The sequence below is a fragment of the Candoia aspera genome, chromosome 9 (genome assembly GCF_035149785.1).
Source record: "Candoia aspera isolate rCanAsp1 chromosome 9, rCanAsp1.hap2, whole genome shotgun sequence".
Taxonomy (NCBI): Eukaryota; Metazoa; Chordata; class Lepidosauria; order Squamata; family Boidae; genus Candoia; species Candoia aspera.
Genome location: NC_086161.1, coordinates 27,497,326 through 27,568,993, shown reverse-complemented (window position 1 = coordinate 27,568,993; position 71,668 = coordinate 27,497,326).

Below are 71,668 nucleotides of genomic sequence, written 5' to 3'. Positions count from 1 at the left end.
GAATTAAATATAAATTGTTACAAGATGCCAAAGAATGAGGAAGTCTGGGTGTACACAAACACACAGACACACACACACACAAACAGAGCGGAAGATGAGTACATGACAAGAGAAAGGCAACTACATACACGCAGTCCACACGACTGAACACAAAAGTCCTGAGGGGATACAGTAGCGGCCTCATCACTGGATGGGTTTACCTGATGTAAGGTTGTATTCTTATGCTTCTTGTCTGCTTTGGATGAAGGAGTGGATGCCCTTGAAGAATACTTTGGAAAATAATAAAGTTCTTTGGGAAAAAAAGAGCCACCAAGAAGGAAACCACCCTCCCACCTAAACTGGCAGGGCAGCTGCTGTATAGACACAGACGGGACATCCGACACAATTTCGCATTTAAAGGCACTCCTCGCTTAATGGCCATTCGTTTAGTGACAGTTTGGACTTAAGACGGTGCTGGAGAAAAAGACTTGTGGCTGGTCCTCACACTTACGGCTGCCGCAGCAGCCCCACACTCATGTCACTACGATTTGGGCGCTCGGCAACTGGTTCCCATCTACCGCCCTTGCGGCATCCACATCTCTCTCTCTCCCGGGTCCTGACTTTCAACGTTGCCAAGCCTTGATCCTTACGGTGGGCTCATCTCCTTCGGCTTGGCTCTTCCAAACGTGGCTTTTCAGACTCCCTTGCCTGCTACTTGAAGGTCGGGCCTTACTTTCCAAACACTTTTCCGTGCTGCCAAGAAGCCATTCTTGGATTTTTGACTTCCCTTTCCTCCTGCCCGATTCCGGCTCTTGGCTGTTCCGTGTTTGGTTGCCCGACTTCTGCTCTTGCCTGTGCGATGTTGGGCTGCTCAGTTTCACCTCCTTCCTGACCGAAGTTGGGCTGCTCCAGGTGTCTCTGCAGGACGCCCACTCTCGGCTGGGCGTGTGGCTCAGCGGCCCTTGGGCCCCTCTGCAGGGCCGTCCCAGGTTGTCTTTCCGCTCCCGGCTCTGCGACCACAGCTGGAGCCCAGACTTCATGCCGAGTGTCTTTCCTGGAATTGAGCCTCTGACAGAAACGGTCTCATCCGGGCCCTTGTGGGGTTGGCGAGTCTGGCTCGTGCCAGGGCAACAGGCTCCCGGGGTGAGCTCGCCCCTCCTGGTCTCCCGGAGCGGTTGTGTCCCCCTCAGAGACAGGTCCCCAGGGCAGTCATTTCTCGCCCCCCCTCAGGCGTCCCCCATTCTCTCACCCCCAGACGGGAGTGGCGGGAGACAGAGGACGGGCCACCATCCACCAGAATGGGGGCGGACGGTGGGACCGGAGCCACTGGCCGAGTTCCTTTCCTCTCCTGATGCGTGGCTCCCTCCTCCGGGTCCCTGTAGCCCAGGACTCGGGGGGGACGACGTGACTGCTGTCCCGCAAGGGGAGGGGCACTTCTGGCACTTTTCCCCCCAGCGGTGTCACTTCTGGACCCCGGACGCACCAACTTCGACGTCTCCGGGATCCCCTTTGGCAAACCCCGCTGCTGACATAGCTTCACCTTCTGCGGGTGGATCTCAAATTTACTCTGGATGTCCCTGGGCAAAAAGAAGAGGTCCTCCTTCAAGATGTTGACCCAAATCTTAGCTTTTTGGTTAGGAGGCAGCTGGGGATGGGGGTGCGGCAGGAAGGCTTTTAGGGATTTTTCAACGAGAGCCAGGAGCCCCTCCCCCCCATGTTGCATCTCTTCTTTCAGATACGAACTTCCACCTCGAGCCACTCGCGCTGGAGAAGGAAAGGGGGACTCGCCTCTTTGGGTTCAGAGGCTGCCCTGGGGACCTGAGAGGCTGAGGAGGGGACTCGGGGGCCATCACGCCACAGACGCACCCGTAGCGCATGCCCAACCCCCAGAGAGAGGGCAAATGGTGCCCAACGATGGACGGCTCGAGGTGGTTCACATCTCCCGCGCAAGCCAAAGGTGAGAAACCGCTGCATCGATGAAGGGATTTCTGGCTTTTCCCACAGGTGAAGCTCCACGAGCGTCTGACCAGCAGTGGGGTGGCTCCCAGCTGAACCTCCAGAGATCTCTTAGCCAGCTGGCATGCTGGCATTTCACATTCTCTACCCCCATCTCTGGGGGATGGCCCTTTTCTGCATCTTGAACTCCAGCTTTTGCCTTGTTTCTCGACCAAAGAAGCAGAATTTAATCTGGTGAATGTTTACACTCCTGTGCCCCCCCCCCGGCCTTTGGTGTTTGAGTCGGGGGACCTTCATGAGAATGCAGGAAAGGGAACGCTGCCCCAGGCCTGGCAGCCCCCAGTTGTGCTGCAACTGCTTCCTTTTAAGGTGCCGCTGCAACTCCGCCTGGATCTCCTTTGAAAGGAACAGGGTGCATCTTGCGACAAAGCGGACCGCAGTGGCTTGGGTGCTGCAAGTGGTAGAACCGGGAATTGGTGGAGCCATTCCTTGGAAGAAGCAGCACAAAGACCAGTGCTGTGGGCAATCCCACACAACGGATTCTGGGTGTCACCTCGAGGCTTCGAGGAACCAGAATGGCCTGCTCCGCAAAGGGAAGGTCTTGGGAATGGAGCCACCCTGTTCTCAGCCCAGATGGGAGAGCACTGGAAAGGGTGACTCTTCCTGGTTGGTGGCTGACGTCTTGGGAGTAGCAAACCACAGCAGAAACTCGGTCCTGCAGAGCGTCCTTTGCCAAATGGCTTTGTGGTTTTTTTCCATCACAACGCAGGGGCTTTCTAAAGCTTGTGTGTGCAAAGAGTGAGCAAGTCCCTCTGGGGGTGTTGGGGATTTCTTTGGCGGAAGCCTTCTGATTCTGGGCTTCCTCCTCAGCCTGAGGTATGGCCGTGGACTCCTCCGTCGACCGTCTCAGAAGCGGGGGAGAGACCGGCACGAACACCCGTAGCGGCTGCACTGCCCGCCTGGGACGACCCCGCCGCCCTGCGTGACCATCATTCGGACGTGCACCACCAGCTGCCTTCGGGTCTCTAGCACGATGAGGACCAACTGGTTGAGGAACAGAAGCTTTATCCTTGCCAGGTAGAGGGCTGTGAGCAGATGTACGGCCGAGGGTGGTGGGGAGCTGGATGGAACCCCCGCAAGGACTGCCGGACCAGCATGGGCACGTCCCACAGGCGCCGAAGAGTCTTATTCAGCATATGGGATCCCCAGAGTTCCTGCTCAGATGGTCGGAGGTGCCTTGGCACGTAGTCCACTGTGCGGAGGGAGCTGACGTCATGTGAGCTGGCCTTAGAGGAACAGAAGCTTCCGCTTGGCACACTCCAGCATCCTGAGCAATAAATGCGTTCCTCGTAACCGCGAGGACGCCAGGCATCCTTCTCAGCCCTCTGCAGCCCGGAAAAGTGGGACGTCTTCTTCTGCTTGGTCTGCTCTGTCTCCATCCTCTTGGGAACCATGTAGAGGTGGTTTTGTATGTAGGGGCTCCATTTCCTAGACAGAGTGACCGGAAGATAGCTGATGGTGGGGCTGGGAGCACTGGCACTCCGTGGCACTGTGGCATGATGGGGGGGCTCAGGAGGGTCCGAAAGCCTGGAGCGTCCCATCCATGCAAAGACCGGTCCCGGGGACAGCAGTGGTTCGGTGCTGTCACGCTGACCTCTCTGGAAAAGGTCCTCTTCTGCATCATCGAAGAGGACTGTGCTGAGGTCTGTAAGGAAGGACAACATGAGCAAGCTCCCCATCCCCTGGAGGCAGCCTTTGGGCCTTCCAGAAGCCAGAGAGCTCCCTTCTGCAGGAAGAAACCACGTGCCTGTTCCCTTCCGGCTCTGCAAGTCCAGAAAGGGGCATTTTCCAGCATTGGAGAGGGGAAGTCGCGTCTTTGGGAATCTGGGGAAGCGGCCTTGGGGAGAAGCATCAAGCAGGAGAGTCAAGGGAGGACTGGGCTCCTGCCAGGAATTAGGATTCACCGATTCCTCCTCCACAGCAGGCGTGTCCCTGCCACACGCCTCCGCAGGTCAGGTGAAGACCCAGCGGCTGCATTGTGGAACGTGCTAAGCACGGTCAGAGGTAGCTTGGCTTGGTTGCTTAGTGGTTGAAGACTTTGAAGGAACTCAGCCCTCAGCCATTCTGGGCTGGAAAATGGAGTATATCCACAAGCAAGCGATACATGTTGTCCAAAGACAGCCTTCAGCCTGCATCACAGCCCTGTCCTACTTAGACTGTGTTCCCACGGCTACACTTGCCCACTGCAGGAAAGGATCTCGCCCTTAACCTTGCTGAACATCTTTGGGGCATAAAGCGCATGAACCTGGCTGGTTACTCTGCGCTTCAGGGATTTAGTCTGGGCACCCGGGTGGGCTGTAGGGAGCCAGCCGTGGGACCCCCCAGGAGCTGGGATAAGGAGTAAAAGGGGAGAGGAAGAGCCCTTCCTGTGGCTGGCGGGGCCGGCCACGGGGGCACGGGGGGGGGGTGTGCCTTCACGTTACCTTCTACGATTCCCATGATGTCCTCTTCCTGGTCTCGGAGGTTGGGGGGACCCTGCTGGGAAGAGAGGGCAGAGGGAGTTACTTGACGGGCAGAGGCTCCTCGGCCTCCGGGCTGCAGATGTGCCTTCCAGAGAGACCCTGCATCTGCCCCATTTGACTTTTTCACCCCTTGTTGAAAAATGGGAGTAGAATGTTGAAGTTGAAAGCAGTATATCAAAAGTGCCTCTGTAGTCTCCCTTTCACATACATGATCTTTTCAATAAAATTGATCAAAATAGATATAATTTAGAGGGTTTTTTCTTTTTCTTTTCTTTTTCAGTTTTAATCACTCTGCTGCTTTCTCAAGTAGGTCCTGCCTTTACTCCCCAGGGCTGGAAAAGCCATCCATGCTGCCGTGCCCAGCCAAGCTGTCAGTGTTTTATTTTTATTTTAAAAGTGATATTCCCCCCTTCCCGCTTTGGGTTACTTTGGATTAGATCTTTTGTGGTTTAGCCTATTGTGCAGAACCAATCCCTTTATTGACCTGAAGGTTCAGTGCATTGGGCCAAGGCAGAAAACCGGTTAATTCGGTGGCTACATTAAGGGTGTTGCTAGAATGTGCTGAAAGAGAAGACTCTGACTGTAGCCACCGAATTCAGATTGACCACAGTTATATTTTTCTCCTGACCCTGCCTGCCTTTCTGTCTTCTCCGTGTCAACCGCTTGGAGCACAGGCCCTGGTGGCCAAGCGTAGCCATTTGCTCAGAAGACCTGCGCAAACCTGGTTTCAAGCAAAGAATCCAGCAGGAGGCAGTTGAAACATTCCTAGCACTTTGCTTAGGAACAAAAGTGACCTTTGATGGGGAGACCACGAGACTGAAGTTTTGCAGCCTCCTCCTCCCCGAGAGCTCTTCAGGAAGGTGGCCCTCGGAGCACAGGACGGCTTGTCTTTGCTCCCCACCCCTTTTGGCACCTCCCAATCGGCCTCTGTGCTCAGCAAGACGGCCTGTGCAGGGACCTCCCAAACCCTTGGATGCCCTCCGCTCCCGGCCCAGAGCAGAGCTGGGGGGCATTACCCACGGCAGGAATCGGGCATTCCTGGGGTGGGGGGGGAGGAGTCATTTGGGATCGCTCGTCTGTGAGTCGAAGGTCCAGTTTGGGACTGCCGCTGCTGAGACCCTTGTGGAAAATCACAGATGCTGACAGGTTTCTTGTGGGGCCAATGACATCCTTCAAGACCGGGAGAAGGGATCAGGGGGTCAAACGGTTCAAGAACAACTGTTCTAGGGTGTCCACAGGGCATGGTCAAATGTATAAAGATGGCAGCCATGTCTCGTGATTTCTTTTGTCACACCCTGTGGACAGCCCTGGTTGAATCCTTGGGGAGAACCACCGCCCCCAGCCCACCAGCCAGTGATCCACCCACCTGCTGGGCTCCAGACCACCTTCGGGACCTGGCTTGGCTCCTCCTCCGAGGTTGGAGGCGCTCCAGGTCAGCAGAGCATTGGCCATTGAAGACCTTCCTGGTTAGGAACAGGACAAAGGCCAGGATGGCCATGGCCAGGAGGAGGAAGCCAGGCTCCCAGGAGCAGCCAAAGCTGAAATCCATTTCACTTGCACAAAGGAAATCCACGTATGGATTTCAGGCTGTCTCTTGATTGCCACCCAAAGAGCTGAACCTCTCAGGGCAGGTCACAAAATGACCCAGGCCTGCTAAGTTGTCCCCTGATGTCTGCCGATGCCCAGGGCGTGTCATAGAGCAGCTGGGCTAGGTCCCCACCTGCAGACAATGCCCCCAAGTGCCCCCTGGGGAAACCAAAAATGGTGAAGCTGCTCATTCACTTAGCCTATTTTCTCGTTCACCAGCTATCCAAGGAAGGAACCTAGAGTTGGTTTACCAGCAAGTTCTAGCTTCCCCTGAGCTAGAGGAAGATCCAAACTTAATTCTGGTGGCAGATTAGGTTACCTCTAAAACTACCCAGGATTGATGTAATTTGCAGGCACGATCTAGAATTCCGAATGAGGTTATTTTGGGCAGAATAGCCGAGAAGATGGGTAGCTCAAGTTTGCAATGCTGGGAACACCAAGATCCCACTATTTCAGGGGTCGCCAATTATGCCCTCAAACCCTGTCCTAACCTTTCATCAGGATTTAACATTTTTATCCTGCTTTTCAGAACAAAACCCTTCCCAAAGCAGATTCAACTTAATTAAAAATGCTAAATGCTTACACCCAAATCCTAAAACAAACAAAGCAGAACTCCAATATCTAAGTCATTCTAATAAGAAACAAGTGAAATCCCCAGTGCTGGCCTGTCTCAGGAGAAGCAACTGAGTATCTTAAAATACCTTGTAAATGAATAAATTTAGTCCCGCCAGGGGGTGGGGGGGTGGCTGGGGGTGGGACTTCATTCAGAGCCAGCTGGCCCAGTTCATGAAAATCAACCAAATGTCCAAAAGGGATCAATATATCTTGATTTAAAGATTGGGGGGGGGGGTGAGGAAAGGAGGAAGGGGGACGACTATTTGAAACCTGGGGTATTCAAGGGGGGGAACTATTTGAAACCTGGGGTATGCCAGGGACAGAAAAGCCTCTGGTTCACAGGGGCCGAGTTCTTACCACAAGGTCTTAAAAAAACGTCCCAGGGAAGTTACAGACCCACCATTGGCACGCATTCTCCAGGCTAACCTGGGTAGTTTAACCTTGATTGGGTTGCTCTACTCTGCAGGAGTAAGACGCGAGTGGAAGCTTTGTCTTCCCTTCGCAGCGCTACGAGAGCGGAAGATGTGACAGGCGACTTCCATAGCACCTTCTCTCTGGGCCAGTCGTGCTCCAGTTTGTACAAGTGGAGATGGATCTGCCATTCCTGAACGGTGAATCCTGATGGGGTGAAATTATGCTTCCCGGCCTTTGATCCAACACGTGGCGACCGTGGTGTAAAATCACCCTGCAGTAAATCCTGTGTTTGGACCTCTTCTTTCTACACGGGGAGTATGTTTATTCTACATCCTATTCTAGGTCGTGTCAGGCTTTGGGAAGGGTCTTGACCAAAAAAGAGTGATTTCTTGAGGTCTTGGGAGTCTGACTGGGTGATCACCTTCCTCTCTGGGTGAAAAAGACCTTCAGTTTCCCTACCGATTAAATCTTGCCTTGGGCCTCTGCCATTCCCTTCCGAGGTGACAAGGGGAAGGATCTGAAAAGGCGAAGCGATGGCTGGGTTTGCTTTTATGAAGAGGCAGGGCAATCATTTGCTGCCTGCCGCGGCTAAAACAGCAGCGGCAGACAGCGCTACGATCCCCCCAAAGGGGGCGTGGCACGCATTGCAGCGTACGGGAGTCCCGCCCCAAAGATGAAAACAAGAAGAGGGGGACTCCCGAAGAGCGGAGAAGAGGCCCCGGGGAGCCGTGTTTCGGAGGTCGGTGCCGGAAGAAGGGCGGGCGGGCGGGCGGGCCGGCTTCCCCCGCTCAGGAGGAAAAAGCGCGCTTGCCCTGCGGCGGCGGCGGCGAGGGCCAAAACTCCTCCAGCGCGCTTCGTGATTCCGCTCCTCCCCCCTCCCTCCCTCCGCAGGTTCTGAGCGGGAGAGCGGGAGGGAGAGAGGCGCGCGCGGGGATGCCAGGGAGGGGCTGGCGCGTTGCCATGGCAGCCCGCGGCGGGGTCCCGGATGCAGGTCTTGCGTCGTCGCCTTCTTAAGGCTTCCCGGCGGCCGGCTGTCAGCGGAGGGGTCGGTGTAGCGTAGCGGGTCCGGGCTCGTTCTGCGCGGTGGCGCAGGACGAAGGCAAGCGCACCGCGATCGAGCCCCGGGCGCTCCCTCCTCAGGGCAGCCGTGCGAGGCACGGCTGCGGATGATGGCCTGTGGAGTTAACAGGGAGTTGTAGCTCCCTGAGTCTTTTTCTGAGCCCACCTCGCTGGGTTGTTGTGATGGGAGCCTTGAGCTGCTGCAGAAAAGCGGGGATCCCAAGGAAAAAGGATTAATTTAGGATGGCCCTTTATATGGCTGCTCTAGCCCATCTTGTGGTTGCACTTCTGGCTAGGAAAAGTGCGAGAAAAACCGAATCAGAATAAGAATAATAACAGCTATTATTACACCACTTCTTCTTCTTCTCCTTCGCTCCCGTGACTTACATGAACTTAAATTAAGAACTTTTTAATATCTCCCTCTTGGATTGTAGGTTTATTTTTATATTTCAGTATACTGTTTTTATTGTATTTTAACCTGTGTTTATCTTCGTTTTATTTGCTCCTTGAGTGAGATGGGCAGTGACAAAATTGGAAATAGAAATAAATCCATAAAATGATAATGATGATAATAGTTCATGGCCTCTGTGACTTACATGAATTTAAACGAAGAACATTTTAATATCCCCATCTTGGATGTTATATTTATATTTCAGGATTCTGTTTCTATTGTATTTTAGCCTTCATTTGTGTAGTTAGTTAGTTTCCCTTCTGCCGTTATTATTTTTATACCTAACTCAAGGTGGCAAAGGTACCTAATACTCCTTCCTCCTCCTGTTTTCCCCACAACCACAACCCTGGGGGGTGAGTTTGGCTGAGAGAGAGTGACTGGCCCAGTCACGATTGATTGACTGATTGATTGATTGATTGATTGATTAAAGGCTGCCCCATGGGGCAGTCTAAGCCAATCTTGTCATGATTGTGATGAGAAAAATGTCCTCCCGAGGTGGCCCGTCCAGGCCCTGGCCAAAGCCACAGCCCCGCAGGGAACTCGGCCCATGGGAGCAGGAAAGGCAAACAGCAGGGGGCCTGAGCACACAGCGCCTCCTCTCTGCAGCCCGGAGGAATTACACCTCGCTCAGGTTCCGAGGAGGCGGGAACACCGTAGCACAGCAACAGCCAAGCTCCAGCGTATAACTGGCTGGCGGGGAAATCCACAGGGTGGCCTTCCAACCAGCATGCGCTGTACCTGCTCTTGGGAAAGAAACCCACCTCTGTTCCAGCCACTGCCTGGGTCTTTTCATTCCCGGCTCGGGACGACCCCTCGGTAAGTTTTCCTGTATGAAACAAGATTGGTAACGGTTCGGGTGCTATGGGAAACGCCAGGATCTCTCTTCTGCTAGATTGGCAAAAGGCAAAAGCTGTGCGCTCCGAGAACTGTAAAACGTAAGCTTTAGTTTTGATCGCAGTCTTCGTAACGTAGAAGGCGGCGGGATAAATCCTGGACCAATGCTGTCCAAGGTGGGTGGTCTCGGTCATTTGAAGTTATCTCCGGAATGGCAGGCAATATCAACGCAGCTGCTGGACCGCCACAGTCACCACCTTGTGGTTGGGGCCGAGCCGTTGAACGCATCCGCTTTGGGGCGCCGTAGGCGGGACTTGATGGGGCGGGATTCCTTTTATCGTCTCATTTTGTGGGCTGAACACAAGGGATAAACGCTCTTGCAATCTCGTGCTTCTTTATGCTAAACTCGTGTATTCCGAGCTGTGTTCGAAACAGACCCCGTTGGCAGATGCTGGGAAAGCCTTTAGCCCAGGAGAGGTCAAAAAAGTCACACACCAAGCTTTTCTATAAAAATAATTTATTTACCGGAAGCAAAACAAAAGCAAAACATATTTAAAGGACTTAGCTCCCCTTTGGAGCAAGCCTTGCTTGGCTACATTGCCGGCAGAGAAAAAAAAGAGGAAGTGAGAAGTCTGGGCAGGTCCTCCTCCCCCCAGGCGATTTGCATTAACCACGTGAAGGAGTCAATCAAATACAACCTCTTCACCCAGGCCAAAATGATTAGGTACAATAGCAGTCTTAATCGTTAGTAGGAAAACCTCAACAGACCCATAGAGTAAAACCCCAAATAACCTCAGAGTTATTCCGAGCTGCTGTGTCTGAGAAAGCTCCCTCCTGGAGAAATCAGCCCGTTTTCGCCCGCCGCTCCCCAAAAATTGACCGAATATTGGCACCTCTCCACAAACATTCCTTAATCCGTCTGTCCCCATTGGAACCGGGCGGTTTTGGGCGTGGCAATTCTGGCCTATCGGGAGGAATGCCAGGTTAGGACAAGGCTGATCCAAGCCGTGCGCAAGTATTTCACGAGCGTTGTTTTGGCTCCAAGTGTGGAGGAGACGGGAGAGCACGCGCTAGCCCGCTACGAAGCAGAGCTTCCCTTAGACGGACTGCCTTCAGGGGGCGTTTGTAATGCGTTCCTCGGAAGGCACTTAAAGTCTCCTTGTGCCTTCCTGGTCAATTTGGATGAATGGATACCGCGAGAAACAAGACGGGATGCGCTTCGTCTTTGACCTCGGTGTTTCTCCACCTCAGCAACCATAAGATGGGGGGACTTGAACTCCCTGGATTCTCCAGCCAGCCGTTCCCCATGCTGGCTGGGCAATGCTGGGAGTTGAAGTCCCCCCATCTTAAGGTTGCTGAGGTGGAGAAACACTCGTTGATACCATGCACATTCTTTTAATCGCTCCCATTAGACCTGGAGCCCCAAAAGCAAGCTTGCAAAAGAACCAGAACTTCCAGTCAGCTTGCCTGCCAACCACTCTCTGTGGCATCTGGATGGTCTGAAGCGTTGGGGCAGCAGGAAAGGGGAGAGTGGCGTCTGAAACTGAATTATAGACCCATTTCACTGTTGAATAACAACTCTAAAATATTTGCTTCAATATTGGCCGAAAGAATGAAGGAAATTCTACAGGACTTTATTCATCATGCTTTGATATTGCAAGAGCCTTTGGATAATGTAGAACATCTCATGAAGAATTCGAGAGAGTTTGTGTCATTGGCAGGGCTGGAAGTAAAGAAACAAAAAACAAAGATGCTGCCCCAAAATATGACTTTGTCCAACCAAGAATTGCTGATGAGTAAGACTGGTCTAAGACTGAGAGAAAGGTTCGATAGTTGGGGGTGATTTTATCAACTGAGAAGAGTATGTCGTTTCAGAATAACGACGTTACAATTCGGAATGATGTGAAAGAAGACTTGTTAAGATGGGAAAAACTACAATAGTCTCTTACGGGGAGAATTTCTGTGATTAAGATGAATGTTTTGCCTAGGATGTTGCCTCTTTTTCAGATTATACCGATTTTGTCAACAGATTTACCATTTAAACAATGGCAGGCTGTCTCTGAGTTCATTTGGCAAGGCAAGAAACCAAGAATTAAATATAAATTGTTACAAGATGCCAAAGAATGAGGAAGTCTGGGTGTACACAAACACACAGACACACACACACACAAACAGAGCGGAAGATGAGTACATGACAAGAGAAAGGCAACTACATACACGCAGTCCACACGACTGAACACAAAAGTCCTGAGGGGATACAGTAGCGGCCTCATCACTGGATGGGTTTACCTGATGTAAGGTTGTATTTTTATGCTTCTTGTCTGCTTTGGATGAAGGAGTGGATGCCCTTGAAGAATACTTTGGAAAATAATAAAGTTCTTTGGGAAAAAAAGAGCCACCAAGAAGGAAACCACCCTCCCACCTAAACTGGCAGGGCAGCTGCTGTATAGACACAGACGGGACATCCGACACAATTTCGCATTTAAAGGCACTCCTCGCTTAATGGTCATTCGTTTAGTGACAGTTTGGACTTAAGACGGTGCTGGAGAAAAAGACTTGTGGCTGGTCCTCACACTTACGGCTGCCGCAGCAGCCCCACACTCACGTCACTACGATTTGGGCGCTCGGCAACTGGTTCCCATCTACCGCCCTTGCGGCATCCACATCTCTCTCTCTCCCAGGTCCTGACTTTCAACGTTGCCAAGCCTTGATCCTTACGGTGGGCTCATCTCCTTCGGCTTGGCTCTTCCAAACGTGGCTTTTCAGACTCCCTTGCCTGCTACTTGAAGGTCGGGCCTTACTTTCCAAACACTTTTCCGTGCTGCCAAGAAGCCATTCTTGGATTTTTGACTTCCCTTTCCTCCTGCCCGATTCCGGCTCTTGGCTGTTCCGTGTTTGGTTGCCCGACTTCTGCTCTTGCCTGTGCGATGTTGGGCTGCTCAGTTTCACCTCCTTCCTGACCGAAGTTGGGCTGCTCCAGGTGTCTCTGCAGGACGCCCACTCTCGGCTGGGCGTGTGGCTCAGCGGCCCTTGGGCCCCTCTGCAGGGCCGTCCCAGGTTGTCTTTCCGCTCCCGGCTCTGCGACCACAGCTGGAGCCCAGACTTCATGCCGAGTGTCTTTCCTGGAATTGAGCCTCTGACAGAAACGGTCTCATCCGGGCCCTTGTGGGGTTGGCGAGTCTGGCTCGTGCCAGGGCAACAGGCTCCCGGGGTGAGCTCGCCCCTCCTGGTCTCCCGGAGCGGTTGTGTCCCCCTCAGAGACAGGTCCCCAGGGCAGTCATTTCTCGCCCCCCCTCAGGCGTCCCCCATTCTCTCACCCCCAGACGGGAGTGGCGGGAGACAGAGGACGGGCCACCATCCACCAGAATGGGGGCGGACGGTGGGACCGGAGCCACTGGCCGAGTTCCTTTCCTCTCCTGATGCGTGGCTCCCTCCTCCGGGTCCCTGTAGCCCAGGACTCGGGGGGCACGACGTGACTGCTGTCCCGCAAGGGGAGGGGCACTTCTGGCACTTTCCCCCCAGCGGTGTCACTTCTGGACCCCGGACGCACCAACTTCGACGTCTCCGGGATCCCCTTTGGCAAACCCCGCTGCTGACATAGCTTCACCTTCTGCGGGTGGATCTCAAATTTACTCTGGATGTCCCTGGGCAAAAAGAAGAGGTCCTCCTTCAAGATGTTGACCCAAATCTTAGCTTTTTGGTTAGGAGGCAGCTGGGGATGGGGGTGCGGCAGGAAGGCTTTTAGGGATTTTTCAACGAGAGCCAGGAGCCCCTCCCTCCCATGTTGCATCTCTTCTTTCAGATACGAACTTCCACCTCGAGCCACTCGCGCTGGAGAAGGAAAGGGGGACTCACCTCTTTGGGTTCAGAGGCTGCCCTGGGGACCTGAGAGGCTGAGGAGGGGACTCGGGGGCCATCACGCCACAGACGCACCCGTAGCGCATGCCCAACCCCCAGAGAGAGGGCAAATGGTGCCCAACGATGGACGGCTCGAGGTGGTTCACATCTCCCGCGCAAGCCAAAGGTGAGAAACCGCTGCATCGATGAAGGGATTTCTGGCTTTTCCCACAGGTGAAGCTCCACGAGCGTCTGACCAGCAGTGGGGTGGCTCCCAGCTGAACCTCCAGAGATCTCTTAGCCAGCTGGCATTTCACATTCTCTACCCCCATCTCTGGGATGGCCCTTTTCTGCATCTTGAACTCCAGCTTTTGCCTTGTTTCTCGACCAAAGAAGCAGAATTTAATCTGGTGAATGTTTACACTCCTGTGCCCCCCCCCCCGGCCTTTGGTGTTTGAGTCGGGGGACCTTCATGAGAATGCAGGAAAGGGAACGCTGCCCCAGGCCTGGCAGCCCCCAGTTGTGCTGCAACTGCTTCCTTTTAAGGTGCCGCTGCAACTCCGCCTGGATCTCCTTTGAAAGGAACAGGGTGCATCTTGCGACAAAGCGGACCGCAGTGGCTTGGGTGCTGCAAGTGGTAGAACCGGGAATTGGTGGAGCCATTCCTTGGAAGAAGCAGCACAAAGACCAGTGCTGTGGGCAATCCCACACAACGGATTCTGGGTGTCACCTCGAGGCTTCGAGGAACCAGAATGGCCTGCTCCGCAAAGGGAAGGTCTTGGGAATGGAGCCACCCTGTTCTCAGCCCAGATGGGAGAGCACTGGAAAGGGTGACTCTTCCTGGTTGGTGGCTGACGTCTTGGGAGTAGCAAACCACAGCAGAAACTCGGTCCTGCAGAGCGTCCTTTGCCAAATGGCTTTGTGGTTTTTTCCCATCACAACGCAGGGGCTTTCTAAAGCTTGTGTGTGCAAAGAGTGAGCAAGTCCCTCTGGGGGTGTTGGGGATTTCTTTGGCGGAAGCCTTCTGATTCTGGGCTTCCTCCTCAGCCTGAGGTATGGCCGTGGACTCCTCCGTCGACCGTCTCAGAAGCGGGGGAGAGACCGGCACGAACACCCGTAGCGGCTGCACTGCCCGCCTGGGACGACCCCGCCGCCCTGCGTGACCATCATTCGGACGTGCACCACCAGCTGCCTTCGGGTCTCTAGCACGATGAGGACCAACTGGTTGAGGAAGAGAAGCTTTATCCTTGCCAGGTAGAGGGCTGTGAGCAGATGTACGGCCGAGGGTGGTGGGGGAGCTGGATGGAACCCCCGCAAGGACTGCCGGACCAGCATGGGCACGTCCCACAGGCGCCGAAGAGTCTTATTCAGCATATGGGATCCCCAGAGTTCCTGCTCAGATGGTCGGAGGTGCCTTGGCACGTAGTCCACTGTGCGGAGGGAGCTGACGTCATGTGAGCTGGCCTTAGAGGAACAGAAGCTTCCGCTTGGCACACTCCAGCATCCTGAGCAATAAATGCGTTCCTCGTAACCGCGAGGACGCCAGGCATCCTTCTCAGCCCTCTGCAGCCCGGAAAAGTGGGACGTCTTCTTCTGCTTGGTCTGCTCTGTCTCCATCCTCTTGGGAACCATGTAGAGGTGGTTTTGTATGTAGGGGCTCCATTTCCTAGACAGAGTGACCGGAAGATAGCTGATGGTGGGGCTGGGAGCACTGGCACTCCGTGGCACTGTGGCATGATGGGGGGGCTCAGGAGGGTCCGAAAGCCTGGAGCGTCCCATCCATGCAAAGACCGGTCCCGGGGACAGCAGTGGTTCGGTGCTGTCACGCTGACCTCTCTGGAAAAGGTCCTCTTCTGCATCATCGAAGAGGACTGTGCTGAGGTCTGTAAGGAAGGACAACATGAGCAAGCTCCCCATCCCCTGGAGGCAGCCTTTGGGCCTTCCAGAAGCCAGAGAGCTCCCTTCTGCAGGAAGAAACCACGTGCCTGTTCCCTTCCGGCTCTGCAAGTCCAGAAAGGGGCATTTTCCAGCATTGGAGAGGGGAAGTCGCGTCTTTGGGAATCTGGGGAAGCGGCCTTGGGGAGAAGCATCAAGCAGGAGAGTCAAGGGAGGACTGGGCTCCTGCCAGGAATTAGGATTCACCGATTCCTCCTCCACAGCAGGCGTGTCCCTGCCACACGCCTCCGCAGGTCAGGTGAAGACCCAGCGGCTGCATTGTGGAACGTGCTAAGCACGGTCAGAGGTAGCTTGGCTTGGTTGCTTAGTGGTTGAAGACTTTGAAGGAACTCAGCCCTCAGCCATTCTGGGCTGGAAAATGGAGTATATCCACAAGCAAGCGATACATGTTGTCCAAAGACAGCCTTCAGCCTGCATCACAGCCCTGTCCTACTTAGACTGTGTTCCCACGGCTACACTTGCCCACTGCAGGAAAGGATCTCGCCCTTAACCTTGCTGAACATCTTTGGGGCATAAAGCGCATGAACCTGGCTGGTTACTCTGCGCTTCAGGGATTTAGTCTGGGCACCCGGGTGGGCTGTAGGGAGCCAGCCGTGGGACCCCCCAGGAGCTGGGATAAGGAGTAAAAGGGGAGAGGAAGAGCCCTTCCTGTGGCTGGCGGGGCCGGCCACGGGGGCACGGGGGGGGGGTGTGCCTTCACGTTACCTTCTACGATTCCCATGATGTCCTCTTCCTGGTCTCGGAGGTTGGGGGGACCCTGCTGGGAAGAGAGGGCAGAGGGAGTTACTTGACGGGCAGAGGCTCCTCGGCCTCCGGGCTGCAGATGTGCCTTCCAGAGAGACCCTGCATCTGCCCCATTTGACTTTTTCACCCCTTGTTGAAAAATGGGAGTAGAATGTTGAAGTTGAAAGCAGTATATCAAAAGTGCCTCTGTAGTCTCCCTTTCACATACATGATCTTTTCAATAAAATTGATCAAAATAGATATAATTTAGAGGGTTTTTTCTTTTTCTTTTCTTTTCCAGTTTTAATCACTCTGCTGCTTTCTCAAGTAGGTCCTGCCTTTACTCCCCAGGGCTGGAAAAGCCATCCATGCTGCCGTGCCCAGCCCAAGCTGTCAGTGTTTTATTTTTATTTTAAAAGTGATATTCCCCCCTTCCCGCTTTGGGTTACTTTGGATTAGATCTTTTGTGGTTTAGCCTATTGTGCAGAACCAATCCCTTTATTGACCTGAAGGTTCAGTGCATTGGGCCAAGGCAGAAAACCGGTTAATTCGGTGGCTACATTAAGGGTGTTGCTAGAATGTGCTGAAAGAGAAGACTCTGACTGTAGCCACCGAATTCAGATTGACCACAGTTATATTTTTCTCCTGACCCTGCCTGCCTTTCTGTCTTCTCCGTGTCAACCGCTTGGAGCACAGGCCCTGGTGGCCAAGCGTAGCCATTTGCTCAGAAGACCTGCGCAAACCTGGTTTCAAGCAAAGAATCCAGCAGGAGGCAGTTGAAACATTCCTAGCACTTTGCTTAGGAACAAAAGTGACCTTTGATGGGGAGACCACGAGACTGAAGTTTTGCAGCCTCCTCCTCCCCGAGAGCTCTTCAGGAAGGTGGCCCTCGGAGCACAGGACGGCTTGTCTTTGCTCCCCACCCCTTTAGGCACCTCCCAATCGGCCTCTGTGCTCAGCAAGACGGCCTGTGCAGGGACCTCCCAAACCCTTGGATGCCCTCCGCTCCCGTCCCGGAGCAGAGCTGGGGGGCATTACCCACGGCGGGAATCGGGCATTCCTGGGGTGGGGGGGGAGGAGCCATTTGGGATCGCTCGTCTGTGAGTCGAAGGTCCAGTTTGGGACTGCCGCTGCTGAGACCCTTGTGGAAAATCACAGATGCTGACAGGTTTCTTGTGGGGCCAATGACATCCTTCAAGACCGGGAGAAGGGATCAGGGGGTCAAACGGTTCAAGAACAACTGTTCTAGGGTGTCCACAGGGCATGGTCAAATGTATAAAGATGGCAGCCATGTCTCGTGATTTCTTTTGTCACACCCTGTGGACAGCCCTGGTTGAATCCTTGGGGAGAACCACCGCCCCCAGCCCACCAGCCAGTGATCCACCCACCTGCTGGGCTCCAGACCACCTTCGGGACCTGGCTTGGCTCCTCCTCCGAGGTTGGAGGCGCTCCAGGTCAGCAGAGCATTGGCCATTGAAGACCTTCCTGGTTAGGAACAGGACAAAGGCCAGGATGGCCATGGCCAGGAGGAGGAAGCCAGGCTCCCAGGAGCAGCCAAAGCTGAAATCCATTTCACTTGCACAAAGGAAATCCACGTATGGATTTCAGGCTGTCTCTTGATTGCCACCCAAAGAGCTGAACCTCTCAGGGCAGGTCACAAAATGACCCAGGCCTGCTAAGTTGTCCCCTGATGTCTGCCGATGCCCAGGGCGTGTCATAGAGCAGCTGGGCTAGGTCCCCACCTGCAGACAATGCCCCCAAGTGCCCCCTGGGGAAACCAAAAATGGTGAAGCTGCTCATTCACTTAGCCTATTTTCTCGTTCACCAGCTATCCAAGGAAGGAACCTAGAGTTGGTTTACCAGCAAGTTCTAGCTTCCCCTGAGCTAGAGGAAGATCCAAACTTAATTCTGGTGGCAGATTAGGTTACCTCTAGAACTACCCAGGATTGATGTAATTTGCAGGCACGATCTAGAATTCCGAATGAGGTTATTTTGGGCAGAATAGCCGAGAAGATGGGTAGCTCAAGTTTGCAATGCTGGGAACACCAAGATCCCACTATTTCAGGGGTCGCCAATTATGCCCTCAAACCCTGTCCTAACCTTTCATCAGGATTTAACATTTTTATCCTGCTTTTCAGAACAAAACCCTTCCCAAAGCAGATTCAACTTAATTAAAAATGCTAAATGCTTACACCCAAATCCTAAAACAAACAAAGCAGAACTCCAATATCTAAGTCATTCTAATAAGAAACAAGTGAAATCCCCAGTGCTGGCCTGTCTCAGGAGAAGCAACTGAGTATCTTAAAATACCTTGTAAATGAATAAATTTAGTCCCGCCAGGGGGTGGGGGGGTGGCTGGGGGTGGGACTTCATTCAGAGCCAGCTGGCCCAGTTCATGAAAATCAACCAAATGTCCAAAAGGGATCAATATATCTTGATTTAAAGATTGGGGGGGGGGGTGAGGAAAGGAGGAAGGGGGACGACTATTTGAAACCTGGGGTATTCAAGGGGGGGAACTATTTGAAACCTGGGGTATGCCAGGGACAGAAAAGCCTCTGGTTCACAGGGGCCGAGTTCTTACCACAAGGTCTTAAAAAAACGTCCCAGGGAAGTTACAGACCCACCATTGGCACGCATTCTCCAGGCTAACCTGGGTAGTTTAACCTTGATTGGGTTGCTCTACTCTGCAGGAGTAAGACGCGAGTGGAAGCTTTGTCTTCCCTTCGCAGCGCTACGAGAGCGGAAGATGTGACAGGCGACTTCCATAGCACCTTCTCTCTGGGCCAGTCGTGCTCCAGTTTGTACAAGTGGAGATGGATCTGCCATTCCTGAACGGTGAATCCTGATGGGGTGAAATTATGCTTCCCGGCCTTTGATCCAACACGTGGCGACCGTGGTGTAAAATCACCCTGCAGTAAATCCTGTGTTTGGACCTCTTCTTTCTACACGGGGAGTATGTTTATTCTACATCCTATTCTAGGTCGTGTCAGGCTTTGGGAAGGGTCTTGACCAAAAAAGAGTGATTTCTTGAGGTCTTGGGAGTCTGACTGGGTGATCACCTTCCTCTCTGGGTGAAAAAGACCTTCAGTTTCCCTACCGATTAAATCTTGCCTTGGGCCTCTGCCATTCCCTTCCGAGGTGACAAGGGGAAGGATCTGAAAAGGCGAAGCGATGGCTGGGTTTGCTTTTATGAAGAGGCAGGGCAATCATTTGCTGCCTGCCGCGGCTAAAACAGCAGCGGCAGACAGCGCTACGATCCCCCCAAAGGGGGCGTGGCACGCATTGCAGCGTACGGGAGTCCCGCCCCAAAGATGAAAACAAGAAGAGGGGGACTCCCGAAGAGCGGAGAAGAGGCCCCGGGGAGCCGTGTTTCGGAGGTCGGTGCCGGAAGAAGGGCGGGCGGGCGGGCGGGCCGGCTTCCCCCGCTCAGGAGGAAAAAGCGCGCTTGCCCTGCGGCGGCGGCGAGGGCCAAAACTCCTCCAGCGCGCTTCGTGATTCCGCTCCTCCCCCCTCCCTCCCTCCGCAGGTTCTGAGCGGGAGAGCGGGAGGGAGAGAGGCGCGCGCGGGGATGCCAGGGAGGGGCTGGCGCGTTGCCATGGCAGCCCGCGGCGGGGTCCCGGATGCAGGTCTTGCGTCGTCGCCTTCTTAAGGCTTCCCGGCGGCCGGCTGTCAGCGGAGGGGTCGGTGTAGCGTAGCGGGTCCGGGCTCGTTCTGCGCGGTGGCGCAGGACGAAGGCAAGCGCACCGCGATCGAGCCCCGGGCGCTCCCTCCTCAGGGCAGCCGTGCGAGGCACGGCTGCGGATGATGGCCTGTGGAGTTAACAGGGAGTTGTAGCTCCCTGAGTCTTTTTCTGAGCCCACCTCGCTGGGGTGTTGTGATGGGAGCCTTGAGCTGCTGCAGAAAAGCGGGGATCCCAAGGAAAAAGGATTAATTTAGGATGGCCCTTTATATGGCTGCTCTAGCCCATCTTGTGGTTGCACTTCTGGCTAGGAAAAGTGCGAGAAAAACCGAATCAGAATAAGAATAATAACAGCTATTATTACACCACTTCTTCTTCTTCTCCTTCGCTCCCGTGACTTACATGAACTTAAATTAAGAACTTTTTAATATCTCCCTCTTGGATTGTAGGTTTATTTTTATATTTCAGTATACTGTTTTTATTGTATTTTAACCTGTGTTTATCTTCGTTTTATTTGCTCCTTGAGTGAGATGGGCAGTGACAAAATTGGAAATAGAAATAAATCCATAAAATGATAATGATGATAATAGTTCATGGCCTCTGTGACTTACATGAATTTAAACGAAGAACATTTTAATATCCCCATCTTGGATGTTATATTTATATTTCAGGATTCTGTTTCTATTGTATTTTAGCCTTCATTTGTGTAGTTAGTTAGTTTCCCTTCTGCCGTTATTATTTTTATACCTAACTCAAGGTGGCAAAGGTACCTAATACTCCTTCCTCCTCCTGTTTTCCCCACAACCACAACCCTGGGGGGTGAGTTTGGCTGAGAGAGAGTGACTGGCCCAGTCACGATTGATTGACTGATTGATTGATTGATTGATTGATTAAAGGCTGCCCCATGGGGCAGTCTAAGCCAATCTTGTCATGATTGTGATGAGAAAAATGTCCTCCCGAGGTGGCCCGTCCAGGCCCTGGCCAAAGCCACAGCCCCGCAGGGAACTCGGCCCATGGGAGCAGGAAAGGCAAACAGCAGGGGGCCTGAGCACACAGCGCCTCCTCTCTGCAGCCCGGGGGAATTACACCTCGCTCAGGTTCCGAGGAGGCGGGAACACCGTAGCACAGCAACAGCCAAGCTCCAGCGTATAACTGGCTGGCGGGGAAATCCACAGGGTGGCCTTCCAACCAGCATGCGCTGTACCTGCTCTTGGGAAAGAAACCCACCTCTGTTCCAGCCACTGCCTGGGTCTTTTCATTCCCGGCTCGGGACGACCCCTCGGTAAGTTTTCCTGTATGAAACAAGATTGGTAACGGTTCGGGTGCTATGGGAAACGCCAGGATCTCTCTTCTGCTAGATTGGCAAAAGGCAAAAGCTGTGCGCTCCGAGAACTGTAAAACGTAAGCTTTAGTTTTGATCGCAGTCTTCGTAACGTAGAAGGCGGCGGGATAAATCCTGGACCAATGCTGTCCAAGGTGGGTGGTCTTGGTCATTTGAAGTTATCTCCGGAATGGCAGGCAATATCAACGCAGCTGCTGGACCGCCACAGTCACCACCTTGTGGTTGGGGCCGAGCCGTTGAACGCATCCGCTTTGGGGCGCCGTAGGCGGGACTTGATGGGGCGGGATTCCTTTTATCGTCTCATTTTGTGGGCTGAACACAAGGGATAAACGCTCTTGCAATCTCGTGCTTCTTTATGCTAAACTCGTGTATTCCGAGCTGTGTTCGAAACAGACCCCGTTGGCAGATGCTGGGAAAGCCTTTAGCCCAGGAGAGGTCAAAAAAGTCACACACCAAGCTTTTCTATAAAAATAATTTATTTACCGGAAGCAAAACAAAAGCAAAACATATTTAAAGGACTTAGCTCCCCTTTGGAGCAAGCCTTGCTTGGCTACATTGCCGGCAGAGAAAAAAAAGAGGAAGTGAGAAGTCTGGGCAGGTCCTCCTCCCCCCAGGCGATTTGCATTAACCACGTGAAGGAGTCAATCAAATACAACCTCTTCACCCAGGCCAAAATGATTAGGTACAATAGCAGTCTTAATCGTTAGTAGGAAAACCTCAACAGACCCATAGAGTAAAACCCCAAATAACCTCAGAGTTATTCCGAGCTGCTGTGTCTGAGAAAGCTCCCTCCTGGAGAAATCAGCCCGTTTTCGCCCGCCGCTCCCCAAAAATTGACCGAATATTGGCACCTCTCCACAAACATTCCTTAATCCGTCTGTCCCCATTGGAACCGGGCGGTTTTGGGCGTGGCAATTCTGGCCTATCGGGAGGAATGCCAGGTTAGGACAAGGCTGATCCAAGCCGTGCGCAAGTATTTCACGAGCGTTGTTTTGGCTCCAAGTGTGGAGGAGACGGGAGAGCACGCGCTAGCCCGCTACGAAGCAGAGCTTCCCTTAGACGGACTGCCTTCAGGGGGCGTTTGTAATGCGTTCCTCGGAAGGCACTTAAAGTCTCCTTGTGCCTTCCTGGTCAATTTGGATGAATGGATACCGCGAGAAACAAGACGGGATGCGCTTCGTCTTTGACCTCGGTGTTTCTCCACCTCAGCAACCATAAGATGGGGGGACTTGAACTCCCTGGATTCTCCAGCCAGCCGTTCCCCATGCTGGCTGGGCAATGCTGGGAGTTGAAGTCCCCCCATCTTAAGGTTGCTGAGGTGGAGAAACACTCGTTGATACCATGCACATTCTTTTAATCGCTCCCATTAGACCTGGAGCCCCAAAAGCAAGCTTGCAAAAGAACCAGAACTTCCAGTCAGCTTGCCTGCCAACCACTCTCTGTGGCATCTGGATGGTCTGAAGCGTTGGGGCAGCAGGAAAGGGGAGAGTGGCGTCTGAAACTGAATTATAGACCCATTTCACTGTTGAATAACAACTCTAAAATATTTGCTTCAATATTGGCCGAAAGAATGAAGGAAATTCTACAGGACTTTATTCATCATGCTTTGATATTGCAAGAGCCTTTGGATAATGTAGAACATCTCATGAAGAATTCGAGAGAGTTTGTGTCATTGGCAGGGCTGGAAGTAAAGAAACAAAAAACAAAGATGCTGCCCCAAAATATGACTTTGTCCAACCAAGAATTGCTGATGAGTAAGACTGGTCTAAGACTGAGAGAAAGGTTCGATATTTGGGGGTGATTTTATCAACTGAGAAGAGTATGTCGTTTCAGAATAACGACGTTACAATTCGGAATGATGTGAAAGAAGACTTGTTAAGATGGGAAAAACTACAATAGTCTCTTACGGGGAGAATTTCTGTGATTAAGATGAATGTTTTGCCTAGGATGTTGCCTCTTTTTCAGATTATACCGATTTTGTCAACAGATTTACCATTTAAACAATGGCAGGCTGTCTCTGAGTTCATTTGGCAAGGCAAGAAACCAAGAATTAAATATAAATTGTTACAAGATGCCAAAGAATGAGGAAGTCTGGGTGTACACAAACACACAGACACACACACACACAAACAGAGCGGAAGATGAGTACATGACAAGAGAAAGGCAACTACATACACGCAGTCCACACGACTGAACACAAAAGTCCTGAGGGGATACAGTAGCGGCCTCATCACTGGATGGGTTTACCTGATGTAAGGTTGTATTTTTATGCTTCTTGTCTGCTTTGGATGAAGGAGTGGATGCCCTTGAAGAATACTTTGGAAAATAATAAAGTTCTTTGGGAAAAAAAGAGCCACCAAGAAGGAAACCACCCTCCCACCTAAACTGGCAGGGCAGCTGCTGTATAGACACAGACGGGACATCCGACACAATTTCGCATTTAAAGGCACTCCTCGCTTAATGGCCATTCGTTTAGTGACAGTTTGGACTTAAGACGGTGCTGGAGAAAAAGACTTGTGGCTGGTCCTCACACTTACGGCTGCCGCAGCAGCCCCACACTCACGTCACTACGATTTGGGCGCTCGGCAACTGGTTCCCATCTACCGCCCTTGCGGCATCCACATCTCTCTCTCTCCCGGGTCCTGACTTTCAACGTTGCCAAGCCTTGATCCTTACGGTGGGCTCATCTCCTTCGGCTTGGCTCTTCCAAACGTGGCTTTTCAGACTCCCTTGCCTGCTACTTGAAGGTCGGGCCTTACTTTCCAAACACTTTTCCGTGCTGCCAAGAAGCCATTCTTGGATTTTTGACTTCCCTTTCCTCCTGCCCGATTCCGGCTCTTGGCTGTTCCGTGTTTGGTTGCCCGACTTCTGCTCTTGCCTGTGCGATGTTGGGCTGCTCAGTTTCACCTCCTTCCTGACCGAAGTTGGGCTGCTCCAGGTGTCTCTGCAGGACGCCCACTCTCGGCTGGGCGTGTGGCTCAGCGGCCCTTGGGCCCCTCTGCAGGGCCGTCCCAGGTTGTCTTTCCGCTCCCGGCTCTGCGACCACAGCTGGAGCCCAGACTTCATGCCGAGTGTCTTTCCTGGAATTGAGCCTCTGACAGAAACGGTCTCATCCGGGCCCTTGTGGGGTTGGCGAGTCTGGCTCGTGCCAGGGCAACAGGCTCCCGGGGTGAGCTCGCCCCTCCTGGTCTCCCGGAGCGGTTGTGTCCCCCTCAGAGACAGGTCCCCAGGGCAGTCATTTCTCGCCCCCCCTCAGGCGTCCCCCATTCTCTCACCCCCAGACGGGAGTGGCGGGAGACAGAGGACGGGCCACCATCCACCAGAATGGGGGCGGACGGTGGGACCGGAGCCACTGGCCGAGTTCCTTTCCTCTCCTGATGCGTGGCTCCCTCCTCCGGGTCCCTGTAGCCCAGGACTCGGGGGGCACGACGTGACTGCTGTCCCGCAAGGGGAGGGGCACTTCTGGCACTTTCCCCCCAGCGGTGTCACTTCTGGACCCCGGACGCACCAACTTCGACGTCTCCGGGATCCCCTTTGGCAAACCCCGCTGCTGACATAGCTTCACCTTCTGCGGGTGGATCTCAAATTTACTCTGGATGTCCCTGGGCAAAAAGAAGAGGTCCTCCTTCAAGATGTTGACCCAAATCTTAGCTTTTTGGTTAGGAGGCAGCTGGGGATGGGGGTGCGGCAGGAAGGCTTTTAGGGATTTTTCAACGAGAGCCAGGAGCCCCTCCCCCCCATGTTGCATCTCTTCTTTCAGATACGAACTTCCACCTCGAGCCACTCGCGCTGGAGAAGGAAAGGGGGACTCGCCTCTTTGGGTTCAGAGGCTGCCCTGGGGACCTGAGAGGCTGAGGAGGGGACTCGGGGGCCATCACGCCACAGACGCACCCGTAGCGCATGCCCAACCCCCAGAGAGAGGGCAAATGGTGCCCAACGATGGACGGCTCGAGGTGGTTCACATCTCCCGCGCAAGCCAAAGGTGAGAAACCGCTGCATCGATGAAGGGATTTCTGGCTTTTCCCACAGGTGAAGCTCCACGAGCGTCTGACCAGCAGTGGGGTGGCTCCCAGCTGAACCTCCAGAGATCTCTTAGCCAGCTGGCATTTCACATTCTCTACCCCCATCTCTGGGGGATGGCCCTTTTCTGCATCTTGAACTCCAGCTTTTGCCTTGTTTCTCGACCAAAGAAGCAGAATTTAATCTGGTGAATGTTTACACTCCTGTGCCCCCCCCCGGCCTTTGGTGTTTGAGTCGGGGGACCTTCATGAGAATGCAGGAAAGGGAACGCTGCCCCAGGCCTGGCAGCCCCCAGTTGTGCTGCAACTGCTTCCTTTTAAGGTGCCGCTGCAACTCCGCCTGGATCTCCTTTGAAAGGAACAGGGTGCATCTTGCGACAAAGCAGACCGCAGCGGCTTGGGTGCTGCAAGTGGTAGAACCGGGAATTGGTGGAGCCATTCCTTGGAAGAAGCAGCACAAAGACCAGTGCTGTGGGCAATCCCACACAACGGATTCTGGGTGTCACCTCGAGGCTTCGAGGAACCAGAATGGCCTGCTCCGCAAAGGGAAGGTCTTGGGAATGGAGCCACCCTGTTCTCAGCCCAGATGGGAGAGCACTGGAAAGGGTGACTCTTCCTGGTTGGTGGCTGACGTCTTGGGAGTAGCAAACCACAGCAGAAACTCGGTCCTGCAGAGCGTCCTTTGCCAAATGGCTTTGTGGTTTTTTCCCATCACAACGCAGGGGCTTTCTAAAGCTTGTGTGTGCAAAGAGTGAGCAAGTCCCTCTGGGGGTGTTGGGGATTTCTTTGGCGGAAGCCTTCTGATTCTGGGCTTCCTCCTCAGCCTGAGGTATGGCCGTGGACTCCTCCGTCGACCGTCTCAGAAGCGGGGGAGAGACCGGCACGAACACCCGTAGCGGCTGCACTGCCCGTCTGGGACGACCCCGCCGCCCTGCGTGACCATCATTCGGACATGCACCACCAGCTGCCTTTGGGTCTCTAGCACGATGAGGACCAACTGGTTGAGGAACAGAAGCTTTATCCTTGCCAGGTAGAGGGCTGTGAGCAGATGTACGGCCGAGGGTGGTGGGGGAGCTGGATGGAACCCCCGCAAGGACTGCCGGACCAGCATGGGCACGTCCCACAGGCGCCGAAGAGTCTTATTCAGCATATGGGATCCCCAGAGTTCCTGCTCAGATGGTCGGAGGTGCCTTGGCACGTAGTCCACTGTGCGGAGGGAGCTGACGTCATGTGAGCTGGCCTTAGAGGAACAGAAGCTTCCGCTTGGCACACTCCAGCATCCTGAGCAATAAATGCGTTCCTCGTAACCGCGAGGACGCCAGGCATCCTTCTCAGCCCTCTGCAGCCCGGAAAAGTGGGACGTCTTCTTCTGCTTGGTCTGCTCTGTCTCCATCCTCTTGGGAACCATGTAGAGGTGGTTTTGTATGTAGGGGCTCCATTTCCTAGACAGAGTGACCGGAAGATAGCTGATGGTGGGGCTGGGAGCACTGGCACTCCGTGGCACTGTGGCATGATGGGGGGGCTCAGGAGGGTCCGAAAGCCTGGAGCATCCCATCCATGCAAAGACCGGTCCCGGGGACAGCAGCGGTTCGGTGCTGTCACGCTGACCTCTCTGGAAAAGGTCCTCTTCTGCGTCATCGAAGAGGACTGTGCTGAGGTCTGTAAGGAAGGACAACATGAGCAAGCTCCCCATCCCCTGGAGGCAGCCTTTGGGCCTTCCAGAAGCCAGAGAGCTCCCTTCTGCAGGAAGAAACCACGTGCCTGTTCCCTTCTGGCTCTGCAAGTCCAGAAAGGGGCATTTTCCAGCATTGGAGAGGGGAAGTCGCATCTTTGGGAATCTGGGGAAGCGGCCTTGGGGAGAAGCATCAAGCAGGAGAGTCAAGGGAGGACTGGGCTCCTGCCAGGAATTAGGATTCACCGATTCCTCCTCCACAGCAGGCGTGTCCCTGCCACACGCCTCCGCAGGTCAGGTGAAGACCCAGCGGCTGCATTGTGGAACGTGCTAAGCTTGGTTGCTTAGTGGTTGAAGACTTTGAAGGAACTCAGCCCTCAGCCATTCTGGGCTGGAAAATGGAGTATATCCACAAGCAAGCGATACATGTCCAAAGACAGCCTTCAGCCTGCATCACAGCCCTGTCCTACTTAGACTGTGTTCCCACGGCTACACTTGCCCACTGCCGGAAAGTATCTCGCCCTTAACCTTGCTGAACATCTTTGGGGCATAAAGCGCATGAACCTGGCTGGTTACTCTGCGCTTCAGGGATTTAGTCTGGGCGCCCGGGTGGGCTGTAGGGAGCCAGCCGTGGGACCCCCCAGGAGCTGGGATAAGGAGTAAAAGGGGAGAGGAAGAGCCCTTCCTGTGGCTGGCGGGGCCACGGGGGCACGGGGGGGGGGTGTGCCTTCACGTTACCTTCTACGATTCCCCTGATGTCCTCTTCCTGGTCTCGGAGGTTGGGGGGACCCTGCTGGGAAGAGAGGGCAGAGGGAGTTACTTGACGGGCAGAGGCTCCTCGGCCTCCGGGCTGCAGATGTGCCTTCCAGAGAGACCCTGCATCTGCCCCATTTGACCTTTTTCACCCCTTGTTGAAAAATGGGAGTAGAATGTTGAAGTTGAAAGCAGTATATCAAAAGTGCCTCTGTAGTCTCCCTTTCACATACATGATCTTTTCAATAAAATTGATCAAAATAGATATAATTTAGAGGGTTTTTTCTTTTTCTTTTCTTTTTCAGTTTTAATCACTCTGCTGCTTTCTCAAGTAGGTCCTGCCTTTACTCCCCAGGGCTGGAAAAGCCATCCATGCTGCCGTGCCCAGCCCACTTCAAAGCTGTCAGTGTTTTATTTTTATTTTAAAAGTGATATTCCCCCCTTCCCGCTTTGGGTTACTTTGGATTAGATCTTTTGTGGTTTAGCCTATTGTGCAGAACCAATCCCTTTATTGACCTGAAGGTTCAGTGCATTGGGCCAAGGCAGAAAACCGGTTAATTCGGTGGCTACATTAAGGGTGTTGCTAGAATGTGCTGAAAGAGAAGACTCTGACTGTAGCCACCGAATTCAGATTGACCACAGTTATATTTTTCTCCTGACCCTGCCTGCCTTTCTGTCTTCTCCGTGTCAACCGCTTGGAGCACAGGCCCTGGTGGCCAAGCGTAGCCATTTGCTCAGAAGACCTGCGCAAACCTGGTTTCAAGCAAAGAATCCAGCAGGAGGCAGTTGAAACATTCCTAGCACTTTGCTTAGGAACAAAAGTGACCTTTGATGGGGAGACCACGAGACTGAAGTTTTGCAGCCTCCTCCTCCCCGAGAGCTCTTCAGGAAGGTGGCCCTCGGAGCACAGGACGGCTTGTCTTTGCTCCCCACACCTTTAGGCACCTCCCAATCGGCCTCTGTGCTCAGCAAGACGGCCTGTGCAGGGACCTCCCAAACCCTTGGATGCCCTCCGCTCCCGTCCCGGAGCAGAGCTGGGGGGCATTACCCACGGCGGGAATCGGGCATTCCTGGGGTGGGGGGGGAGGAGCCATTTGGGATCGCTCGTCTGTGAGTCGAAGGTCCAGTTTGGGACTGCCGCTGCTGAGACCCTTGTGGAAAATCACAGATGCTGACAGGTTTCTTGTGGGGCCAATGACATCCTTCAAGACCGGGAGAAGGGATCAGGGGGTCAAACGGTTCAAGAACCGCCATTCTAGGGTGTCCACAGGGCATGGTCAAATGTATAAAGATGGCAGCCATGTCTCGTGATTTCTTTTGTCACACCCTGTGGACAGCCCTGGTTGAATCCTTGGGGAGAACCACCGCCCCCAGCCCACCAGCCAGTGATCCACCCACCTGCTGGGCTCCAGACCACCTTCGGGACCTGGCTTGGCTGCTCCTCCGAGGTTGGAGGCGCTCCAGGTCAGCAGAGCATTGGCCATTGAAGACCTTCCTGGTTAGGAACAGGACAAAGGCCAGGATGGCCATGGCCAGGAGGAGGAAGCCAGGCTCCCAGGAGCAGCCAAAGCTGAAATCCATTTCACCTGCACAAAGGAAATCCACGTATGGATTTCAGGCTGTCTCTTGATTGCCCCCCAAAGAGCTGAACCTCTCAGGGCAGGTCACAAAATGACCCAGGCCTGCTAAGTTGTCTCCTGATGTCTGCCGATGCCCAGGGCGTGTCATAGAGCAGCTGGGCTAGGTCCCCACCTGCAGACAATGCCCCCAAGTGCCCCCTGGGGAAACCAAAAATGGTGAAGCTGCTCATTCACTTAGCCCATTTTCTCGTTCACCAGCTATCCAAGGAAGGAACCTAGAGTTGGTTTACCAGCAATTTCTAGCTTCCCCTGAGCTAGAGGAAGATCCAAACTTAATTCTGGTGGCAGATTAGGTTACCTCTAGAACTACCCAGGATTGATGTAATTTGCAGGCACGATCTAGAATTCCGAATGAGGTTATTTTGGGCAGAATAGCCGAGAAGATGGGTAGCTCAAGTTTGCAATGCTGGGAACACCAAGATCCCACTATTTCAGGGGTCGCCAATTATGCCCTCAAACCCTGTCCTAACCTTTCATCAGGATTTAACATTTTTATCCTGCTTTTCAGAACAAAACCCTTCCCAAAGCAGATTCAACTTAATTAAAAATGCTAAATGCTTACACCCAAATCCTAAAACAAACAAAGCAGAACTCCAATATCTAAGTCATTCTAATAAGAAACAAGTGAAATCCCCAGTGCTGGCCTGTCTCAGGAGAAGCAACTGAGTATCTTAAAATACCTTGTAAATGAATACATTTAGTCCCGCCAGGGGGTGGGGGGTGGGTGGCTGGGGGTGGGACTTCATTCAGAGCCAGCTGGCCCAGTTCATGAAAATCAACCAAATGTCCAAAAGGGATCAATATATCTTGATTTAAAGATTGGGGGGGGGGGTGAGGAAAGGAGGAAGGGGGACGACTATTTGAAACCTGGGGTATTCAAGGGGGAGAACTATTTGAAACCTGGGGTATGCCAGGGACAGAAAAGCCTCTGGTTCACAGGGGCCGAGTTCTTACCACAAGGTCTTAAAAAAACGTCCCAGCGAAGTTAGAGACCCACCATTGGCACGCATTCTCTAGGCTAACCTGGGTAGTTTAACCTTGATTGGGTTGCTCTTGGCGACTCAGCGTATCTATGGATCAACCTATTGAGCCGGTCCAGAAAACCAGTTAATTCACTCACCAAGTTAAGTCGCTGGTGTGAACTCGAACTCGGCCACGCACTCAGGTCTGCGGTTCCCAACCCTTCCCATCGGAAATCCAGGGGGGCGAAGAGGGCAAAACACGAATCGCGCCGGGACAGCCTTCCTCTAAAGGCAATTCCTCCCCCCCCCCCCAAAAGATATATCCAAGCAAGGAGAGGCGGTGCCGGGAGACAGGAAGGAGGGGGATAACGAAGGCAAAGCGCCGGCTTTGGTTTGGCTGCTCAGCGCGGCCTCTCCGGAGGTTGCTGCGGTTCCACACGGGGGTTCCCGCCGCCTCCACGCAGGGGGTTGTTGCCTGGCTCCGTCGTCGCCCCCTTCTCCGCCCTCCCCCCCGACTGGTTTGGGTTGGGGGCCACTCGACGATACCCACGGGGCCAGCTCTCCCTCCCTGCAGCTCCTCCGGGAAAGGGGCCTGCTCCCCCCGACTTCCCTTCCAAGCCCCCCCCCAGCTGCGCCTCTCCGCCAGTCCCCGCCGGCGCGATTCCGCCTCCCCCGCCGGACGCCCGCGAGGGAGCGGCGCAGCAGCTCGCAGCATCCCGGCGTTCCGCTCGAGCGGGGCTGTCGGAGCGCAGCGAGCCAAGCCGAGGCGGCGGCGTGCCCCTGAACGCCTGCAGAGCGCTTCCCAGGTCGTCCTCCTCTCTGGGCTCAGCAGCGAACAGGGAGACGCGCCAGCCCTGGTGGGGCCTCCCCGGGAAAGCGCTCGGCAGTGGTGAGCCCCGTCTGAACACGCCGCCGATGCCGCGGGTCTGCGGGGGAGGGGGGGGGCGGGCGCACCCCTGGTGGCGCTATAAAAGAGCGAGCGGCCCCACCAAACGGGCTCTCGGCGGGGGCGGCGGGAGTGCCACTTTCGACGGGCGGCGCGCGGGGACGGGGGCGGGCGGTGTGAAGGCGCCCCCAAGCTGCGGCCTCTTCCGGGAGGGCGGGAGCGAGGCAGGGCTGGCTGCCCCGGAGCCGTCGAGGCGCCACTCGCCCCACCAGGTCCGCAAAGGCGTCTGTCGCGGCGGGGCTCGCCTGCCCGCCCGCCTGGATTGCTGGGCGGGCGGACGGACGGCTGGGTGCGGAGAGGTGAGCGGCTGCGGAAGGCCGGGGCAGTCCCGGAGCTGCCCTCTGCTCTGAGCCAGCCAGCTGCTCCGGGGACGCGGCGGGTGCCTCTCAGCTTCGCTCGGGCTGGCTAGCACTCTGCACATGCTCAGAGGCCTGTCTTTTCCGGGGTCTTCCTCGGCGGTGGCGCTTGGGAAGGAGGAGAAGAGCGAGCGGGCGAGCGAGCGAGTCCCTGGAGGGGGGCGGCGGGCGGCGGACGCGCTTGGAAGGCTGCGGGGGTGCCTGCATCGGTGGCTCCGGGCTTGGCCCCTGCGGATAGCTTTTGGCGGGTGGGAGCTTGCTGGCCCGCGCGCGGCGCTGCCCAGCCGGGCGGTCATGGCGCAGCAGGAAGGCTGCCCGGGGCGCTGCGGGAAGGCTGCCCGGTGGCCCCGGCGCTGCGGGAAGGCTGCCCTCTGCGCAAGGCGGCTCCCGGCCCGGGCCGATCGCTGGGCGCAGCTTTACCCCTGACCGGGGCTCGGCGCTTGCCCGGATGCGTCCGTGGGTCGGGGTAGAAGCCACGGTGGACTTGGAGGGTCCAGACTGAGCCGGCCCAGAATGCACGACTTTAACATTAGAATTTCTGAATGGTAGGTGACTTTTTCCCAGGGTAGCTTCTGCGGTTCATTCTCATGTCGCTAAGGAGGGGAATACCTGCTTCTTCCACCTTTACAACAGGCCTGTGAGGCAGGCCAGGGCGGAAGGTGCCCTCATTCCTGTGGGTGGGGATTGATTTGGAAAGGGGCGTTTTGAGCGGATGGGAACTGTAGTCCAGCGCCTTAGGCTTTCTCCGCATGAGCTCTCCTGGCTGCCTGGGTGGTGCAGTGCCCCGCTGCAGGTAACGCTGCCGTGAGCCTAGAAATGGCTCCTTTATGCTCCTGGCCTGGTCTGGAGATACAGACGAAGGGACTGTGCAAGGAATGAAGTGATGAGAGCTGTGGGGTCTAAAGCGTTTAATTCGGCTGCAGGTAACAGGATCTGGGCTTGTAGATTCACAGCCACGCCCCATTCATCCTGATGGATGAGATGCCTTTTTGAAAAAAAAAAAAAAAAAGAACAAGCGATAACAGGAACCAACAAAGGAAGGTGTGGGGAGCCAGGATACAGAAATCTGTTTAATTTACCCAGTGCATGTATATAACTGGTTTGCTGGCTGGCTGGCTGGCTGGCTGGCTGGCTGGCTGGCTGGCTTTCCGAACCTATTTCCCACTTTCCTGACCCTACCGCCCTCAGAGCGGCTGCCAACGATCTAAAATGCCAATGATCCAATGTCAAACGTGGAACACGTGCCCTTAAAACCAGCAAGCAGATTAAAATCAGCCAGCTGGATCTGCAGAAGTTTTCTACCCACACCCAAATTTTGAAAAAAACTCCCTCCCCGTTTCCTCCCTGAGCTCTAATGAGCACATAGAATTATCCCTGATTTGGGGGAGCCGAACAGAAAATTAGAAAAATGGAGGTGGAGTTGGCCTGAGGACAGAGCAAAAGCCCCCCCCCACCCCCAGCAACATTTTGCTTGCTGCTCTCCACAGCCGAAAGCATCAACGGAAGAGGGCCGAGATGGGAGGGGGAGAACGGTGCCCTAATCCGACTGCTGGGGCTTGAAAAATCAACAACGCTTTGCAAAAGGGTAACCAGCACCTTTGAAGATGTGCCCGATGCGCTTCCCATTGAGAGCAACAGGGCATAAACCGAAAGCATTAATTCTAAGAAGCATTTTTAAGACACTGATCTGCATCTCCCATCCAGGAAGCGAACGTATTTGTATCCACGAAGGCAGACCCAGGAGGCGAAACACAGTGAAAATTTATGTCTTTATTTCTTTCTCATATTTCTTCACCACCCTTCTCAGCAACTCACCACCCTTCTCAGCGACTCTGGGCGGTTTACAATCAAATTAAGATAATAAAAGATTAAAATATCATAAAAACAGATGCATTCAATAAATATAAATATAAAATATAAAATCCAAGATGGCGAACCAGGGTCTCAATAAAATTTCCCAGGTGCCAGCCACCTTGACTATCCCCCCTCCCACCCCAAGCGAGGTGTCACAGCCAAGTCTTGACTCCCTTTCGAAAGGCCGGGAGGGGGGGGGCTGCCTCACCTCGCGGGGGGTAACTTATTCCACAGGGCGGGGCCCACGGCAGAGAAGGCCCTCCTCCTGGACCCTGCCAGTCGACAGTCTCTCATGGGCAGGGTCTGCAACATGCCCTCCCTGCCTGACCGGGGGGGCGGGGGGACGGGTTGATGTAAAGGGGGTGAGGCGGCCCCTCAGGTAGCCTGGCCCCATGCCAGGTAGGGCTTTAAAGGCGATAACCAACACCTTGAACTGGACCTGGAAGCAGACTGGCACCCAATGCAGCTCATGCGGCAAAGGTGTTATATGCGCCATCCTTTGCTTTACTGTGAATTCATGAGGTGGCCTTGAGCAAGAAGCTACATGGTCATGATGAAATCACAATTGTATTATCATTGTATAATAATAAATTTTTGATATAAAAATGACTGTGCAGATGAGGGATTGACAACCTTAGGAAGTATTGCTTGCTTAAGGCCACCTCCTGAATTCACATCACAGTAAAAACTCCAATCTGAGACTTTGAATCTTAGGCTAGACCCTTAAACTATACTCTCCACTAACTTTGCTTAACTCAAACAATATCTAGTGAATATTATTTTTATAGTAAGTACAAAAAACGTTTTCTATTCAATAATTTCAGCTGGCATAGACGATCTAAAGAAAGCCTATGAAACCCAAGATATTCCAGATGCTGTTGGACTTGTTTAAAATCTTTAGGCTGTTTTTAGATTTGCAAGATAAAAGCAATGCAAGAATAATCTTTATTTGCTTGTACCAACATGGCCAATGAGAAATAATGGGAAATGAAGTCCACCGTCATCTGGAAAGTCACACTTTTTATCCCTCATCCAAAGGTGGGTAACAACAATACTCAAATCATACCAAGAAAGGCACCAATATGCTGTGTTATACTTCCTGTCTCCATTGCTGCCACCTGAGTATTTCGCAGGCTATCAAGGAATGTAATTTTTCCATGATCAACGTGCAGTGCGACCCCATCCAGAACCAAATATGGTGAGTTCCCGGATGCCAAGGAGCCCCCAACCCACAGCCACTCCATCTTGCCAGGGTTCAGCTGAAGCCTGTTCTTCCCCATCCAGACCCCCACAGCCCCCAGACACCTGGAGAGGGTGGTCACGGCTGGAGATGCATAGTTGGGTAACATCTGCATCTTGATGATACCTCACCGCCTGGTGACGGATGATCTCGCCCAGCAGCTTCATGGAGATGTTGAAGAGGAGTGGAGAGAGAACCGAGCCCTGCGGCACCCCACAGAGGAGGGGCCGAGGGTGGGATCTCTCGCCCCCTCTCACCACCGATTGGGACTGGCCCCAGAGGAAGGAGCGAACCGGCGCAGAACCGCGCCACCCACCCTCAACTCCCTGAGCCGCCCCTAAAGGATACCATGGTGGAGGGTACCGAAAGCCACTGAGAGGTGAAGAATGATGCCAATTTAGTGGCCTGCTAGAACCACTAAGATGGAGCAGAGCTTAACCCAGCTTAGCAGCTGGCACAGAAAAAGGAAATTATCTTAGAAAGCTTCAATGAGCATGCCAGGGAAACACAGGTGGATTAGAGCAGGCCCGGGGGTGGGGGGGTATGATGCCTGCTCTAATACCTGCTGTGAATGACTGCAGACAGTGAAAAGCATAAAGGGGCACTCGTGTGTGTTCCTGCGTCTGTGGCTGCTCCTGCCAGAAAACTCAGCTAGAGAATGTCACGGAACATTGTTTTGAGTGGCACAAAGCCGTAAAGGTGATGCCAGAGACCGCCAGAAAGAGCGCACGTTTCCCTCAACGGAGCTTCTGCACAGCGTGACACCTTTTTTAGAGGGACCCTTGTATCCGTTGCTCCAGCACGCAAGAGGTTAAAAAGGATGCAGAAAGGATTTCAAGGATCATGTTGCTAAACCAAGACCGGCCGTAGAAAGAAACACATCAAGTACGTGGGGAAAAAAAGCAGTGGTGTTCCTGGCTAAGAAGGAAATTGAAGGAACTCTGGTGGAGGATGAGCCTGTAGAAAAGCAGAAGGAATTTGTCACAGGAATATTCAGAGCAAAGATGTGCAGAGCCGATCCCCATGCCTTCATCTCAATCTGTGGCATAACCACACTTGGAAGACCGCGCAGGTTTCTGAGCAACTCCCTTCCAAAAGAAGGCAGTTGCAGAGCTGGAAAAAGTGCAGATGAGGACAGCCAGGAAAAGGGGAAGCACTTCATGCAATGGATAACTAAGCGGTTGAATTCACAGCAGAACAAAACAAACTTTATTATGGTCAGAGACTAGTGCAAAAACAAAAATATCCCTGTGCATATTGGTAAGCAGGTAAATTAAGGTAGGATCATTATAGACAAAAAAACTGTAACGTCTACAATCTATAACAATTATCTCCTTTCTTGGACTTCCGGGGAAGAAATGGTGGACGGAAGACGGCTCTGCTAAAAGTAGATCGGCTCTTTGTCATTCCTCTCCAGAGAAGGAAAGCAGATCTCCCACAAGTGTTCCAGACAGCCACTCCTTGCAAGGAGGCCACAAGACAGCGGTCTCCAGTGGGTTTTGAGCACTGGGAGATGAGGGAGCAGCCATCTTGCTCGAACTGCGGTCGGTGCCCTTCAAATGACAGTAAGTTCGCATGCTTCCTTTTCTAATCACTTTTGGAAATTGCTTGTTAACTACCTTTCAGCTATTCGAAACCTTTGGATTGAGAATTCTGAAAACACCCAGTGAGTCTGCCTTCAATCCTTAATGAAAGAAAATTTGAACTACAAGCTTAAGAACCTAAAGAAATGGAAAGAAACAGCAAAAAGCTAATTAAGACTTTGATTTTAGAAAGTTATAAATGGCTTAAGGGTCCAGATAAATTGAAATCTTTGGAATTAATTATCAAGGATCCTTCCCCTGGGAAAGTTGACTCATGTTGAATTTTTTCTAAGACATAAGAGAGAGAAACAATTTTAAAAAGTGGACACTAGAGGGAACTCAAGATTTCAGTTAAAGGAGAAAAATACATAAACCTGATGAACAGCTACAGAAGATGCAAAATACTTTAACGTTGGAAATACTGAAGGATATTTGTGAAAAACGGAATCCGAAGTTAATATCAACAATGCCAGTCGTGATGCTTGCTTCTATGGATAGACTGTGTCCAAAAGATGTTTTAGAAGAAACGCCAGAAGAGGAACAAGTGTCATCTCACAAGAGACCGAGTTGACACTGAAAGTGGATCTACAAATGACGGGCTACGGGAATGACGTGGAAAAAGATGTTTCGTTGGACATACAAAAGGAATCGGTCGATGCTTTAAAAATCACAAGGGAATTGCAATTATTAAGCCAAGAGAGGATAATTCTTTTATATTGGATTTACAAAAGAGGTTTGTTAAAGCTTGGATGAATCTTTTGAGAAGGGGTGCGAAAGAAACGAAAAGAAACCACGCTACTCGAGCAGACTAAAGATTGAGATTGTGAGAAGTAAAAGGAAGGAATATAAAGCGGGTTTATTTGATCATGGTTAAAACAGATCTGTTGTTATTTCTGGCAACGCTGAATGGACTTTTGCTGACACCAAGATGGAAACGACGATGCTTTATGGATTTGTTTCTAGAGAAGAGGTGGGTGATGAGATGAAGAGATAATGGGTTGTAAATTAAGAGGAGGTGAAAAGTTACTAAAATTGTTTCTACTTGTTGTGAGGAAGTTTGGAAGTCGCTTCTTCAGAGATATATTTTCTTTTTCTTTACTGTATTTGTATTTTTCTTTCTTTTCTCTCTCTTCTCGGAACAGCCAAGAGCAGGAATCGGGCAAGAGGAAAGGGGAGTTGAAAATGCGAGAATGGCTCCTTGGCAGTAGGAAAAAAATATCTGGAAAGCAAGTGATTTATCAAATTTGTATGCCGCCCGACAAACCAGACCTGGACGAAGCAAAGGATCTTCGCTGCCTCTCCCTAGGCCGCTTCCCCAGATTCCCAAAGATGCATCTTCCCCTCTCCAATGCTGGAAAATGCCCCTTTCTAGACTTGCAGAGCCGGAAGGGAACAGGCGCGTGGTTTCTTCCTGCAGAAGGGAGCTCTCTGGCTTCTGGGAAGGCCCAAAGGCTGCCTCCAGGGGATGGGGAGCTTGCTCATGTTGTCCTTCCTTACAGACCTCAGCACAGTCCTCTTCGACGACGCAGAAGAGGACCTTTCCCAGAGAGGTCAACACGACAGCACCCGACCACTGCTATCCGCGGGACTGGTCCTTGCTTGGATGGGACGCTCCAGGCTTTCGGACCCTCCTGAGCCCCCCCATCATGCCACGGTGCCACGGAGTGCAAGTGCACCCAGCCTCACCATCAGCCATCTTCTGGTCACTCTGCCCAGGAAATGGACCCCCTACTTACACAACCACCTCTACATTGTTCCCAAGAGGCTGGACACAGAGAAGACCAAGCAGAAGAAGAGGTCCCACTTCTCCAAGCTGCAGAGGACTGAGAAGGATGCCTGGCGTCCTCACAGTTACGAGGGACGCATTTATTGCTCTGGACGCTGAGCTGTGCCAAGTGGAAGCTTTCGTTCCTCAGTGTCCAGCTCACGGGGAGTCCGTTCCCTCCGCACAGGGGACTACGTATCCAGGCAACTCCAACCATCTGACCAGGAACCAGAAGAAGAAACGGATGCCAAACTGAGCAGCCAAACATTGAGCAACCAAGGACGGAAGAGCCAAGAACAGGAATCGGGCAAGAGGAAAGGGAAGTTGAATATCCAAGAACGGCTTCTTGGCGGTAGGAAAAAAGTGTTTGGAAAGTAAGGCCCAACCTTCAAGTAGCAGGCAAGGGAGACTGAAAAGCCACGTTCGGAAGAGGCAAGCAGAACGAGGTGAGCCCACCGTAAGGATCAAGGCCTAACAACGTTGAAAGTCAAGCTTGCGGGCCTTTCCTGACCCAACTAGGTATCCTCGTCATATAGGTAGTCCTCACTTAATGACCACAGTTGGGATCAGAATTTCAGTTGCAAAGCAAAGGGGTCATTAAGAAATCTCACCCAACTTCACGACTGTTTTTGCAGTGTTCATTAAGCGAATCACGGCAGTCATTAATCAAACCAGGTGGTCGTTCAGCGAATCACATAGTTCCCCGTTGATTTTTCTTGCTGGAAGCTGGTTGGGAAGGTCGAAAATGTTGATCATGTGACTGCAGGATGCTGCAATGGTCATAAAGGTGAACCGGTTGCCAAGCACCCAAACTGTAATCAGGGCACATTTAACGGCATTCATCGACCTATGAGTTAATTACACCATGTTATTCTGGCGTGCATTCCAAGTACCTTTCGAGTGGAAGGCCCCCCCCCCCAGGTATTTAAATGTGCTAACCTGCTCTAATGTATGCCCCTCTGTTCTTCAGGGATGTTGAATAACTCTCTTAGCGAAGACCCGATTTTTTTATTTATTTGAGAGCCTAATGATTTTGTCTGCAGTATCTTAGTGTTGCTACAATTGCTCTTTTCAATCCAACAGGGCTTTGTGAAATTACAATGGCGACACCAGCATAAAGAAGGACTGGGAGTTTGCACTGTGCTAGATCAGGTGCATGAATATCTTAGATATTCCTCGCAGATATTCTCCCCGTAAAAGATCTTGAATTGACGAAGTAACGTGTTATTATTTGGTCCCCTCCTAGCATTTATGTCCCCACCGATTATGACGGATGCTGTGGGGTGTTTATCTAAAACAAGTAAGGATAAAATTTTCTATATACCCCCAAATGGTACTGATCTGAGCATTTGTTTTAAAAGGGGAATATAAACATTAAAAAGCAAAATTTCAACTTGATCGGATGAAAGCATAGAGGCCAGCACCCATGGCATCAAAGAAGGCGATGAAACGCATTTAAGTTTAAGTTGCAAAGCCGTGCTAGCTAAAGTCACAATACCTCCCTTAGGTCTCCCTCCTGCCTTGCTCGGGGGAGCCAGGATTGAATTAGCCCAGTAGCCGTCTAGCGCCCCCTCTGGTGCAGCCCAGTTTTCCTGGAGGAAAAGAATACCAGGTTGTGACCGATAATTGAAAAGGGGCTGGTCTTCCGAGGGCACTGACTGGCCTGCCGTATTTTCCATCAGAAAGGAGATGACGTTATCACCCAGGAAAAGCCACGTGGCCTGATTTTGACCAGCCTGTGATGTCACAGCATTGAGTTGGGCTGAGGGCCAGCGGCGGGCAACCGGGCCTCAACCAAGGGTTGGCTTCTCTCAGGCAAACTCTGTACCTGCTCCTGGAAGTCTTGCCCGAGGAAACAAAGTCAGCCCGCCCAAGGGAGCCTGCCTGACAGGGCTCCGTCCACTCACACCAACGGGCGCAGGGTGGATGATCCTTGCTGCCCGCTGCTCTGCCCGACGGGATCGGCAAGAGGTCCCCTCCGGCTCAGGGACGACAGGCCTGCCTGGACATCTTGGTGCGGTGCAAAACTCCTCCTCAGCTGGAAGGATGGCCCGCATCAGCCTCCCCAGTTCCCCCGCTGGCCCATAGGGATCTGGGGAGCCACATTCTGGAGGATGACATCCAGCCGTTCTGTCCTCCTCTGAGGGGGAGACCCTTGTTACGGTCGACAGCTGGAGAGGCGAGGTCCATGAGTGGCTCAGCTGTAGCCATCGTCAACTTCAGCTGGGTCTGGAGAGTCTCGCTGTCTCAAATCCAGGGCGGTGCAGCAGCCACCTCGGAGGCCTTTGGGACCGACGTAAAGTGCTTGTTGGATGTAGGCGACACCGAATCAAAGAAAGGCTTGACCTTTTCATCGCAAAAGACTCTGACGGGAAAGATTTGGAACAAAGCTAAGCACGCGCTCGTCCTACGTAACTTCAGAGGGAGGGCAGGTTGTCGGAAAGGCAAAAGGACCTGCTCACAGCTTGAGACACTGGGGAGCCATCCAGCAGCACCTAAATCTCTCTGGCCCTGTTGGCAGTGAAGACGTTGTCCTGGAGGGGCTACTAGTATCTCTCTGCTGAGATTCCAGCGGGTAGCTGAGTTCAGCTGGACGGTCACTCTCAAGGGCACCATTTAAAATGTGGAGGCTTAACCTGAAGGCTGTCTGAGACCTGCACAGTTCAGTTTCTGATCTTTGAGCAATGGGTGAGGATTGTTTTGTTCACAAGGCAGTTTCTCTTGTGTTTAACATTTCTTGGACCAGGAAAGTAGTGAAAAATCTTTCAAATCAATTGTTCTAGTTTGATAGCTTAGGATCTGAGAGAAGGTCCCAATCATCTTGTGGCTGTTCCATCTATGGACGTTCTGATGGATTTCCAGGAGGAGTTGCCTTTTCTGTAGCACAGAGCGGTAGTTGGCTGTACCAGCTGCTTCCAGATGCCCTGTTGGCATAGGCCAGGCTTCCGGAATGCCAGCGTGGCCAGCGTCTGCTGCCATTTTAACCCTCCAATTGCCGTGGGGGTGGGGTGGGGTTGCAGATCAAGGGCTTGTTGGCAGCTGTCCACCTTGACTGCAATGTCATTTGCCGTCGCAGTGTAACGATCAGAGTTTCTGCAGACAGGAGGCGGACCTCATGGAGAGGTTGAGCAGTGGAGCCGTGGGAGGTGCAGGAGGTTTGTCCCAGGAGGTTCTCTCCGCTACCCCCCTGCTCCGGGGAGGGACTTGGGTTGAAGCTTCTGAGGATCAGAAGGCGGCCTGTCTTGGCACTGGCCTCTGTGTTGCCCTATTCTTCGGGGGTGGAGGGGATCCTGAAGCTGGAGAGCTGTTGCTCAAGTGTTTTGTTGTCTCTGCAGTGGAGAGATAGGAGTCAATCCTCATCTTTCTCTGCTGTATTGGATTTATGGGCCCCAGTGCCATTACTGGGGCTGGTCCGGGTTCTTTTCCTGTCTCTGGATGGCATTTTTGGGGCATAGTTCTACTTTGCGTGCCGTGTGGACCCCAGTCTCCTCCACTCATCCTGACCCTGTTGATCTGCTTCCCCAGGAAGGTCCTGTGTGGCAGTTTCTTCCTGACACGAAGGGCAGCCAGCGGGGCAGGAGAAGCCAAACGAGGTCCCGTAGGTGGTGTGGAGCCCCGCAGCTGGGTCCATCTGCGACTGACTGGAGGCCGTGGTGACCAGGTCTGTGGTACTTGGTGAACTGCCCTGAGAGTAGGCTGACCATATTTCCTTTGACAAAACCGGGACATTGGGATGGCAAAACGGGATGGGGTGAAACGGAGGCGGCAGCAGGCTGGAGAAGCGCAGGAGAGTTGAAGGTGGTGGCGAGCTGGGACGGAAGGACAGGAACGGAGGAAGCAGAGTGAGTTGAAGACGGCTGATGGTAGGGCTGGGTGCCCTTGCACTCTGTGGCACCGTGGCACGATGGGGGGACTCTGGAATGCCTGAAAGCCTGGAGTGTCCCATCCAAGAAAGACTGGTGCTGGGCTAGTGTGGAACGAAATACTCAGCCCTCTGGGATAGGCCAGCTTCTTGGCCTGCAGAGCTGCTAATTCACTCAGCGCACGACGTTCGTTGTTGCACAGCAGTTGACGGATGGCGTGACGTTGGCCGCTCAGGGAAAGGCCCTCTTCTGTCACATCAGAGAGGATTGTGCTGAGACCTGTAAGGAAGGACAACATGAGCAAGCTCTAAGAAAGGGCATTTTCCAGGATATGGGATTCCCAAAGATGCATCTTTGGGAATGTGGGGAAGTGGCTTTGGGGAGAGACAGTGAAGATCCTTTGCTTTGTCCTTGCCTGGTCTGTCATTCCCACCATCTTTCATAATAATAATAATAATAATAATAATAATAATAATAATAATAATAATAATAATAATAATAATAGTAATAATATGCTAGCAGGCAAAGCAGATAACAACAAGACTGGGCAATGGCTACGAGCAAGAAAGATTTTGTAAAGTTTATTTCAAGCGATATCAGGTAACTACGTTGACTTAAATCCAAGATAGTAAAGGTAAAGGTTTCCCTTGACATTAAGTCCAGTCGTGTCCGACTCTAGGGGGCGGTGCTCATCTCCGTCTCAAAGCCGAAGAGCCGGCGTTTGTCCGTAGACACTTCCGTGGTCGTGTGGCCGGCATGACTAAACAGAACGCCGTTACCTGCCCGCTGAAGCGGTGCCTATTAACCTACTCACGTTGCATGTTTTCGAACCGCTAGGTCGGCAGGAGCTGGGACTAGCAACGGGAGCTCACCCCGTCACGCGGATTCGAATCGCCGACCTTCTGATCGGCAAGCTCAGCAGCTCAGCAGTTCAAGCCGCAGCGCCACCGTGTCCCTAAATCCAAGATACGTGTCAAGAAAAAAAAAGGATATATAAAATACAAAACAAAAGTCTTCTACAATGTGAATTTAAAGACAGATACTATACATGTGGAAATTTATGATATACAAAAAGAATACACCAAATTATGATCTATTGCTATTAAGGTACACCATGAAATAAGTTGATTATACTCTTCAAATAATCCATCACCAATAAAAACTTGATAAATATTTGATGGATTATTTAAGAATATAATTGTTGAAAAAAGGGTTAGATTGTTGACTTAGACCTTTGGTTTTGGCCACAATTTGATCATTGCTGTTTTTAATTGCACTAATACATTTTTTTCTTAGCTTTTTTTCAATTTGTTTGCCATTATTCTAGAAGTTTTATTATTGTATTCATAATACCTTTGCTTAGCCAAAATAATCTGAGAGGAGGTTTTATCTGTCTCCAAATCCTCTAACTCTCTCCTTTATTTACTAGCTGTTTGTAAATACTGTCTAATCCAGTTCTACTGTAGTTTGCTGATAAATTGTTAATTTCTAAACAAAGCTTACTTGCCTTTTGTGCTGATGGTTTTTAATCATACTCATCTGATTTATATACTCTCCTCTTAATACTGCCTTCATCCCACCTCGTTTTTACTGATGTTTCATATGTATTATTTTCTTGAAAAAAATTCTCAAAGTTTGAGTTCATCATGGCTTTGCTGCTACATTATATAATAATATAGGATGAAAATGCCAACTATAAGTAAAGGGAATAGTCTCTTCTAATTTAAAGGTAATAATCACTGGAGCGTGACCTGATATAAGAATTGGTGCAATTTTAACTTGTTGCAGGAAATTTGAAAAAGTTTTAGATATCCATATGTAGTCTATCGTGGTATGAGGTTTCTGTCTACTTGAATAAAATGCGTGTGCCTGTATTGCAGGCTTCATAACTGTCCACGTATCTATGAATCCATGACCATGCATTGACTTTTGAAGTCTTCTTCTACATCGCAATCAGAGATTTTAATGCATCAATGTTAAAGACGCCTCCTATTAGAAAATTATCTGTGTTACTTTTATTTTTACTGTTCATAACCTTTTGTAGGAAACCAATCTGACCCTGATTAGGAGCACGTGTAGATTTATCTATCTATCTATCTATCTATCTATATCTATCTATCTATCTATCTATCTATCTATCTATCTATCTATCAATCTATCAATCAATCAATCAATCAATCAATCAATCAAATTTATCACCGCCCATCTCCCAAAAGGGACTCTGGGCGGTTTATGATAAAACATAAATAAAAATATAAAACTATAAAAACACTATAATACATAATACAGTAAATATAATAAAAACCATGATGGCTGAAAGTTCTTTAGGATTTGCAGGCAGAGCTGGGTCCTGCTAAGAAACTAACCATCCCCAAGAATGGCTACTCTCCCTCCTGCCCCAGGCATAATTACAGAACCAGGTCTTTAGATGTTTCCTAAAGTCCAGGAGGGAGGGAGCCAATCTCACTTCCGGGGGAAGGGTATTCCAAAGGGCAGGTGCTATTGCAGAGAAGGCCCGCCTCCTGGACCCCACCAGATGGAATTCCCTTGCAGATGGGGTCCGTAGCATGCCCTCTCTGCACGACCAGGTGGGATGGGCTGATGCGATGGGGGGGAGACGGTCCCTTAGGTAACCTGGACCTGTGCCATGTAGGGCTTTAAAGGTGATAACCAACACCTTGAATTGGACCCAGAAGCATACTGGCAACCAGTGCAGCTCGCGGAGCAAAGGAGCGACGTGTGCTGATCTTGGGAAACCCAAGATCGCCCACGCAGCTGCATTTTGCACCAGCTGTAGCTTCCGGATATTCTTCAAGGGTAGCCCCATGTAGAGCGCATTGCAGTAGTCTATATGGGAGATAACCGGGGCATGAGTGACCGTTCGAAGGGCCTCTCGCTCCAGGAAGGGGCATAACTGGCGCACAACATGAAGTTGCACAAAGGCCCTCCCAGCCACGGCTGCCACCTGCTCTTTGAGCAGGAGCCGTGAGTCCAGGAAGACCCCCAAGTTATGCACCGGGTCTGTCTGGAACAGTGCAACCCCATCCAGAACTAAAGATGACAATTTCCCAGAAATCGAGGAGCCATTAATCCACAGCCACTCCGTCTTCCCCGGGTTCAGCCGCAACCTGTTGTCCCCCATCCAGGCCCCCACGGCCCCCAGGCACTCGGAAAGGGTGGCCACAGCATCACTTACTTCACCCGGGATGGAGATGTATAATTGGGTATCATCTGCACATTGATGATACCTCAGCCCATAGTGATGGCTGATCTCGCCCAGTGGTTTCATGTCGATGTTAAAAAGGAGCGGAGAGAGTACCGAACCCTGCGGCACCCCACAAAGGAGGGCCCGCGGGCCTGATCTCTCGTTCCCTATCGACACCGACTGGGACCGACCCTGGAGGAAGGAGGGGAACCAGCGCAAAACCACGCCACCCACCCCCAACTCCCTGAGCCGACCCAAAAGGATACCATGGTCGATGGTATTGAAAGCCGCTGAGAGGTCACGAAGAGCAAGGATGGACGCACTGCCTCCATCTCGCTCCCACCAGAGGTCGTCCATAAGTGCAACCAATGCCGTTTCCATCCCATAACCGGGCCTGAAACCTGACTGAAAGGGGTCTAGTTAATCCGTTTCATCCAGAATCCTCTGGAGCTGCAAAGCCACCACTTTCTCAACCACCTTCCCCAAAAAGGGGAGGTGGAAGACTGGGCGAAAATTGTCCAGTACAGTAGGGTCCAGCGATGATTTCTTGAGGAGGGGGCGCACCAGCGCTTCCTTAAAGGCTGCTGGGAACACCCCCTCTCTCAAGGATGTGTTTACCATTGCCTGGACCCAGTCACATGTCACCTCCCGCGCTGCTTTCACCAGCCAGGAGGGGCATGGGTCTAATTGGCACGTGGTAGCATTTATAGTCCGAAGGATCCTGTCCACTTCCTCGGGTTCAACAGGATTGAACTGGTCCCAGATAACCTGGCAAGTACGTTCCCTGGGTATCTCCTCCAACTCTGTCTCACGCTTGGAGTCCAACTCGGTCCGGAACCGAGTGATTTTATCCTGCAGGTGCCCCGAAAATTCCTCCGCACGGCCCTGTAGATGGAAGTCTGACTCCACTTTCCCTAAGAGGGATTGGGTAATCTTAAACAGGGTGCCAGGCGGCATTCTGCGGATGCAATAAGAGAGGAGAAGTACTGGCTCTTCGCCGCTCTTACCGCCACAAGGTAGGCCTTAATCGCGGCTCTAGCTTGTGTTCGGTCGGGTTCGGCTTTTGCCTTCCTCCAGCGGCGCTCTAGGCGTCTCTTCACCCTCTTCAAAACCCTTGGCTCCTCTGTAAACCACGGGGAGTGCCGGGTTTGGGTGGGCAAGAGAGGCCACACAGGCGCGATCCTGTCCAAGGCTCCGGCAGCCTCCCTATTCCAGGCAGCAGCCAGGGCCTCCGCTGGACCGTGCAGGAGAGACTCGGGTATAACCCCCAGCTCCCTCTGAAACCCAGCCGGGTCCATCAGTCGCCGGGGGCGGCACGAAGGAATCTCAAGGCCACCAGGGCGTGATCCAACCATGACAAAGGGGAAAACTGTAATTCTCCCCTCAGATCATCTTGCCACTGCTCCGACAAGAAAACTAGGTCCAGGGTGAGGCCACTGTCTCTAGTCGGGTCCTGAATAATCTGGAACAGGCCCATGGCTGCCATGGTAGCCGTGAACTCCCGGGCTGCTTCCGAGGCCTGCCCCGGAGAAGGCAGATTGAAGTCCCCCAAGACCATAAGCCTGGGGAACTCCACTGCCAAACCTGAGACGGCCTCCAGCAGCTCAGGCAGGGAGGTTGCTACGCAGCAGGGCGGCTGGTACAGTAGCAACACTCCCAACTGTTCTCGAGAACCCAGCTTGAAGAACGGGGACTCGCCCCCGGCCACTTGTGGTCGATGCTAGTGTTAATGCTTTATTGTCAAATCCCCCTTCCATAAATATATATATATCTCTACCGTTCCTATCTTTCAAAACCTTTTGAACCTTGAAATGTATGCCGGCTTTAAAAAGAATGGCTACTCCCCTTGATTTATTAGACTCCGGTGCATATATATATATTTTTATCAAAGTACCTATCTTTCAACCGATTTGTTATATATGCTTCTTGGAACATAACTACATGAGGTTTAAATGATTTAAGCCAGCCTTTCTCAACTTTTTGACCCTGGAGGAACCCTTGAAGTATTCTTCAGGCCTCGAGGAACCCACGCAGATTCAGGCTCAAAGATAGGACAGAAGTTTCACAATTATTATATTCGTTTCATGGGTAGGCCTGTCTATAAGCATTAACAGTGTTGTTCAACTAAAAATAAAGAATGAAACGTACCTCTTTAAAGGGAAGTTGCCTAAATCTGAAATAACGTGGCTCCGGGGCTGTAGAATTCAGGCAGACAAGCACCTGCCACGCAGCACCCCAGACTTCACAACTGTTGATAAGAAAGACAAAAAAGTCGGGGCAGTGGACATTGCAATACCTGGGGGCAGCAGAATAGAGGGGAAAGGACTGGAGGAACTCACAAAATACAAAGACCTTCAAATGGGAGGAGAACGGCTGTGGCCAAAGGACCCAAAGGCAGTCCCAATAGTACCGGGCGCCTTGGGAGCCACCCCCAAGCATCTGGGGCACCCCTGGAACACCATCGCATTGGCAAAATCACCTCCAGTCACTTGCAAAAGGCAGCTGTACGTGGAGCAGCTTTTACCCCGCGACGATACCTTTAATGCTTTTAAACAACATCTGCCTGTCTCAGGTCCTTGGGAAGGACTCAATAGGTGGACAGAAATGCCAAATCCAAACTAAACATCTGGCTGACTGTGCGATCAACCCTAACAACAACAACAATAACAACAATAAACTATTATTGTATTTTCCTTGCTTTAGTTGTTGCGACACGCCCAAAGTCATTGGGAGTGGTTGGGCAGCGTGCAGATTTGAATCATAAATAACTGACCGCAGTAGGAAAACAGCCAGTGTTTCCTCTGCATCTGCAAACCATCAGTTGGACCAGATGTGGAGCCTCAGCTGCGATCAGGCCAAGCAAAGGGCCCCACCCCAAGGAAGCCAAAGTTTCGTGCCAAGGAACGGGCAAAGGCAACTGCATCGTGGTTTCCACGGCGAATTCAGGCTGTCTCCAGGAGGAACGCTTTTTGCGACAGACCTTTTAGGCTCGAGGCTCCCTGTAACTGCCGTGAACCTAATGTTTTTAGGTGTGAAATGGAGGTGGCCCAACTGGCGCCATCTTCAAATGCTCCAATGCTTCAGGCAGCGGGCCTGCCATTTTCTTGGCAACGGGATGAAAAGGCTTGGCCGGACTCACCTTCTTGCGGGATGTTTCCTTAGCTTCCCAGCCTGCCCTGCGGGCGTGGGATAACCTAGTGGTCCCCCATCCCAGGACGAACGAGGGCCGGCCCCTCTCCGTTCGTCAAGGCCAGCCCAGCCGGATCGAGGCCCCGCACCACGGACCCATCTCGGTCGGGGTCTGACGGCCTCTTCAGCTACTCAATCGTTCCGTGGCCTCTCTGGATCCGGACGTCGGTTGAACAGGCCGGGCAAAGCCACTCGGGAACTCCAGGGGTTCTGCCCCCACCGTGACCACACAGCCCCCACGCACTCGCACGGTTGGCCCCCAATCGGTTTGTTTGTCCGGTGCGGCAGGGCCAGTCACCACGCAGGACGGGGGGGTCCGAGGGAACTTATTTGCTGAAGGCGCCTGCAAGGAAGGAGGGCTCCCTCCAGAGAAGGAGCCCTGAAGAAACCGTCTGCAAGCATTTATACCGCTGCCTTGGTGCGCTCCCACTCGATTGGCTACAAACCATTCCTGCCCTGCAGAATGATCGGTTACAAGGTACACACATGTCGTAAGGTGGTTACAGTTTGCCTCTTCCCCTTCCCTGTTTGCATAGCTCGCCTCGCCTTGGGGGTGTGATTCTTAGTGTCATAATGAAGGAAGTTTGTCTAGAGGTGAACTAGGCCTGGGTGCCGCTCCTGTGTTTGCAGTTAGCCGTAGCAAATGCCCACAGCCACCCTTGCCCAGTTGCATGCACCCATGTTCAATCATCACAGGCAGGGTCCTCACACTCTCCTTGGCCCTCGCCCTGGTCCATGGCCAAGTATTCCCCATCCCGCTGCACATACCCAGTTTTCCCATCCTTCTGCACCACGAGCCAGGCTAGCCCCACCCCCCATGCTCGTGTGGCCCCCGACGGCCGGCTTCCCCTGAACAGCTGCCACCGCGCCCGCTCGGCTTTGCTGGGCCACACGGGTGCCAGCTGCGTGCCCCCAGGGGAACGGCTTGGCCAGCCTGCCCGCCCTCATGCCCAGGGCCCTCCTGACACCCCTTCGCCTGAGCGCCAAGGCTGTTGGCTGGCTACAAAGCCTGCCATTGTCCTCCGAAGTCGACCCTTTTTGGCAGCCTTTCTCAAGTTGTGGCCCTGGAGAAGCCCTTGAAATCTTTTTCAGGCCCCAGGGAACCCCTGCCCATTCAGGCTCAAATAGAGGCCAGAAGTCACACATTTATTACATCCGTTTCATGGGTACGCTGTATGACAGGCATTAACAGTGTTCTTAAAGTGAAAATAGAGAATGAAACTTACTGCCTTCTGTGAAGTTGCCCCAATCTGAAGCAATTTTTAATAAACCGTGATCTCCCAGAGAAGCCCTGGGGACCCCTCGCAGAACCCTGGCCGAGAAGCCCGGCTCCTGGCTTTACAAGCTGATGCCGCCACGTAAATAAGTGGTTGAGGCTTCGGCCTTCCGACGGGTAAAAACCCTGAAGCTCGCAAAGGGGCACACGGCCTTCGCCTCCCTCCATAAGGTCCGGCTTTCCTTGGAATGAGCTGCTGCCCTGGCGCAGTTCCCCTTTTCTGACTGCGGCCGAACTCCAGGCCAAGCTGCAATAATTGTTACCGGGAACTTTAGGCCTCATTGCTAGCTTTTGAATAGAGGTGACATTAGCCCTTTAGCACGGCATCTGTTTTCCTTTTACCCGTTTTCTTTTTACTCCAAACCATTTCTTTCTTTTACATGCAAAAACCAGCCTTTTCAGCAACTCCACAGCAGAGAGCGTATTCTGAAAGTCCTTGAATACACTTGCAAGTTTGAAGAAGGATACGAACCCAGCTGGGAAAGGGAGTGACGGACCGATAAATTTGCCACTTGTGGAGTATTTTCTGTACTCAATGTTTTCTACTGTTTAATTCTCACAAGTAATCAATCTCTTTTATGGTTGGATTAGTTGCTTTCTGAGGTATTGCATATACCAAATGTATGTATCACTTGTTTCTGTACCCTGTAAAAAGACAATGCTTTTTTTTAATTGATTGATTGATTGATTGATTGATTGATTGAATTTTTATCACCACCCATCTCCCTCCAAAGGAGGGACTCTTTTGCTTTGCCTGAATTACTTTGCGATCCGTATTTTTGGACAGGCGAAGGGGCCGCCTTTGTAAAGGCAAAATTGTTTTCTCCCCCAAAGTCAGGAATAGGTCTTCAGCCTGTTTTAGGCAATTCTCCTAAAGAGCTCTGCTCTTCAGCCGCGTTACTCTACAGCAGTCCAACTGAGCTAACAGGCCAAGCTCCAGGCAGGGATCCCACCAGGATGGGCTCCAATTTTGGGTGAGCCGGCAGGAGGTGACACGAATGGGGAGGGGGCTGTCCCCCAGGGCTCTGGTCCCCAGCGCCTGCATACCTCCCTGCCCACTGGGACCGCTGACTCAACACCTCCCCACACCAGCCTGGCCAAAAGAGAGCTGCATTTCCTCTTCTTCCTGGCTCCAGGGGCTGGCTCTCACCTGCAGAGCAGCAGCCAGGCCAGGCCACTGAATCCACGCCACAGGGACGGTCACCCAAATCTCAGCCTTCTGGCCGGGAAGCAGCTGATGGGGCCTGGCATGAAGGCTCTGTGCGTCTTGTGAATGGGGCTAGAAGCTGGGGAAGGAGAGGGGGACTCTCTTCTGAGGATTCAGCCACTGTCCACTTGGCCTGGAGGGTTCAGGAGGGGACCGGGGGCCGTCATGCCAAGCACTTCCACCCAGCCACGCCCAACCCAACAGCCTGAAGAACTAGCAGCCAACAAGGCACCGGCTATGGGAGACGGTGACTCCGAGCCGAGGAGATTTTGTTCTGATCACGTGGGGCCGGATTGCGGCAGGGCACCTAACTGGAATAAGCGGCAGTGACGAAGGTGGAAGGCGGTGGCCAGCCTGCGTCCTCGAGAACAGAGGGCCCAGATCAAATCACAGCAGCACCATTAAGCTTTCCGGAGACTGGCCACTGAATCAGCCCAGCCTGGTATTGGTGAAAAATCTGTGGATCGAGATGCAGGTAAACTGTAATCAGCTTTATTCATATTTGGAAGCCAACCACTGGCAAAATTGAAAGCACAATGAAAGCTTGGTCACTTCCAAAATACACGGTATGTTGATTTCTGAAAGCTGAATAAGAATAATAGTTACAGGCAGAAGTCAATTTTGAAAAGGAGATCTGTGAAGACGAGGAGAAGTGTGGTAAGGATCCAGCAGCTGACCTCCTTTCCTTCTGGCAACTCTCTTTCTAAGAGAAGAGAACCTCTGTGGCTCCGGGTTGAACCGTGAGCCCTTGGTGCTCCCTGAGCTTGGTGGTTTCCTTGCAGATGTTGCATGGCCCAACGAGGTAACCTCATCAGCGCCAGGGAGGGTGGGGGGTGCTGTCTGTACGCGTGCAGAAGCTTGCCCTGCCAGTGTGGGTGGAGGGGAGGTTTCCTCCTTGCTGGCCCCGTGATTAGAGCCGGGTCTTCTGCCAAATGGCTTCTCAGGTGTTGACCCCCGCTTCCCCTCCTTCACCACCCAACTAGGAATCATCATGAAACAGGGAGCCCATGACCCCACTTGGGAGCAGAACGTCAGTTGCTAGGCAAAGGGGTCATTAAGGGAATCCGCCCTGATTTCACGATCTTTCTTGCTGCGTTGGTTAAGCAAATCCCTGCAGTCATTAAGCAAAGCACATGGTGGTTAAGCCAGTCACAGGGTTCCCTCTTGGCTTTGCTTGCTGGAAGCTGGGTGGGAGGGTGGAAAACGGCGATCCTGTGACCACCGGACGCTGCAAGCGTGGTAGATGGGAACCGGTTGCCGAGCGCCCAAATCGTAATGACGTGAGCGTGGGGCTGCTGTGGCAAGGGCGAGGGCCGGCCACAAGCCTTTTTTCCCAGCACCATCTTAAGTCCAAACTGTCACTAAATGAATGCCTATTAAGCGAGGACTGCCTGTAAATGCGAAGTTCTGGGGGGGGTTCTGTCTGTTTCTATGCAGCAGCTTGCCCTGCCAATTTAGGTGGGAGCGTGGCTTCCTCCCTGGTGGTTCTTGAGGAGAGTATTGTGTTCTGCCCGACTGTGTGTCTGGGTAGTCACTGCTAGTCAGTGTCCTAGCCAGAAGAAGAAACCGGAGTCATCGACAGCGCACAAAGCAAGGACTGGAACAGACACTGGGAAGACAGACAGACAGACCGAAGACTGGCAGAGCACGTCCATGGGCAACAACCAGAAGTCAGAAGACACAATGAAAACTCCTTCCTCTCCCCACACATGGGACACGCAACCGCGGTGTCAACTGGGAAACTATTAGTGTTTTAGATAAGCCCAATGCAAAACGAGTAGGACTTCCTGGAAGCTTGGCATTCAGACCAATCGGCCATGGACAGACGCACAGAGAGCAACCACTTTTACATTCCTTTACAAAGAGAGAATTGAAGACCTCAGAAGGAAATGGAAAGACTTCAGCACATCCCCTCCAGCAGCCACACGCAGAGAAAAGGGGACACCCCCCCAGACAAACACAATACTCTCCTCAAGAGGCACCACGGAGGGCTTACGAGGGGGCACTTTACCTATCCAAATTCTCGGCTTAAGAAGAAATCTCCACAACTATCTCAAACGATATCGGATCAGATTAAGCTGAAAGAAACTGAGCTGCTGCAAAAACCAACAGAGAAGAATATTGTGTATCAGCTTAAGTTACTGGAGCAGCCATTGTCAATGCTGAGTGTCTAAGAAACAGAAACAAGGTTGAAAAATGATAAACAGAGAGATTTGGAACTTGCTAATAAACCAGGAAGATGGCTAGCATATAAAGTGAGGGAAGACAGAGAAGAAAATGATATTAAAGGTTTAAGAAGGAAATGTGGAATTACTGGATAACAAGAAGATTACGAAAGCCTTTCCTAGCTTTTTCACTGATTTGTAGAAGAAAGAAGAAGCCTCACTGGAGAAGGTGGATGAATCTTTGAACAAACAAGACTTGCCAAAACTGTCACAGACACAGAAAGCAATGTTGAATCATCCTATTACTCCTTCTGAAATAGTTGAAGCTATGAAAAGAGCCAAGTTGGCAAAAGCACCAGGTCCCGATGGTTTATCTGCATTATACCATAGATGGTTTCAAGATCAGATTCTTCAACCTTTTGAAAGATTGATGAACTCAGTTTTGCTAGGTTTTGCAATGCCAGATTCACGGAAAGAAGCCAACATTGTACTTCTACCAAAGGAAGGACAAGACCCCTCCCTAATTAAGAATTATAGACACATTTCACTGTTGAATAACAACTCTAAAATATTTCCTTCAATATTGGCCGAAAGAATGAAGGAAATTCTACAGGACTTTATTCATCATGCTTTGATATTGCAAGAGCCTTTGGATAATGTAGAACATCTCATGAAGAATTCGAGAGAGTTTGTGTCATTGGCAGGGCTGGAAGTAAAGAAACAAAAAACAAAGATGCTGCCCCAAAATATGACTTTGTCCAGCCAAGAGTTGCTGATGAGTAAGACTGGTCTGAAGACTGAGAGAAAGGTTCGATATTTGGGGGTGATTTTATCAACTGAGAAGAGTATGTCGTTTCAGAATAACGACGTTACATTTCAGAATGATGTGAAAGAAGACTTGTTAAGATGGGAAAAACTACAATAGTCTCTTACGGGGAGAATTTCTGTGATTAAGACGAATGTTTTGCCTAGGATGTTGCCTCTTTTTCAGATTATACCGATTTTGTCAACAGATTTACCATTTAAACAATGGCAGGCTGTCTCTGAGTTCATTTGGCAAGGCAAGAAACCAAGAATTAAATATAAATTGTTACAAGATGCCAAAGAATGAGGAAGTCTGGGTGTACACAAACACACAGACACAAACAGAGCGGAGGATGAGTACATGACAAGAGAAAGGCAACTACACACACGCAGTCCACACGATTGAACACAAAAGTCCTGAGGGGATACAGTAGCGGCCTCGTAACTGGATGGGTTTACCTGATGTAAGGTTGTATTTTTATGCTTCTTGTCTGCTTTGGATGAAGGAGTGGATGCCCTTGAAGAATACTTTGGAAAATAATAAAGTTCTTTGGGAAAAAAAGAGCCACCAAGAAGGAAACCACCCTCCCACCTAAACTGGCAGGGCAGCTGCTGTATAGACACAGACGGGACATCCGACACAATTTCGCATTTAAAGGCACTCCTCGCTTAATGGTCATTCGTTTAGTGACAGTTTCGACTTAAGACGGTGCTGGAGAAAAAGACTTGTGGCTGGTCCTCACACTTACGGCTGCCGCAGCAGCCCCACACTCACGTCACTACGATTTGGGCGCTCGGCAACTGGTTCCCATCCACCGCCCTTGCGTCATCCACATCTCTCTCTCTCCCGGGTCCTGACTTTCAACGTTGCCAAGCCTTGATCCTTACGGTGGGCTCATCTCCTTCGGCTTGGCTCTTCCAAACGTGGCTTTTCAGACTCCCTTGCCTGCTACTTGAAGGTCGGGCCTTACTTTCCAAACACTTTTCCGTGCTGCCAAGAAGCCATTCTTGGATTTTTGACTTCCCTTTCCTCCTGCCCGATTCCGGCTCTTGGCTGTTCCGTGTTTGGTTGCCCGACTTCTGCTCTTGCCTGTGCGATGTTGGGCTGCTCAGTTTCACCTCCTTCCTGACCGAAGTTGGGCTGCTCCAGGTGTCTCTGCAGGACGCCCACTCTCGGCTGGGCGTGTGGCTCAGCGGCCCTTGGGCCCCTCTGCAGGGCCGTCCCGGGTTGTCTTTCCGCTCCCGGCTCTGCGACCACAGCTGGAGCCCAGACTGCATGCCGAGTGTCTTTCCTGGAATTGAGCCTCTGACAGAAACGGTCTCATCAGGGCCCTTGTGGGGTTGGCGAGTCTGGCTCGTGCCAGGGCAACAGGCTCCCGGGGTGAGCTCGCCCCTCCTGGTCTCCCGGAGCGGTTGTGTCCCCCTCAGAGACAGGTCCCCAGGGCAGTCATTTCTCGCCCCCCCTCAGGCGTCCCCCATTCTCACCCCCAGACGGGAGTGGCGGGAGACAGAGGACGGGCCACCATCTACCAGAATGGGGGCGGACGGTGGGACCGGAGCCACTGGCCGAGTTCCTTTCCTCTCCTGATGCGTGGCTCCCTCCTCCGGGTCCCTGTAGCCCAGGACTCGGGGGGGACGACGTGACTGCTGTCCCGCAAGGGGAGGGGCACTTCTGGCACTTTCCCCCCAGCGGTGTCACTTCTGGACCCCGGACGCACCAACTTCGACGTCTCCGGGATCCCCTTTGGCAAACCCCACTGCTGACATAGCTTCACCTTCTGCGGGTGGATCTCAAATTTACTCTGGATGTCCCTGGGCAAAAAGAAGAGGTCCTCCTTCAAGATGTTGACCCAAATCTTAGCTTTTTGATTAGGAGGCAGCTGGGGATGGGGGTGCGGCAGGAAGGCTTTTAGGGATTTTTCAACGAGAGCCAGGAGCCCCCCCCCCCCATGTTGCATCTCTTCTTTCAGATACGAACTTCCACCTCGAGCCACTCGCGCTGGAGAAGGAAAGGGGGACTCGCCTCTTTGGGTTCAGAGGCTGCCCTGGGGACCTGAGAGGCTGAGGAGGGGACTTGGGGGCCATCACGCCACAGACGCACCCGTAGCGCATGCCCAACCCCCAGAGAGAGGGCAAATGGTGCCCAACGATGGACGGCTCGAGGTGGTTCACATCTCCCGCGCAAGCCAAAGGTGAGAAACCGCTGCGTCGATGAAGGGATTTCTGGCTTTTCCCACAGGTGAAGCTCCACGAGCGTCTGACCAGCAGTGGGGTGGCTCCCAGCTGAACCTCCAGAGATCTCTTAGCCAGCTGGCATTTCACATTCTCTACCCCCATCTCTGGGGGATGGCCCTTTTCTGCATCTTGAACTCCAGCTTTTGCCTTGTTTCTCGACCAAAGAAGCAGAATTTAATCTGGTGAATGTTTACACTCCTGTGCCCCCCCCCGGCCTTTGGTGTTTGAGTCGGGGGACCTTCATGAGAATGCAGGAAAGGGAATGCTGCCCCAGGCCTGGCAGCCCCCAGTTGTGCTGCAACTGCTTCCTTTTAAGGTGCCGCTGCAACTCCGCCTGGATCTCCTTTGAAAGGAACAAGGTGCATCTTGCGACAAAGCGGTCCGCAGTGGCTTGGGTGCTGCAAGTGGTAGAACCGGGAATTGGTGGAGCCATTCCTTGGAAGAAGCAGCACAAAGACCAGTGCTGTGGGCAATCCCACACAACGGATTCTGGGTGTCACCTCGAGGCTTCGAGGAACCAGAATGGCCTGCTCCGCAAAGGGAAGGTCTTGGGAATGGAGCCACCCTGTTCTCAGCCCAGATGGGAGAGCACTGGAAAGGGTGACTCTTCCTGGTTGGTGGCTGACGTCTTGGGAGTAGCAAACCACAGCAGAAACTCGGTCCTGCAGAGCGTCCTTTGTGGTTTTTTTCCATCACAATGCAGGGGCTTTCTAAAGCTTGTGTGTGCAAAGAGTGAGCAAGTCCCTCTGGGGGTGTTGGGGATTTCTTTGGCGGAAGCCTTCTGATTCTGGGCTTCCTCCTCAGCCTGAGGTATGGCCGGATAGACTCCTCCGTGGACCGTCTTAGAAGCGGGGGAGAGACCGGCACGAACACCGGTAGCGGCTGCACTGCCCGCCTGGGACGACCCCGCCGCTCTGCGTGACCATCATTCAGACGTGCACCACCAGCTGCCTTCGGGTCTCTAGCACGATGAGGACCAACTGGTTGAGGAACAGAAGCTTTATCCTTGCCAGGTAGAGGGCTGTGACCAGATGTACGGCTGAGGGTGGTGGGGGAGCTGGATGGAACCCCCGCAAGGTCTGCTGGACCAACATGGGCACGTCCCACAGGCGCCGAAGAGTCTTATTCAGCATGTGGGATCCCCAGAGTTCCTGCTCAGATGGTCGGAGGTGCCTTGGCACGTAGTCCACTGTGCGGAGGGAGCTGACGTCATGTGAGCTGGCCTTAGAGGAACAGAAGCTTCCGCTTGGCACACTCCAGCATCCTGAGCAATAAATGCGTTCCTCGTAACCGCGAGGACGCCAGGCATCCTTCTCAGCCCTCTGCAGCCCGGAAAAGTGGGACGTCTTCTTCTGCTTGGTCTGCTCTGTCTCCATCCTCTTGGGAACCATGTAGAGGTGGTTTTGTATGTAGGGGGTCCATTTCCTAGACAGAGTGACCGGAAGATAGCTGATGGTGGGGCTGGGAGCACTGGCACTCCGTGGCACTGTGGCATGATGGGGGGGCTCAGGAGGGTCCAAAAGCCTGGAGCGTCCCATCCATGCAAAGACCGGTCCCGGGGACAGCAGTGGTTCGGTGCTGTCACGCTGACCTCTCTGGAAAAGGTCCTCTTCTGCGTCATCGAAGAGGACTGTGCTGAGGTCTGTAAGGGAGGACAACATGAGCAAGCTCCCCATCCCCTGGAGGCAGCCTTTGGGCCTTCCAGAAGCCAGAGAGCTCCCTTCTGCAGGAAGAAACCACGTGCCTGTTCCCTTCCGGCTCTGCAAGTCCAGAAAGGGGCATTTTCCAGCATTGGAGAGGGGAAGTCGCATCTTTGGGAATCTGGGGAAGCGGCCTTGGGGAGAAGCATCAAGCAGGAGAGTCAAGGGAGGACTGGGCTCCTGCCTGGAATTAGGATTCACCGATTCCTCCTCCACAGCAGGCGTGTCCCTGCCACACGCCTCCGCAGGTCAGGTGAAGACCCAGCGGCTGCATTGTGGAACGTGCTAAGCACGGTCAGAGGTAGCTTGGCTTGGTTGCTTAGTGGTTGAAGACTTTGAAGGAACTCAGCCCTCAGCCATTCTGGGCTGGAAAATGGAGTATATCCACAAGCAAGCGATACATGTTGTCCGAAGACAGCCTTCAGCCTGCATCACAGCCCTGTCCTACTTAGACTGTGTTCCCACGGCTACACTTGCCCACTGCAGGAAAGGATCTCGCCCTTAACCTTGCTGAACATCTTTGGGGCATAAAGCGCATGAACCTGGCTGGTTACTCTGCGCTTCAGGGATTTAGTCTGGGCGCCCCGGTGGGCTGTAGGGAGCCAGCCGTGGGACCCCCCAGGAGCTGGGATAAGGAGTAAAAGGGGAGAGGAAGAGCCCTTCCTGTGGCTGGCGGGGCCACGGGGGCACGGGGGGGGGGTGCCTTCACGTTACCTTCTACTATTCCCATGATGTCCTCTTCCTGGTCTCGGAGGTTGGGGGGACCCTGCTGGGAAGAGAGGGCAGAGGGAGTTACTTGACGGGCAGAGGCTCCTCGGCCTCCGGGCTGCAGATGTGCCTTCCAGAGAGACCCTGCATCTGCCCCATTTGACCTTTTTCACCCCTTGTTGAAAAATGGGAGTAGAATGTTGAAGTTGAAAGCAGTATATCAAAAGTGCCTCTGTAGTCTCCCTTTCACATACATGATCTTTTCAATAAAATTGATCAAAATAGATATAATTTAGAGGGTTTTTTCTTTTTCTTTTCTTTTTCAGTTTTAATCACTCTGCTGCTTTCTCAAGTAGGTCCTGCCTTTACTCCCCAGGGCTGGAAAAGCCATCCATGCTGCCGTGCCCAGCCCACTTCAAAGCTGTCAGTGTTTTATTTTTATTTTAAAAGTGATATTCCCCCCTTCCCGCTTTGGGTTACTTTGGATTAGATCTTTTGTGGTTTAGCCTATTGTGCAGAACCAATCCCTTTATTGACCTGAAGGTTCAGTGCATTGGGCCAAGGCAGAAAACCGGTTAATTCGGTGGCTACATTAAGGGTGTTGCTAGAATGTGCTGAAAGAGAAGACTCTGACTGTAGCCACCGAATTCAGATTGACCACAGTTATATTTTTCTCCTGACCCTGCCTGCCTTTCTGTCTTCTCCGTGTCAACCGCTTGGAGCACAGGCCCTGGTGGCCAAGCGTAGCCATTTGCTCAGAAGACCTGCGCAAACCTGGTTTCAAGCAAAGAATCCAGCAGGAGGCAGTTGGAACATTCCTAGCACTTTGCTTAGGAACAAAAGTGACCTTTGATGGGGAGACCACGAGACTGAAGTTTTGCAGCCTCCTCCTCCCCGAGAGCTCTTCAGGAAGGTGGCCCTCGGAGCACAGGACGGCTTGTCTTTGCTCCCCACCCCTTTTGGCACCTCCCAATCGGCCTCTGTGCTCAGCAAGACGGCCTGTGCAGGGACCTCCCAAACCCTTGGATGCCCTCCGCTCCCGGCCCAGAGCAGAGCTGGGGGGCATTACCCACGGCGGGAATCGGGCATTCCTGGGGTGGGGGGGGAGGAGCCATTTGGGATCGCTCGTCTGTGAGTCGAAGGTCCAGTTTGGGACTGCCGCTGCTGAGACCCTTGTGGAAAATCACAGATGCTGACAGGTTTCTTGTGGGGCCAATGACATCCTTCAAGACCGGGAGAAGGGATCAGGGGGTCAAACGGTTCAAGAACCGCCGTTCTAGGGTGTCCACAGGGCATGGTCAAATGTATAAAGATGGCAGCCATGTCTCGTGATTTCTTTTGTCACACCCTGTGGACAGCCCTGGTTGAATCCGTGGGGAGAACCACCGCCCCCAGCCCACCAGCCAGTGATCCACCCACCTGCTGGGCTCCAGACCACCTTCGGGACCTGGCTTGGCTGCTCCTCCGAGGTTGGAGGCGCTCCAGGTCAGCAGAGCACTGGCCATTGAAGACCTTCCTGGTTAGGAACAGGACAAAGGCCAGGATGGCCATGGCCAGGAGGAGGAAGCCAGGCTCCCAGGAGCAGCCAAAGCTGAAATCCATTTCACCTGCACAAAGGAAATCCACGTATGGATTTCAGGCTGTCTCTTGATTGCCACCCAAAGAGCTGAACCTCTCAGGGCAGGTCACAAAATGACCCAGGCCTGCTAAGTTGTCTCCTGATGTCTGCCGATGCCCAGGGCGTGTCATAGAGCAACTGGGCTAGGTCCCCACCTGCAGACAATGCCCCCAAGTGCCCCCTGGGGAAACCAAAAATGGTGAAGCTGCTCATTCACTTAGCCTATTTTCTCGTTCACCAGCTATCCAAGGAAGGAACCTAGAGTTGCTTTACCAGCAATTTCTAGCTTCCCCTGAGCTAGAGGAAGATCCAAACTTAATTCTGGTGGCAGATTAGGTTACCTCTAGAACTACCCAGGATTGATGTAATTTGCAGGCACGATCTAGAATTCCGAATGAGGTTATTTTGGGCAGAATAGCCAAGAAGATGGGTAGCTCAAGTTTGCAATGCTGGAAACACCAAGATCCCACTATTTCAGGGGTCGCCAATTATGCCCTCAAACCCTGTCCTAACCTTTCATCAGGATTTAACATTTTTATCCTGCTTTTCAGAACAAAACCCTTCCCAAAGCAGGTTCAACTTAATTAAAAATGCTAAATGCTTACACCCAAATCCTAAAACAAACAAAGCAGAACTCCAATATCTAAGTCATTCTAATAAGAAACAAGTGAAATCCCCAGTGCTGGCCTGTCTCAGGAGAAGCAACTGAGTATCTTAAAACACCTTGTAAATGAATAAATTTAGTCCCGTGGTCGGGGTGGGGATGGGGGTGGGTGACTGGGTGTGGAACGTCATTCAAAGCCAGCTGGCCCAGTTTGGAAGTCGCTTCGTCAGATATATATTTTCTTTTTCTTTACTGTATTTGTATTTTTCTTTCTTTTCTCCTTATTCTCAGAACAGCCAAGAGCAGGAATCGGGTAAGAGGTAAGGGGAGTTGAAAATGCAAGAATGGCTCCCTGGCAGTAGGAATAAACTATTTGGAAAGCAAGTGATTTATCAAATTTGTATGCCGCCCGACAAACCAGACCTGGACGAAGCAAAGGATCTTCGCTGCCTCTCCCCAAGGCCGCTTCCCCAGATTCCCAAAGATGCATCTTCCCCTCTCCAATGCTGGAAAATGCCCCTTGCTAGACTTGCAGAGCCGGAAGGGAACAGGCATGTGGTTTCTTCCTGCAGAAGGGAGCTCTCTGGCTTCTGGAAGGCCCAAAGGCTGCCTCCAGGGGATGGGGAGCTTGCTCATGTTGTCCTTCCTTACAGACCTCAGCACAGTCCTCTTCGACGATGCAGAAGAGAACCTTTCCCAGAGAGGTCAACACGACAGCACCCGACCACTGCTATCCCCGGGACCGGTCCTTGCTTGGATGGGACGCTCCAGGCTTTCGGACCCTCCTGAGCCCCCCCATCATGCCACGGTGCCACAGAGTGTAAGTGCACCCAGCCTCACCATCAGCCATCTTCCGGTCACTCTGCCCAGGAAATGGACCCCCTACTTACACAACCACCTCTACATGGTTCCCAAGAGGCTGGACCAAGCAGAAGAAGAAGACCAAGCAGAAGAAGAGGTCCCACTTCTCCAAGCTGCAGAGGACTGAGAAGGATGCCTGGCGTCCTCACGGTTACGAGGGACGCATTTATTGCTCTGGACGCTGAGCTGTGCCAAGTGGAAGCTTTCGTTCCTCAGTGTCCAGCTCACGTGGAGTCTGTTCCCTCCGCACAGGGGACTACGTATCCAGGCAACTCCAACCATGACCATGCATTGACTTTTGAAGTCTTCTTCTACATTGCAATCAGAGATTTTAATGCATCAATGTTAAAGACGCCTCCTATTAGAAAATCATCTGTGTTACTTTTATTTTTACTGTTCATAACCTTTTGTAGGAAACCAATCTGACCCTGATTAGGAGCATGTGTAGATTGATTGATTGATTGATTGATTGATTGATTGATTGATTGATTTCAATCAATCAATCAATCAATCAATCAATCAATCAAATTTATCACCGCCCATCTCCCAAAAGGGACTCTGGGTGGTTTACGATAAAACATAAATAAAAATTTAAAACTATAAAAAGACTATAATACATAATACAATGAATATAATAAAAACCATGATGGCTGAAAGTTCTTTATGAGTTGCAGGCAGAGCTGGGTCCTGCTAAGAAACTAACCATCCCCAAGAATGGCTACTCTCCCTCCTGCCCCAGGCATAATTACAGAACCAGGTCTTTAGATGTTTCCAAAAGTCCAGGAGGGAGGGAGCCAATCTCGCTTCCGGGGGAAGGATATTCCAAAGGGCAGGTGCTATTACAGAGAAGGCCCACCTCCTGGATCCCACCAGATGGAATTCTCTTGCAGACCCTCTCCGTTCGTCAAGGCCGGCCCGGCCGGATCGAGGCCCCGCACCACGGACCCATCTCGGTCGGGGTCTGATGGCCTCTTCAGCTACTCAATCGTTCCGTGGCGTCTCTGGATCCGGACGTCGGTTGAACAGGTCTTTCAGGTCTTTCTCTTCAATCATACAGAGAGTAATGAAAATGCATGCATTTCCAGATTCTCCTTTCCAAGCAGAACATGAATCATCACTATCTTTCAGATCTGGTCTTTCACTGGGCTGCAAACTCGAGTTGTAAAAGTTGAATTCTGCCTCCCCATTGATAGGTCTTATACGAGTTGTTGAGAGCAGGCCTCCCTCTAACCATGCCGGAAACTGAACTGGTGTCCTAGACTGCATTTGGATATCAATTCTGAACTCGCATGTTATTGCGAATACAACGCAGACGTTGACATTCCCCTACTTTGTATGTTTGCGTGGAAGCCATGTTGGGCTATATGTTGAAATAGCGATTCTTCTTAGTTTGCTTTCTCTTCAATCATACAGAGAGTAATGAAAATGCATGCATTTCCAGATTCTCCTTTCCAAGCAGAACATGAATCATCACTGTCTTTCAGATATGGTCTTTCACTGGGCTGCAAACTCGAGTTGTAAAAGTTGAATTCTGCCTTCCCATTGATAGGGCTTATACGAGTTGTTGAGAGCAGGCCTCCCTGTAACCATGCCGGAAACTGAACTGGTGTCCTAGACTGCATTTGGATATCAATTCTGAACTCGCATGTTATTGCGAATACAACGCAGACGTTGACATTCCCCTACTTTGTATGTTTGCGTGGAAGCCATGTTGGGCTATATGTTGAAATAGCGATTCTTCTTAGTTTGCTTTCTCTTCAATCATACAGAGAGTAATGAAAATGCATGCATTTCCAGATTCTCCTTTCCAAGCAGAACATGAATCATCACTGTCTTTCAGATCTGGTCTTTCACTGGGCTGCAAACTCGAGTTGTAAAAGTTCAATTCTGCCTTCCCATTGATTGGGCTTATATAAGTTGTTGAGAGCAGGCCTCCCTGTAACCATGCCGGAAACTGAACTGGTGTCCTAGACTGCATTTGGATATCAATTCTGAACTCGCATGTTATTGCGAATACAACGCAGACGTTGACATTCCCCTACTTTGTATGTTTGCGTGGAAGCCATGTTGGGCTATATGTTGAAATAGCGATTCTTCTTAGTTTGCTTTCTCTTCAATCATACAGAGAGTAATGAAAATGCATGCATTTCCAGATTCTCCTTTCCAAGCAGAACATGAATCATCACTGTCTTTCAGATACGGTCTTTCACTGGGCTGCAAACTCGAGTTGTAAAAGTTGAATTCTGCCTTCCCATTGATAGGGCTTATACGAGTTGTTGAGAGCAGGCCTCCCTGTAACCATGCCGGAAACTGAACTGGTGTCCTAGACTGCATTTGGATATCAATTCTGAACTCGCATGTTATTGCGAATACAACGCAGACGTTGACATTCCCCTACTTTGTATGTTTGCCTGGAGGCCATGTTGGGCTATGTGTTGAAATAGCGATTCTTCTTAGTTTGCTTTCTCTTCAATCATACAGAGAGTAATGAAAATGCATGCATTTCCAGATTCTCCTTTCCAAGCAGAACATGAATCATCACTATCTTTCAGATCTGGTCTTTCACTGAGCTGCAAACTAGAGTTGTAAAAGTTGAATTCTCCCTCCCCATTGATAGGTCTTATACGAGTTGTTGAGAGCAGGCCTCCCTCTAACCATGCCGGAAACTGAACTGGTGTCCTAGACTGCATTTGGATATCAATTCTGAACTCGCATGTTATTGCGAATACAACGCAGACGTTGACATTCCCCTACTTTGTATGTTTGCGTGGAAGCCATGTTGGGCTATATGTTGAAATAGCGATTATTCTTAGTTTGCTTTCTCTTCAATCATACAGAGAGTAATGAAAATGCATGCATTTCCAGATTCTCCTTTCCAAGCAGAACATGAATCATCACTGTCTTTCAGATATGGTCTTTCACTGGGCTGCAAACTCGAGTTGTAAAAGTTGAATTCTGCCTTCCCATTGATAGGGCTTATACGAGTTGTTGAGAGCAGGCCTCCCTGTAACCATGCCGGAAACTGAACTGGTGTCCTAGACTGCATTTGGATATCAATTCTGAACTCGCATGTTATTGCGAATACAACGCAGACGTTGACATTCCCCTACTTTGTATGTTTGCGTGGAAGCCATGTTGGGCTATATGTTGAAATAGCGATTCTTCTTAGTTTGCTTTCTCTTCAATCATACAGAGAGTAATGAAAATGCATGCATTTCCAGATTCTCCTTTCCAAGCAGAACATGAATCATCACTGTCTTTCAGATCTGGTCTTTCACTGGGCTGCAAACTCGAGTTGTAAAAGTTCAATTCTGCCTTCCCATTGATTGGGCTTATACGAGTTGTTGAGAGCAGGCCTCCCTGTAACCATGCCGGAAACTGAACTGGTGTCCTAGACTGCATTTGGATATCAATTCTGAACTCGCATGTTATTGCGAATACAACGCAGACGTTGACATTCCCCTACTTTGTATGTTTGCGTGGAAGCCATGTTGGGCTATATGTTGAAATAGCGATTCTTCTTAGTTTGCTTTCTCTTCAATCATACAGAGAGTAATGAAAATGCATGCATTTCCAGATTCTCCTTTCCAAGCAGAACATGAATCATCACTGTCTTTCAGATATGGTCTTTCACTGGGCTGCAAACTCGAGTTGTAAAAGTTGAATTCTGCCTTCCCATTGGTAGGGCTTATACGAGTTGTTGAGAGCAGGCCTCCCTGTAACCATGCCGGAAACTGAACTGGTGTCCTAGACTGCATTTGGATATCAATTCTGAACTCGCATGTTATTGCGAATACAACGCAGACGTTGACATTCCCCTACTTTGTATGTTTGCCTGGAGGCCATGTTGGGCTATGTGTTGAAATAGCGATTCTTCTTAGTTTGCTTTCTCTTCAATCATACAGAGAGTAATGAAAATGCATGCATTTCCAGATTCTCCTTTCCAAGCAGAACATGAATCATCACTATCTTTCAGATCTGGTCTTTCACTGAGCTGCAAACTAGAGTTGTAAAAGTTGAATTCTCCCTCCCCATTGATAGGTCTTATACGAGTTGTTGAGAGCAGGCCTCCCTCTAACCATGCCGGAAACTGAACTGGTGTCCTAGACTGCATTTGGATATCAATTCTGAACTCGCATGTTATTGCGAATACAACGCAGACGTTGACATTCCCCTACTTTGTATGTTTGCGTGGAAGCCATGTTGGGCTATATGTTGAAATAGCGATTCTTCTTAGTTTGCTTTCTCTTCAATCATACAGAGAGTAATGAAAATGCATGCATTTCCAGATTCTCCTTTCCAAGCAGAACATGAATCATCACTGTCTTTCAGATATGGTCTTTCACTGGGCTGCAAACTCGAGTTGTAAAAGTTGAATTCTGCCTTCCCATTGATAGGGCTTATACGAGTTGTTGAGAGCAGGCCTCCCTCTAACCATGCCGGAAACTGAACTGGTGTCCTAGACTGCATTTGGATATCAATTCTGAACTCGCATGTTATTGCGAATACAACGCAGACGTTGACATTCCCCTACTTTGTATGTTTGCGTGGAAGCCATGTTGGGCTATATGTTGAAATAGCGATTCTTCTTAGTTTGCTTTCTCTTCAATCATACAGAGAGTAATGAAAATGCATGCATTTCCAGATTCTCCTTTCCAAGCAGAACATGAATCATCACTGTCTTTCAGATATGGTCTTTCACTGGGCTGCAAACTCGAGTTGTAAAAGTTGAATTCTGCCTTCCCATTGATAGGGCTTATACGAGTTGTTGAGAGCAGGCCTCCCTGTAACCATGCCGGAAACTGAACTGGTGTCCTAGACTGCATTTGGATATCAATTCTGAACTCGCATGTTATTGCGAATACAACGCAGACGTTGACATTCCCCTACTTTGTATGTTTGCCTGGAGGCCATGTTGGGCTATGTGTTGAAATAGTGATTCTTCTTAGTTTGCTTTCTCTTCAATCATACAGAGAGTAATGAAAATGCATGCATTTCCAGATTCTCCTTTCCAAGCAGAACATGAATCATCACTATCTTTCAGATCTGGTCTTTCACTGAGCTGCAAACTAGAGTTGTAAAAGTTGAATTCTGCCTCCCCATCGATAGGTCTTATACGAGTTGTTGAGAGCAGGCCTCCCTGTAACCATGCCGGAAACTGAACTGGTGTCCTAGACTGCATTTGGATATGAATTCTGAACTCGCATGTTATTGCGAATACAACGCAGACGTTGACATTCCCCTACTTTGTATGTTTGCCTGGAGGCCATGTTGGGCTATGTGTTGAAATAGCGATTCTTCTTAGTTTCCTTTCTCTTCAATCATACAGAGAGTAATGAAAATGCATGCATTTCCAGATTCTCCTTTCCAAGCAGAACATGAATCATCACTATCTTTCAGATCTGGTCTTTCACTGGGCTGCAAACTCGAGTTGTAAAAGTTGAATTCTGCCTTCCCATTGATTGGGCTTATACGAGCTGTTGAGAGCAGGCCTCCCTCTAACCATGCCGGAAACTGAACTGGTGTCCTAGACTGCATTTGGATATCAATTCTGAACTCGCATGTTATTGCGAATACAATGCAGACGTTGACATTACCCTACTTTGTATGTTTGCGTGGAAGCCATGTTGGGCTATATGTTGAAATAGCGATTCTTCTTAGTTTGCTTTCTCTTCAATCATACAGAGAGTAATGAAAATGCATGCATTTCCAGATTCTCCTTTCCAAGCAGAACATGAATCATCACTGTCTTTCAGATCTGGTCTTTCACTGGGCTGCAAACTCGAGTTGTAAAAGTTGAATTCTGCCTTCCCATTGATTGGGCTTATACGAGTTGTTGAGAGCAGGCCTCCCTGTAACCATGCCGGAAACTGAACTGGTGTCCTAGACTGCATTTGGATATCAATTCTGAACTCGCATGTTATTGCGAATACAACGCAGACCTCGACATTCCCCTACTTTGTATGTTTGCCTGGAGGCCATGTTGGGCTATGTGTTGAAATAGTGATTCTTCTTAGTTTGCTTTCTCTTCAATCATACAGAGAGTAATGAAAATGCATGCATTTCCAGATTCTCCTTTCCAAGCAGAACATGAATCATCACTATCTTTCAGATCTGGTCTTTCACTGAGCTGCAAACTAGAGTTGTAAAAGTTGAATTCTCCCTCCCCATTGATAGGTCTTATACGAGTTGTTGAGAGCAGGCCTCCCTCTAACCATGCCGGAAACTGAACTGGTGTCCTAGACTGCATTTGGATATCAATTCTGAACTCGCATGTTATTGCGAATACAACGCAGACGTTGACATTCCCCTACTTTGTATGTTTGCGTGGAAGCCATGTTGGGCTATATGTTGAAATAGCGATTCTTCTTAGTTTGCTTTCTCTTCAATCATACAGAGAGTAATGAAAATGCATGCATTTCCAGATTCTCCTTTCCAAGCAGAACATGAATCATCACTGTCTTTCAGATATGGTCTTTCACTGGGCTGCAAACTCGAGTTGTAAAAGTTGAATTCTGCCTTCCCATTGATAGGGCTTATACGAGTTGTTGAGAGCAGGCCTCCCTGTAACCATGCCGGAAACTGAACTGGTGTCCTAGACTGCATTTGGATATCAATTCTGAACTCGCATGTTATTGCGAATACAACGCAGACGTTGACATTCCCCTACTTTGTATGTTTGCGTGGAAGCCATGTTGGGCTATATGTTGAAATAGCGATTCTTCTTAGTTTGCTTTCTCTTCAATCATACAGAGAGTAATGAAAATGCATGCATTTCCAGATTCTCCTTTCCAAGCAGAACATGAATCATCACTGTCTTTCAGATATGGTCTTTCACTGGGCTGCAAACTCGAGTTGTAAAAGTTGAATTCTGCCTTCCCATTGATAGGGCTTATACGAGTTGTTGAGAGCAGGCCTCCCTGTAACCATGCCGGAAACTGAACTGGTGTCCTAGACTGCATTTGGATATCAATTCTGAACTCGCATGTTATTGCGAATACAACGCAGACGTTGACATTCCCCTACTTTGTATGTTTGCGTGGAAGCCATGTTGGGCTATATGTTGAAATAGCGATTCTTCTTAGTTTGCTTTCTCTTCAATCATACAGAGAGTAATGAAAATGCATGCATTTCCAGATTCTCCTTTCCAAGCAGAACATGAATCATCACTGTCTTTCAGATATGGTCTTTCACTGGGCTGCAAACTCGAGTTGTAAAAGTTGAATTCTGCCTTCCCATTGGTAGGGCTTATACGAGTTGTTGAGAGCAGGCCTCCCTGTAACCATGCCGGAAACTGAACTGGTGTCCTAGACTGCATTTGGATATCAATTCTGAACTCGCATGTTATTGCGAATACAACGCAGACGTTGACATTCCCCTACTTTGTATGTTTGCCTGGAGGCCATGTTGGGCTATGTGTTGAAATAGCGATTCTTCTTAGTTTGCTTTCTCTTCAATCATACAGAGAGTAATGAAAATGCATGCATTTCCAGATTCTCCTTTCCAAGCAGAACATGAATCATCACTATCTTTCAGATCTGGTCTTTCACTGAGCTGCAAACTAGAGTTGTAAAAGTTGAATTCTCCCTCCCCATTGATAGGTCTTATACGAGTTGTTGAGAGCAGGCCTCCCTCTAACCATGCCGGAAACTGAACTGGTGTCCTAGACTGCATTTGGATATCAATTCTGAACTCGCATGTTATTGCGAATACAACGCAGACGTTGACATTCCCCTACTTTGTATGTTTGCGTGGAAGCCATGTTGGGCTATATGTTGAAATAGCGATTCTTCTTAGTTTGCTTTCTCTTCAATCATACAGAGAGTAATGAAAATGCATGCATTTCCAGATTCTCCTTTCCAAGCAGAACATGAATCATCACTGTCTTTCAGATATGGTCTTTCACTGGGCTGCAAACTCGAGTTGTAAAAGTTGAATTCTGCCTTCCCATTGATAGGGCTTATACGAGTTGTTGAGAGCAGGCCTCCCTCTAACCATGCCGGAAACTGAACTGGTGTCCTAGACTGCATTTGGATATCAATTCTGAACTCGCATGTTATTGCGAATACAACGCAGACGTTGACATTCCCCTACTTTGTATGTTTGCGTGGAAGCCATGTTGGGCTATATGTTGAAATAGCGATTCTTCTTAGTTTGCTTTCTCTTCAATCATACAGAGAGTAATGAAAATGCATGCATTTCCAGATTCTCCTTTCCAAGCAGAACATGAATCATCACTGTCTTTCAGATATGGTCTTTCACTGGGCTGCAAACTCGAGTTGTAAAAGTTGAATTCTGCCTTCCCATTGATAGGGCTTATACGAGTTGTTGAGAGCAGGCCTCCCTGTAACCATGCCGGAAACTGAACTGGTGTCCTAGACTGCATTTGGATATCAATTCTGAACTCGCATGTTATTGCGAATACAACGCAGACGTTGACATTCCCCTACTTTGTATGTTTGCCTGGAGGCCATGTTGGGCTATGTGTTGAAATAGTGATTCTTCTTAGTTTGCTTTCTCTTCAATCATACAGAGAGTAATGAAAATGCATGCATTTCCAGATTCTCCTTTCCAAGCAGAACATGAATCATCACTATCTTTCAGATCTGGTCTTTCACTGAGCTGCAAACTAGAGTTGTAAAAGTTGAATTCTGCCTCCCCATCGATAGGTCTTATACGAGTTGTTGAGAGCAGGCCTCCCTGTAACCATGCCGGAAACTGAACTGGTGTCCTAGACTGCATTTGGATATGAATTCTGAACTCGCATGTTATTGCGAATACAACGCAGACGTTGACATTCCCCTACTTTGTATGTTTGCCTGGAGGCCATGTTGGGCTATGTGTTGAAATAGCGATTCTTCTTAGTTTCCTTTCTCTTCAATCATACAGAGAGTAATGAAAATGCATGCATTTCCAGATTCTCCTTTCCAAGCAGAACATGAATCATCACTATCTTTCAGATCTGGTCTTTCACTGGGCTGCAAACTCGAGTTGTAAAAGTTGAATTCTGCCTTCCCATTGATTGGGCTTATACGAGCTGTTGAGAGCAGGCCTCCCTCTAACCATGCCGGAAACTGAACTGGTGTCCTAGACTGCATTTGGATATCAATTCTGAACTCGCATGTTATTGCGAATACAATGCAGACGTTGACATTACCCTACTTTGTATGTTTGCGTGGAAGCCATGTTGGGCTATATGTTGAAATAGCGATTCTTCTTAGTTTGCTTTCTCTTCAATCATACAGAGAGTAATGAAAATGCATGCATTTCCAGATTCTCCTTTCCAAGCAGAACATGAATCATCACTGTCTTTCAGATCTGGTCTTTCACTGGGCTGCAAACTCGAGTTGTAAAAGTTGAATTCTGCCTTCCCATTGATTGGGCTTATACGAGTTGTTGAGAGCAGGCCTCCCTGTAACCATGCCGGAAACTGAACTGGTGTCCTAGACTGCATTTGGATATCAATTCTGAACTCGCATGTTATTGCGAATACAACGCAGACCTCGACATTCCCCTACTTTGTATGTTTGCCTGGAGGCCATGTTGGGCTATGTGTTGAAATAGTGATTCTTCTTAGTTTGCTTTCTCTTCAATCATACAGAGAGTAATGAAAATGCATGCATTTCCAGATTCTCCTTTCCAAGCAGAACATGAATCATCACTATCTTTCAGATCTGGTCTTTCACTGAGCTGCAAACTAGAGTTGTAAAAGTTGAATTCTCCCTCCCCATTGATAGGTCTTATACGAGTTGTTGAGAGCAGGCCTCCCTCTAACCATGCCGGAAACTGAACTGGTGTCCTAGACTGCATTTGGATATCAATTCTGAACTCGCATGTTATTGCGAATACAACGCAGACGTTGACATTCCCCTACTTTGTATGTTTGCGTGGAAGCCATGTTGGGCTATATGTTGAAATAGCGATTCTTCTTAGTTTGCTTTCTCTTCAATCATACAGAGAGTAATGAAAATGCATGCATTTCCAGATTCTCCTTTCCAAGCAGAACATGAATCATCACTGTCTTTCAGATATGGTCTTTCACTGGGCTGCAAACTCGAGTTGTAAAAGTTGAATTCTGCCTTCCCATTGATAGGGCTTATACGAGTTGTTGAGAGCAGGCCTCCCTGTAACCATGCCGGAAACTGAACTGGTGTCCTAGACTGCATTTGGATATCAATTCTGAACTCGCATGTTATTGCGAATACAACGCAGACGTTGACATTCCCCTACTTTGTATGTTTGCGTGGAAGCCATGTTGGGCTATATGTTGAAATAGCGATTCTTCTTAGTTTGCTTTCTCTTCAATCATACAGAGAGTAATGAAAATGCATGCATTTCCAGATTCTCCTTTCCAAGCAGAACATGAATCATCACTGTCTTTCAGATATGGTCTTTCACTGGGCTGCAAACTCGAGTTGTAAAAGTTGAATTCTGCCTTCCCATTGATAGGGCTTATACGAGTTGTTGAGAGCAGGCCTCCCTGTAACCA